The sequence below is a fragment of the Salvelinus namaycush genome, chromosome 34 (assembly GCF_016432855.1).
Source record: "Salvelinus namaycush isolate Seneca chromosome 34, SaNama_1.0, whole genome shotgun sequence".
In the NCBI taxonomy this organism is placed as follows: domain Eukaryota; kingdom Metazoa; phylum Chordata; class Actinopteri; order Salmoniformes; family Salmonidae; genus Salvelinus; species Salvelinus namaycush.
Genome location: NC_052340.1, coordinates 23,679,682 through 23,751,770, shown reverse-complemented (window position 1 = coordinate 23,751,770; position 72,089 = coordinate 23,679,682). Strand labels below are relative to the sequence as shown.

General features: G+C 42.8%; 2 protein-coding genes across 2 annotated transcripts; both read right to left on the bottom strand.

Annotated features, from left to right (window-relative positions):
• Positions 1-5,897: 5,897 nt before the first annotated feature.
• LOC120028269 (lens fiber membrane intrinsic protein-like) lies at positions 5,898-7,186 on the bottom strand. The gene is made up of 4 exons (XM_038973444.1): positions 7,012-7,186; positions 6,503-6,652; positions 6,217-6,351; positions 5,898-5,959 (listed from the first exon to the last, which is right to left on the bottom strand). The coding sequence occupies exons 1-4, from the start codon at positions 7,184-7,186 to the stop codon at positions 5,898-5,900; spliced, it is 522 nt and encodes a 173-aa protein (XP_038829372.1).
• A 15,612-nt stretch (positions 7,187-22,798) lies between these two features.
• LOC120028444 (roundabout homolog 2-like) lies at positions 22,799-52,236 on the bottom strand. Its single transcript, XM_038973661.1, has 26 exons — positions 52,215-52,236; positions 51,738-52,064; positions 44,369-44,526; positions 43,847-43,967; positions 43,605-43,743; positions 40,409-40,536; positions 38,473-38,597; positions 37,147-37,318; positions 36,718-36,923; positions 35,192-35,273; positions 34,752-34,926; positions 30,889-31,055; positions 29,972-30,093; positions 29,622-29,838; positions 29,215-29,333; positions 28,348-28,531; positions 27,861-28,079; positions 27,490-27,532; positions 27,090-27,229; positions 26,524-26,865; positions 26,166-26,304; positions 24,907-25,304; positions 24,401-24,514; positions 23,810-23,980; positions 23,358-23,497; positions 22,799-22,810 (listed from the first exon to the last, which is right to left on the bottom strand). Exons 1-26 carry the CDS (start codon positions 52,234-52,236, stop codon positions 22,799-22,801), a joined length of 4,182 nt encoding a protein of 1,393 aa, XP_038829589.1.
• Positions 52,237-72,089: the final 19,853 nt, after the last annotated feature.

Genomic DNA, 72,089 nt, shown 5'->3' with positions numbered 1-72,089 from the left:
CAGCATGTGAAATTTATTGTCAATCAGTGTTGCTTCCTAAGTGGACAGTTTGATTTCACAGAAGTGTGATTGACTTGGAGTTACATTGTGTTGTTTAAGTGTTCCCTTTATTTTTTTGAGCAGTGTATATATATGTCTACACTATGAGGTTGGAATAATACTGTGAAATTGATTAGGTATATATATATATATATATATATATATATATATATATATATATATATATATATATATATACAGTTGAAGTGAAAAGTTTACATACACCTTAGCCAAATACATTTAAACTCAGTTTTTCACAATTCCTGACATTTAATCCAAGTAAAAATTCCCTGTTTTAGGTCAGTTAGGATCACCACTTTATTTTAAGAATGTGAAATGTCAGAATAATAGTAGAGAGAATGTCACGACTTCCGCCGAAGTTGGTCCCTCTCCTTGTTCGGGCGGTGTTCGACGTCACCGACCTTCTAGCCATCGCTGATCCATTTTTCATTTTCCATTGGTTTTGTCTTGTCTTCCATCACACCTGGTTTCAATCCCATCAATTACATGTTGTGTATTTAACCCTCTGTTTCCCTTCATGTCTTTGTCAGTGATTGTTTGTTGTATGTTTTGTGCAAGTCATGTTCTGGTGTGTGACGGGTTTTTGAATCCTTTTATACAAATGTTGTATATATTGTTTTTCTGAGTTTTTTAGCATTTATTAAACTGCTCCGTTTATACCAAGTTCACTCTCCTGCGCCTGACTTCCCTGCCACCAGCACGCACCCATTACAGAATCACCGACCCATTTATGGAGTCAGCAGGACAAGGTACCCCGGCCATAGAGGTGGAGGAGAGCGTCCAGGAGCTTGCAGCAATACTTCACCATCTTGGTATCGCCATGTCCAGAAAATGGACCGCTGGGAGAGACAGGGAGTTCTTCCAGCGCCTCCACCAGCACAACCGGGGTTTCCCCTGAGCGCCCCTTTTCCACCTGGGTCCAATGGGATTCGTCTCTCCCTGCCCCAAGAGTACAACGGAGAGGCTGCGGGCTGCAGGGGGTTCCTACTTCAACTGGAGCTATACCTGGCCACTGGCCACCGTCCACCCGGCTCCATCTGGCCGTGACAAGGTGTCCGCCCTCGTCTCATGCCTCACCGGGAAAGCCCTGGAGTGGGCCAACACCATGTGGAGAGAGGGAGATGTGGCGTTGGACCAGTTTGAGGAGTTCACCTGCCGTTTCCGACCACCCGCCCGAGGGTAGAGCGGCGTGTGAACGCCTCTAACATCTGAGGCAGGAGACGAGGAACGCCCAGGAGTTCGCACTGGAGTTTAGGACCCTGGCTGCCGGTGCGGGATGGAACAACAGGGCCCTGATCGACCATTACCGCTGCAGTCTGTGCGAGGATGTCCATCGGGAGCTGGCCTGCAGTGTCACCACCCTCACATTGGACCAGCTGGTGGACCTGTCCATCAGGCTGGACAATCTGCTGGCTACTCGCAGATGTTCAGATCAGGGTCTGGTGGTTCCATCCTCTCGCACCCCCTCTCCGATACCCATGGAGCTGGGAGGGGCGGTACGCAGGGAGACCGGAGGGGGTTCCCGCTCGTGTACCATCTGTGGCCGCAGAAGTCACACTGCTGGTCGGTGCCGGGTTGGTTCCTCTAAGAAGCGAGGCAGCAGGCAGGGCGCTCTGGCGTCACCCCAGGTGAGCCGGGACCATTCTCACCCAGAGCCCTCTGTTGCACAACTGTTTGTGTTTGTCACTTTTCCTGAGTTTTCCCAGCATAAGGCGCTCGTCGATTCAGGCGCGGCTGGGAATTTCATGAATAGAGCGTTAGCCCATAGTTTAGGGATCCCCATTGTTCCCGTGGATGTGCCTTTCCCCGTTCACGCCTTAGATAGTCGACTATTAGGGTCAGGGTTGATTAGGGAGGTCACTGCTCCTTTGGGCATGGTGACGCAGAGGGGTCACACGGAGAAAATTAGTATTTTCCTTATTGACTCTCCTGCGTTTCCCGTGGTGCTGGGCCTACCCTGGTTAGCTTGTCATAACCCCACTGTTTCTTGGCCACAGAGGGCTCTCACGGGGTGGTCGCGAGAGTGCTCAGGTAGGTGTTTAGGGGTTTCCGTTGGTGCTACTACGGTGGAGAGTCCAGAACAGGTCTCCACCGTGCATTCCCCCGGAATATGCCGATTTGGCTCTCGCCTTCTCCAAAAAGAAGGCGACACAATTACCACCTCATCGACGGGGCGATTGTGCGATAGATCTCCTGGTAGATGCTGCACTTCCCAGGAGTCATGTGTATCCCCTCTCACAGGCGGAGACGGAGGCTATGGAAACACATGTCTCCGAATCCCTGCGTCAGGGGTACATTCGGTCCTCCACTTCACCAGCCTCCTCGAGTTTCTTTTTTGTGAAGAAGAAGGAGGGAGTGAGGTATAGTTACCCGCTACCACTCATAGGCACAGCGATAGAGTCAATGCACGGGGCGCGCTTCTTCACTAAACTAGATCTCAGAAGCGCTTACAACCTGGTGCGTATCCGGGAGGGAGACGATTGGAAGACGGCTTTTAGTACCACCTCAGGGCACTATGAGTACCTTGTCATGTCGTACGGGTTGATGAATGCGCCATCAGTCTTCCAAGCCTTTGTAGATTAGATTTTCAGGGACCTGCACGGGCAGGGTGTGGTGGTGTATATTGATGACATTTTGATATACTCTGCTACACGCACCGAGCATGTGTCCCTGGTGCGCAGGGTGCTTGGTCGCCTATTGGAGCATGACCTGTACGTCAAGGCTGAGAAGTGCTTGTTCTTTCAACAGTCTGTCTCCTTCCTAGGGTATCGCATTTCCACCTCAGGGGTGGAGATGGAGAGTGACCGCATTTCAGCCGTGCGTAATTGGCCGACTCCCACCACGGTAAAGGAGGTGCAGCGATTCTTAGGGTTTGCCAACTACTATTGGAGGTTTATCCGGGGTTTTGGTCAGGTAGCGGCTACCATTACCTCACTACTGAAGGGGGGCCCGGTGCACTTGCAGTGGTCAGCTGAGGCGGACAGGGCTTTTAGTCACCTGAGGGCTCTGTTTACCTCGGGTCCCATGTTGGCCCATCCGGATCCCTCTGGCGTTCATAGTGGAGGTGGACGCGTCCGAGGCTGGGATAGGAGCTGTGCTCTCTCAGCGCTCGGGTACGCCACCAAAGCTCCGCCCCTGTGCCTTCTTCTCGAAGAAGCACAGCCCGGCGGAGCGAAACTATGATGTGGGGGTACGGGAGTTGTTTGCTGTCGTTAAGGCCTTGAAGGCGTGGAGACATTGGTTTAAGGGGTCTAGACACCCTTTCTCATCTGGACTGACTACCGCAATCTGGAGTACATCCGGGCGGCGAGGAGACTGAACCATCGCCAGGCAAGGTGGGCCATGTTTTTCACCCGTTTTGTGTTTACTCTTTCTTACAGATCAGTTAAGGCAGATGCATTGTATGACACAGAGGAGCGGCTCATGGATCCCACTCCCATACTCCCCGCCTCTTGCCTGGTGGCGCCGGTAGTGTGGGAGCTGGACGCGGACATTGTGCGGGCGTCACGTGCAGAGCCCGCTCCCCTCCAGTGTCCAGCTGGGCGTCTGTACGTTCCGCCTGCTGTCTGCGACCGGCTGATCTACACGTCACCCTCCTCTGGTCATCCTGGGATCGGTCGGACGGTGCGCTGTCTTAGTGGGAAGTACTGGTGGCCCACTTTGGCTAAGGATGTGAGGGTTTATGTTTCCTCCTGCTCGGTGTGCGCCCAGTGTAAGGCTCCTAGGCACCTGCCCAGAGGTAAGTTACAACCCTTACCCGTTCCACAACGGCCGTGGTCGCACCTGTCAGTAGATTTCCTGACCGATCTTCCTCCTTCACAGGGTAACACCACGATCCTTGTCGTTGTGGATCATTTTTCTAAGTCCTGTCGTCTCCTTCCTTTGCCCGGTCTCCCTACGGCCCTACAGACTGCGGAGGCCCTGTTTAAACACGTCTTCCGGCACTACGGGGTGCCTGAGGATATAGTGTCTGATCGGGGTCCCCAGTTCACGTCGAGGGTCTGGAGGGCGTTCATGGAACATCTGGGGGTCTCAGTCAGCCGTACCTCAGGTTTTCACCCCGAGAGTAACGGGCAGGTGGAGAGAGTTAACCAGGATGTGGGTAGGTTTCTGAGGTCTTATTGCCAGGACCGGCCGGGGGAGTAGGCAGCGTTCGTGCCCTGGGCAGAGATAGCCCAGAACTCGCTCCGCCACTCCTCCACTGGCCTCTCTCCCTTCCAGTGTGTATTGGGGCATCAGTCAGACCGTGGCTCCTGCTGTGGATGACTGGTTCTGTGGATGACTGGTTCTGCGCCAGAAAGTTGACGCAGACTGTCACCGCAGTGAGGCCCCGATGTTCGCACCGGGGGACCGGGTCTGGCTCTCGACCCGAAACCTGCCCCCTCCGCCTGCCCTGTCGGAAGCTGGGTCTGCGGTTTGTGGGACCATTTAAAGTCCTGAGGAGAGTGAACGAGGTTTGTTACAGGTTACAGCTTCCCCCCGATTACCACATTAACCCCTCTTTCCATGTGTCTCTCCTCAGGCAAGTGGTGGCTGGCCCGCTCCAGGAGTCTGAGGTGCGGGAGGTTCCTCCACCCCCTCTGGACATCGAGGGGGCCCCGGCGTACTCTGTTCGTTCCATACTTGATTCGAGATGTCAGGCGAGGGGCCTTCAGTACCGCGTGGACTGGGAAGGATATGGTCCGGAGGAGAGATGCTGAGTTCCGGTGGAGGACGTGTTGGGTTCCGGTGGAGGACGTGTTGGATCCTTCTATGCTGCGAGAGTTTCACCGTCTCCATCCGGATCTCCCTGCGCCTCGCCCTCCGGGTCGTCCCCGAGGTCGGTGTCGACGCACTGCGGATCCTCCGGACCAACCATTGAGGAAGTCTACTAAACCATTCAGAGTATACCTTTACTCCTGATTGGATATGGCTAAATAGTGGTCACCATTCTAAAGCTTGAAATGGGCTGAACATTTATTTTCACAATCTGCATTGACTACTTTTGTTTGTTTTGGTCATTCATCTTTTTATGCTGAAAGCAACCAATGAATTGAATATTTTTCATGGGCACTGTTCTACCTATTGTTAAACGTTTTCAGTTCAACCAGTGAATGGTTACTATACAGAGCATGTTTTTCACAAGTGGAATTCTGTGACTGCAAAATGTTTTTGCCTTTGCACTGCACTGTTGGCTAAAGATAACTATTAAAAAATAAAGAATCTCTTGAATTCACACTCTTCCAGATCCTCCTTTAATTTTGACACCTATGGCAGTCTTGATGACCACCAGGGTTTATCATATAGATGTTAAAGCTGTGCTATGCACAAATCACTCGCCATTTCCTGGTTGCTAAAATTATAATAGTTTGCCTAATTTCAGTTGTGACAAAAAAAGCACATATAGTGTGTGGAGAGAATCACTGTACCATTTAAACCGCTGAAATATATTTCCATAATGAAAAATATTGTATATTCAGCTGTTTGAAGCTGGTGTACAAAACTGAAAGTAAAAGATGCAAAATTGAAACTTAAGGGAAGCATAGAAATGGTGCAAATATGGTGCTATTAATCAGTATGACTGATCTATAACTCACATTTTTATGAATTTGTCTGGTCACCCAAAAAGTTACACAATGCAGCATTAAAGAAATGTTCTAACTTATAACTGAACATAATCATAACTGTGGTGTATATTCTTATCAGACAGATGAATAACACTCAATAGAAAGAAGAAACACAATTGGATTTAGCCTTTTTATTACTTATTCAATAGTGGTCAGGTAAACAAGAAATGACGTAGCTACTGTTGGTGTGTAAACCCCGGTGTCAGCTGTGTTTTTTGTTGTTGTGTCAAATCAGCGGGAGTTGGAGTTTCTCGGGCATTCATGCATCCTGTAGGCACACATGTAGAAGATACCTGTACAAGAAAATGGGAAGACAATACCATTCAGTTCATGGACATACTGTCCACTGGATTATTTACTTATGTGAAGAAGAAGAAAATATTCTGAGCCATCTCAAATGGCACCCTACTGCTTATATAGTGCACTACTTTTGACCAGAGCCCTATGGGCCTTGGTCAAATGTAGAACACTAAAGGCAATAGTTTGCCATTTGGGACACATATAGTAAAGTAATGCATTTAGCTCTATAGGCAGAACCACATCATCCTACCTGAGAAGAAAGTGAGGACCACGGCCACCCAACCCATGATGTAGGACCAGGAGAAGCGCCAGTTCCCATATCGTTTCCCGTAGTAGTTCACCGTCACCCCAGTGTACACAGCCATCGCCAGCAGTACAAAGAAACCTGTGGAGAGTAGTCAATCAAACACTGCTGTATTGCCTTTATCACATCCCTCAACAGGGACTTGATAGCATTGAATGAATTCCTTCTATTTCTATGCTTGATATAGAGTGACAGGGAGAAATTACAGTAGAAGTGGGAAGGAAACACTTACAGGAGATGAAGAAGAGGATGCCGGCAGCAAACGTCTTGTCAAACCCACTGAAGGAGGAGGAGCGTATGAAAGCCATGACGCCGATCACGATGCCAATGAAGCAGGCCAGCAGGGAGAGGATCATGAAGGCACGGGTGGCATCCCAGTACGCTGGTGACAGAGAGGGCACAGAGAGGACAAGGCTGATACTCAGTACGGTATAGGTACTTACCCAATAAGCATTACTACCATTCCTGTCTACTACTGAATTACATTTCACACTTTACTAAAATGTGACATCACTTAACAATTACTTATTACACAATATTCAATATATTGCACCAAATATTGAAATGTGGTGATTTATTCCCAACTAAACCTGCTCAAATAAAAGGAGCTGATTCCTTTATTGTGGAAATAATTTTACACTAGATATTCACAGCATGGAACAAGTGACTGAATGTGACCTCATCAAGGCCTTTATTTAACTTACAGTACATTTGATGACAAAGGAGACATGTTGCTCTTACCAATGCTATCTGTATGTGTCATGCATTTCCCTGGCATACAGTAGCGCCACAGGCCCTGATGCATGTAGTTGTTAGATTGACGATACTGCATCCAGTAATCGGTTGCTGTGGAGATAATAAGGAGTATGTTCCCGACTCCAGCGCAGAACAACCCACCGCCCATGAAGCTGTACATCCTGCCAAGCACACTGACAGAGGAGACAGTTATCCTACAGTACAACTGGCTGGGACATGGCTGGTGAATACAGCATAGAGTAACACAACATTGCATGCTTTGAATAGTTGAAAGGGTCTGAACCAATTACATTTTCCAAAGAATAATCTTTCAAGGTACACATTCATATTGCACTTGTTTTACCATAGGCCTGCTGCTTTTAGACAGTTTGTTAGAGCAAGGTATTTTCAAATGTGGTTTAGTTTTGGCTTTGATACACTGTATTTACCCTGACATGACTGATCTGTCTCTCTTCTGTCCTCTCTCTTCTGTCCTCTCTTCTGTCCTTTCTATGAAGAAATATTAACTTTAAGTCACCTACATTATGTCAAAGCACACATGACGTCAAATTTTAGGTAAGTAATAACCTACCTTTATTATCCTTTTTGAAAAAAAGTCAGAAATTCCAATAATACAGGGGGGTTGTCAATGCACTCCGGAGCCCAGTATTGCCCAGGCTCGCAGGAAAGTTTAGTTTGTGTGTCGGAAACCAGGCGAACAAACGGCCTCGAGGCACAATAGAGCATGCTGAGCCACAACCAATCACATGGGATGAGTTTTGTGTTTTAGAGAATCTGCTGAAAATACAAAACTATTAAAGCACTGGGTTTCACAGTAATACTGATGACACAGGGGTTTCAATTCAAAATGCTGCTATACTATCCACATTGGACATGGGTTGGCAATACACTCCCACACTATGCAGTAAAAGTTCATTTCACATAGTTATTTCACACAGAACATTTTTTAAAGTATAGGTGGGGCTCTCATGTTGAGTAAGTTAAATTTAGATAATCTTATCTCTCACAACATCAGATGTTAAAATATTAAAATCTTTATCGAAACTACAATTGAACTCCCAAAACTGCATTCAATTAATTGAATTTCAACTGGCCAGTAATTCTCTGACCTTGATCCAAAAAGCAGCTTTAAATACACACTGTGATGAATATGAGTCACTATGTAACACTTTCCCCTGCTAGGGTAGCAGGTGTCTTGAACAAATGGTGGTAAATGTATTTCATAGTCACAAAACAGTGATTCTAGTTATTCAGTGCTATTCCATAATTAACACATTTTCAGTAAAAGCAAGCAATAATTATGTATTTTAAAAAAATTTGGTGGAGAGTTAAGTCTTTTGGGAGGCGGGAACATAATCAGAAAACATTTTATCAGTGAGTGTTTTAAATTTGTATATACATGGTGGGGTCTGAAATTATTGACAGCCTTGATAAAGATGAGCAAAAATGACTGTATGAAATAAATAATTAAAATACTGAGCTATGCTCAAATAAATGGGGAAATTCTATTATTTTAAACTCATACAATTGCTCAGAGAAAAAGACTTTGTTTAACAAGTAATTATGTTTTTCTCTCAAAAAGGTAGGGGTCAAAATGATTGACACCCCTGTTTTCAATAACTCGCCTTGCGAGAATAACAGCGTGAAGTCTTTTTCTAAAAAGAATGATGCGTTGGAGAACACATTGGGATCTTAAGACCATTTCTCCATACAGAATCCTTCCAGATCCTTGATATCCTTTGTCTGTGCTTATAGACTGCCCTCTTCAATTCAAACCATAGGTTTTCAGTGGGTTTCAAGTCCGGAGAATGAAATCCAAAGCAAAAATAAATTACAAGTATACTAAAGTGTACTTAAATATAAAAAATTAGAATAATATGCTTAAAATATGAAAACACTTCAACTATGACAGACAAAATTAGAAAACAAAATCCAGAAAATCACATTGTAGGATTTTTAATGAATTTATTTGCAAATTATGGTGGAAAATAAGTATTTGGTCAATAACAAAAGTTTATCTCAATACTTTGTTATATACCCTTTGTTGGCAATGACAGAGGTCAAACGTTTTCTGTAAGTCTTCACAAGGTTTTCACACACTGTTGCTGGTATTTTGGCCCATTCCTCCATGCAGATCTCCTCTAGAGCAGTGATGTTTTGGGGCTGTTGCTGGGCAACACGGACTTTCAACTCCCTCCAAAGATTTTCTATGGGGTTGAGATCTGGAGACTGGCTAGGCCACTCCAGGACCTTGAAATGCTTCTTACGAAGCCACTCCTTCGTTGCCCGGGCGGTGTGTTTGGGATCATTGTCATGCTGAAAGACCCAGCCACGTTTCATCTTCAATGCCCTTGCTGATGGAAGGAGGTTTTCACTCAAAATCTCACGATACATGGCCCCATTCATTCTTTCCTTTACACGGATCAGTCGTCCTGGTCCCTTTGCAGAAAAACAGCCCCAAAGCATGATGTTTCCACCCCCATGCTTCACAGTAGGTATGGTGTTCTTTGGATGCAACTCAGCATTCTTTGTCCTCCAAACACGACGAGTTGAGTTTTTACCAAAAAGTTATATTTTGGTTTCATCTGACCATATGACATTCTCCCAATCTTCTTCTGGATCATCCAAATGCTATCTAGCAAACTTCAGACGGGCCTGGACATGTACTGGCTTAAGCAGGGGGACACGTCTGGCACTGCAGGATTTGAGTCCCTGGCGGCGTAGTGTGTTACTGATGGTAGGCTTTGTTACTTTGGTCCCAGCTCTCTGCAGGTCATTCACTAGGTCCCCCCGTGGGGTTCTGGGATTTTTGCTCACCGTTCTTGTGATCATTTTGACCCCACGGGGTGAGATCTTGCGTGGAGCCCCAGATCGAGGGAGATTATCAGTGGTCTTGTATGTCTTCCATTTCCTAATAATTGCTCCCACAGTTGATTTCTTCAAACCAAGCTGCTTACCTATTGCAGATTCAGTCTTCCCAGCCTGGTGCAGGTCTACAATTTTGTTTCTGGTGTCCTTTGACAGCTCTTTGGTCTTGGCCATAGTGGAGTTTGGAGTGTGACTGTGTGAGGTTGTGGACAGGTGTCTTTTATACTGATAACAAACAGGTGCCATTAATACAGGTAACGAGTGGAGGACAGAGGAGCCTCTTAAAGAAGAAGTTACAGGTCTGTGAGAGCCAGAAATCTTGCTTGTTTGTAGGTGACCAAATACTTATTTTCCACCATAATTTGCAAATAAATTCATTAAAAATCCTACAATGTGATTTTCTGGAATTTTTTTTCTCATTTTGTCTGTCATTGAAGTGTACCTATGATTAAAATTACAGGCCTCTCTCATCTTTTTAAGTGGGAGAACTTGCACAATTGGTGGCTGACTAAATACTTTTTTGCCCCACTGTATATACAGTATATATATATATATATATATACTATAATTACACTTCAACACACTTATTAAAATTGTACTTTATATTCATTGCTATTTCAGTCTTTTAGTATACTATAAATACACTATCATCAACCTTCAATATGCTTATTAAAAGTGTACTTTAAATTAATTGTTTTTCAGTCTTTAAGTATACTATATGCTCACTATCATTAAACATACAGACTCATTAAAACTGTACTTCAACTTCAAACACTAATTGGAATTCAGTATATTCATTCAAACTCTGCTTATGAGTGATCAAGTACACTATAAGTATACAGAAACTTAAGTATACAGCAAGTGTATTCTTCACTCTATATTGTGTTACAACGTGGGATTAAAATGTATTTAATAAAATTATTTTTGTCAACAATGAACTCAAATTCTCTTTATGTATTCAACCGTTTTGGTGATTTTAAAACAGTTCGAGTTCAATGCCTGTGATGGGAGAAAACTGAGGATGAATCAACAACATTGTAGTGGGTCCACAATGACTTAAATGACAGAGTGAAAAGAAGAATACGAATATACAGAATACAAATTCAAAACATGCATCTTGTATGCAAACAAGGCACTAAAGTAAGACTGCTAAAACAGACGACAAAGGAATACACTTTTTGGCCTAAATGCAAAGCCTTACGTTTCGGGGTAAATCCAACACAACACATCACTGAGTAACTGCCTACTTATTTTCAAGCATGGTGGTAAGTGCATCATGGTATGGCTATGCTTGACATCAGCAGATACTGATGAGTTTTTCAGGATAAAAAGAAACAGGACGGAGCTAAGCACAGGCAAAATTGTAGGGAAAAACTTGCTTCATTCTGCTTTACATCAGACACTGGGAGGGAAATGCACGATCCCCAACATCTTGACAGAGCTTGAACAATTATGAAAAGAATAATGGGATAATATTGCACAATCCAGGTTTGTAAAACAATTAGAGAATTACCCAAGATAACTCACCGCTGTAATCACTGCCAAAGGTGTTTCTAACATGTATTGACTCAGGGGGCTGAATACCTATGCAATGACTATATTTTAGCTATTACATTTTTATCAATCTTTACAATTTAAAAAAAAATCTTCCACTTTGACAGAGTATTTTGTGTAGATTGTTGACAAAAAATTACAATTAAATCCATTTTAATCCCACTTTGTAACAATAACATGTGAATAAGTCCAAAGGAGTATGGAGCCAGTTCCGTAGGCCTCTATTACTCATCTAACCAGTATCTGGCCAACTGGTAATAAGCATGTGGGTGTTTCTTGTCATCCTCCACATGGTAACTGACTCCGGAGTATTTTGTCAACAGTACATGTGATCATCTCTGCAAATTCTCTCCATGATGACAACCCTGCCTGATTTATAATCTAATCTATATCACATTAAATGCATAGTCCCATTTGTAACAATAAAATGTGAAGAATCCAAAGGGGTATGAATACTTTTGCGAGGTAATGTAGTTTCAGTGCCAATGAGGAGTTTTTAAGTATTTTCTTAATTCCTGTTCAGAAGAGTGCAGAGAAAATTGACAATGATGACAATTGTTTATTCCACGAAGGAAACATGCACAGCTGAGGAACATGCTTCCTGAAAGTATACTTTTCATATCTCAAGAAAATATACTTAAGTATACTTTCACAAAAGTATATTTAACTTAAATGTCCACAAAATATATTTAAAGTTTACGTTAAAAAATAATAGTTAATAATAATAATAATAATAGCATCCTTTTCTACAGTTTTTTATAATTTATAATATTATATTGCTCAAATTTTTAGCTTATTCAAATGTTTTGATGTTCATTTTCAAACGGAATAATGTTGTGCTTTTAATTACACATTTTATTGAAATGGTACTTTATCACTGTAATGTGAACAACTAAAGTGTGAAATGCCACTGATGCACAAGTACTGCATCATATATGTTACTTTTAAATTGTTGCTCCAGCCACACCTGCTTTATATATAGCATGTTAACATGTCCACCTGGCCGTGCTGCTGCTCCAGTTTCAACTGTTCTGCCTGCGGCTATGGAACCCTGACCTGTTCACCGGACGTGCTACCTGTCCCAGACCTGCTGTTTTCAACTCTCTAGAGACAGCAGGAGCGGTAGAGATACTCTTAATGATCGGCTATGAAAAGCCAACTGACATTTACTCCTGAGGTGCTGACTTGTTGCACCCTCGACAACTACTGTGATTATTATTATTTGACCATGCTGGTCATTTATGAACATTTGAACATCTTGGCCATGTTCTGTTATAATCTCCACCCGGCACAGCCAGAAGAGGACTGGCCACCCCCCATAGCCTGGTTCCTCTCTAGGTTTCTTCCTAGGTTTTGGCCTTTCTAGGGAGTTTTTCCTAGCCACCGTGCTTCTACACCTGCATTGCTTGCTGTTTGGGGTTTTAGGCTGGGTTTCTGTACAGCACTTTGAGATATCAGCTGATGTAAGAAGGGCTATATAAATACATTTGATTTGAACATTCACTGAAAAAAGGTAACCTATACATGGCTAATTACAACACTAATGTGGTTAATGAGTAGAAGTGTATTTGTAAAAGTAAACTTGAAACACATTATAAATACACTTTATTTGTAAAAATAATAATACAGGAATTCTAATTCAAATACCATTTTAGTATACTTCTAATTTATGAGAAATATACAGTACCAGTCAAAGGTTTGGACACACCTACTCATTCCAGGGTTGTTCTTTATTTTTACTATTTTCTACATTGTAGAATAGTTGTGAAGACATCAAAACTATGAAATAACACATATGGAATCATGTAGTAACCAAAAAAGTGTTATTCAAAGTAGCCACCCTTTGCCTTGATGACAGCTTTGCACACTCTTGGCATTCTCTCAACCAGCTTCATGAGGTAGTCACCTGGAATGAATTTAAATTAAAAGGTGTGCCTTGTTAAAAGTTAATTTGTGGAATTTCTTTCCATCTTAATGCATTTGAGCCAATCAATTGTGTTGTGACAAGGTAGGGGTGGTATTCAGAAGATAGATTATTTGGTAAAAGACCAAGTCCAGTCAATATTATCCCATTATTCTTTTCATAATTGTTCAAGCTCTGTCAAGATGTTGGGGATCGTGCATTTCCCTCCCAGTGTCTGATGTAAAGCAGAATGAAGCAAGTTTTTCCCTACAATTTTGCCTGTGCTTAGCTCCGTCCTGTTTCTTTTTATCCTGAAAAACTCATCAGTATCTGCTGATGTCAAGCATAGCCATACCATGATGCACTTACCACCATGCTTGACTTGCCCCGTGTGGCTCAGTTGGTAGAGCATGCGCTTGCAACGCCAGGGTTGTGGGTTCGATTCCCACGGGGGGCCAGTACAAAAAAAAAAAAGTATGAATGTATGTACTTGTAAGTCGCTCTGGATAAGAGCGTCTGCTAAATGACTTAAATGTAAATGTATATGGCAAGAACAGCTCTAATAAGCAAAGAGAAATGACAGTCCATCATTACTTTAAGACATGAAGGTCAGTCAATCTGGAAAATTTCAAGAACTTTGAAAGTTTCTTCAAGTGCAGTCGCAAAAACCATCAAGCGCTATAATGAAACCGGCTACATCTGCTGCAGAGGATAAGTTCATTATTATCACGTGTCAGGTATGACCCAGATGCAGACAGTGTTGAAGAAACAAAAGTTTATTTCTAAAACAAGGGCAGGCAAATGACAGGTCAAAGGCAGGCAGGGGTCAATAATCCAGAGAAGGTGCAAAGGGTCCAGAACGGCAGGCAGTCTCAGGGTCAGGGCAGGCAGAGGTCAATAATCAAGTAAGGTGAGGTAAAGTACAGAACGGCAGGCAGGCTCAGGGTCAGGGCAGGCAGAACGGTCAAAACCGGGAAGGACTAGAAAACAGGAGCAAGAAACAGGCAGGAGCAGGGGAACAAACGCTGGAAGGTTTCATGAACAAATGAACTGGCAACAGACAAACAGCGAACACAGGTATACATACACAGGGGATAATGGGGAAGATGGGCGACACTGGAAAGGGGGTGGAGACGAGCACAAAGACAGGTGAAACAGATCAGGGTGTGACAATTAGAGCTAACTGCACCTCAGATTGCAGCCCAAATAAATGCTTCACAGAGTTCAAGTAACAGACACATCTCAACATCAGCTGTTCAGAGGAGACTGCGTGGATCAGGCCTTCATGGTCAAATTGCTTCAAAGAAACCACTACTAAATGACACAAATAATAAGAAGAGACTTGCTTGGGCCAAGAAACACGAGCAATGGATATTAGACCAGTGGAAATCTGTCCTTTGGTCTGATGAGTCCAAATTCAAGATTTTTGGTTCCAACCGACGTGTCTTTGTGAGACCCAGAGTAGGTGAACGGAGGATCTCTGCATGTGTGGTTCCCACCGTGAAGCATGGAGGAGGAGTTGTGATGGTGTAGAGGTGCTTTGCTGGTGACACTGTCAATGATTTATTTAGAATTCAAGGCACACTTAACCAGCATGGCTACCACAGAAATCTGCAGTGATAAGCCATCCCATCTGGTTTGGGCTTAGTGGGACTATCATTTGTTTTTCAACAGGACAATAACCCAACACACCTCCAGGCTGTGTAAGGGCTTTTTGACCAAGGAGAGTGATAGAGTGCTGCATCAGATGACCTGGCCTCCACAATCACCCGACCTCAACCCAATTGAGATGATTTGGGATGAGTTGGACCACAGATTGAAAGAAAAGCAGCCAACAAGTGCTCAGCATCTGTGGGAACTCCTTCAAGACTGTTGGAAAATCATTCCTCTTGAAGCTGGTAGAGAGAATGCCAAGAGTGTGCAAAGCTGGCATCAAGGCAAAGGGTGGCTACTTTGAAGAATCTCAAATATAAAATATATTTTGATTTGTTTAACACTTTTTTGCTTACTACATGATTCCATGTGTTATTTCATAGTGTTGATGTCTTCACTATTGTTCTCCAATTTAGAAAATACTAAAAAGAAAGAAAAACCCTTGAATGAGTAGGTGTCCAAACTTTTGACAGGTGCTGTACGTAAATAAGGTATTTCTGTTTTTTTTATTTTTATAAATTTGCGAAAAAAAGAATGTCCTGGTACTGGGTAAAGTTCATGATGACCAGTTGAGTTGAAACAAAATAGCCCAATAACTTCAAAGCACCATATTTTACAGTAGGTATGGGATTATTTTCTGCTCATGCATTCTCATTTCGACACCAAACCCACCACTGGTGGTCTAAAATCCCTCCCAATGTGTTCTCCAACTCATCAAACATTTGATATAAAAGCGGAGTGCCGTTATCCTCCCAAGGTGAGATATTGAAAGGCATTGAAAACAGGGGTGTCAATAATTTTGACCCCTACCTTTTTAAGATAAAAAGTATTACTTTTTAAACAAAAGGCCTTTCTCTGTGCAATTGTATTAGTTCAAATACGGATGGGCAACTGTGATGGTGGGGTGGGGCCACAAAAAAATCTGAACTCATCATGAGGGGCCGCAGTGGTTTGCGGGTCTGCGTACCCACATCCATACCCACAGATGCAGTCAGAAAATAATTAAAGTAGCCTTTTGGGGGCCCTAAGCAACATTGTGTTCGGGGGCCTCCACACCTTACCAGCAAAACATTTTGGGCCCTCCTCTTGACAGCGTAGAGAAAAACGTTGCAGTTGTGGAGCAATTTTGCTGCAATTCTACTCATTTTACCATGGGGTAGAGAGAATTGATCCACAGGCTTACAAAAGGGGGGCAAGCCGCCATTTGCCCATCCTATAATTTCACCTTTTTCCCCCCTTACACATCAACTAGATTCAGCTGCGGGACTATTTTTTCTTGAGCGGATGGTCAGGGGGCCGGAACGGAATTACAAATCATTTGTAGACCGCAAATTAAATTAAAATCACTTGGAACTGATTTCCTGGTCTTATGTAAAAAAAAGAAATATTTCTTTCCATGATTTTACCAGGTAAATTGACTGAGAACACATTCTCATTTACAGCAACAACCTGGGGAATAGTTACAGGGGAGAGGGATGAATGAGCCAATTGTTAACTGGGGATTATTAGGTGACCATGCTGGTTTGAGGGCCAGATTACCAGGGTTAACACCCCTACTCTTACAATAAGTGCCATGGGATCTTTAATGACCTCAGAGATTCAGGACACCTGTTTAACATCCCATCTGAAAAACAGCACCCTACACAGGGCAGTGTCAATCACCCAATCACTGCCCTGGGGAATTGGGATATTTTTTAGACCAGAGGAAAGAGTGCCTCCTACTGGCTCTCCAACACCACTTCCAGCAGCATCTGGTCTCCCATCCAGGGTGTGACCAGGACCAACCCTGCTTAGCTTCAGAAGCAAGCCAGCAGTGGTATGCAGGGTGGTAAACTGCTGTTGTTGTCTACGAACACTTTGGGGGCCAAATAAAACCACCCGCGCGGGTCACCAGTTGGGGAACCCTGGCTTACACTACACTGTAGCTCAGTATTTGAATGATTTATTTTACAGTGCGTTCGGAAAGTATTCAGACCCCTTGACTTTTTCTACATTTTGTTACGTTACAGCCTTATTTAAAAATGTATTTCATTGTTTTTTCCCCTCATCATCTACACACAATAGCCCATAATGACAAAGAAAAACAAGTTTTTATACATTTTTGCAAATTTATAAAAACTAAATGCTGAAATATCACATTTACATAAGTATTCAGACCCTTTACTCAGTACTTTGTTGAAGCACCTTTGGCAGTGATTACTACCTGAAGTCTTCTTGGGTATGATGCTACAAGCTTGGCGACTGTACATCCATCAAGATTAATTGTCAGATTCAACAGAAGATCTCTTTGTTTCTTGGGACCTAGAACTAGCATCTCTGTTTTGTCTGAGTTTAAAAGTAGAAAACTGGCCGCCATCCACTTCCTTATGTCTGAAACACAGGCTTCCAGGGAGGGAAATTTTGGGGCTTCACCAAGCTTCATCGAAATGTACAGCTGTGTGTCATCCGCATAGCAGTGAAAGTTAACATTATGTTTCCGAATGACATCACCAAGAGGTAAAATATATAGTGAAAACAATAATGGTCCTAAAACGGAGCCTTGAGGAACAGCAAAATTTGCAGTTGATATGTCAGAGGACAAACCATCTACAGAGACAAACTGATATCTTTCCGACAGATAAGATCTAAACCAGGCCAGAACTTGTCCGTGTAGACCAATTTGGGTTTCCAATCTCTCCAAAAGAACGTGGTGATCGATGGTATCAAAAGCAGCACTAAGGTCTAGGAGCACGAGGACAGATGCAGAGCCTCGGTCTGACGCCATTAAAAGGTAATTTACCACCTTCACAAGTGCAGTCTCAGTGCTATGATGGGGTCTAAAACCAGACTGATGCGTTTTGTATACATTGTTTGTCTTCAGGGAGGCAGTGGGTTGCTATGCAACAGCTTTTTTTTTTTTTGAGGAATGGGAGATACGATATAGGCAGATCGTTTTTTATATTTTCTGGGTCAAGGTTTGGCTTTTCAAGAGATGCTTTTATACTGCCACTTTTGGTGAGTTTGGTACACATCCGGTGGATAGAGAGCTGTTTATTATGTTCAACATAGGAGGGCCAAGCACAGGAAGCAGCTCTGTCAGTAGTTTAGTTGGAATTGGGTCCAGTATGCAGCTTGAAGGTTTAGAGGCCATGATTATTTTCAGAAATGTGTCAAGAGATATAGTATTGTAGCGACCCGCACAGACAGCTGTGTGTTTGTTATGTGTTAGGCTAGTAGGTGGTTGTGTTGTACTTACCAGTACCCAGTGTTCGCGGGGTCCGACATGTCAATCAACCTGCTATCTGCCAATCACGGGAATGCCTGGAATGTTCTGATGCCGGGCATCCTGGCGTTTGGCGGAGTGGCGTGAAGGGGGGTTGGGCAAGGGGATGGAGCATTGGAAGTTAAGACCAGGTTTAGCCTTTGTTCTCTCTCTTTACGTCTGGGCTTCACAAGAGAAGGTCACGGTTGGCTTGTGGGTTATCTTTCATTTATTTGGCGTGGGCTACGGCCAAACAGTAGCCTGTGTAAAGTTGGTTTAATAAACCGTCAATTCGTAAACTCAATCCTCTGTCTGGACAATTGTTCCTTTATGATCTAGTCAGGTCATTACAGTATTAAAAAACTTGAGTGTCTCCCTTGATCCTAGGCCCTGGCAGAGTTGTGCAGACTCAACAACTGAGTTTTGGAGGAATACGCAGATTTAAAGAGGAGTCCGTAATTTGCTTTCTAATGATCATGATCTTTTCTTCAAAGAAGTTCATGAATTTATCACTGCTGAAGTGAAAGCCATCCTCTCTTGGGGAATGCTGCTTTTTAGTTAGCTTCGCGACAGTATTAAAAATACATTTTGGATTGTTTTTATTTTCCTCAATTAAATTGGAAAAATAGGAGGATCGATCAGCAGTGAGGGCTCTTCGATACTGCACAGTCGGAAGTCGGAAGACTTTCAGTTTAGTGTAGCTCCATTTCCATTCCAATTTTCTGGAAGCTTGCTTCAGAGCTCGGGTATTTTCTGTATACAAGGGAGCTAGTTTCTTATGACACATGTGTTTTGTTTTTAGGGGTGCGACCGCATCTAGGGTATTACGCAAGGTTAAATTGAGTTCCTCAGTTAGGTGGTTAACAGATTTTTGTACTCTGACGTCCTTGGGTAGGTGGAGGGAGTTTGGAAGTGCATCTAGGAATCTTTGGGTTGTCCGAGAATTTATAGCACGGCTTTTGATGATCCTTGGTTGGGGTCTGAGCAGAATATTTGTTGCTATTGCAAACGTAATAAAATAGTGGTCTAATAGTCCAGGATTATGAGGAAAAACATTAAAATCCACAACATTTATTCCACGGGACAAAACTAGGTCCAGAGTATGAATGTGGTCCGGAGACATGTTGAACAAAACCCACTGAGCCATTGGTGCCGATGTGGATAACAATATCCCTGTACTCTCTACACTCGCCAGTTTTAGCTTTAACCAGCACCATCTTCAGATTAGTTTTAACGTCGGTAGCCCTGCCCCCTGGTAAACAGTGTATGATCGCTGGATGATTCGTTTTAAATTTAATACTGCGGGTAATGGAGTCGCCAATGACTAGGGTTTTCAATATGTCAGAGCTAATGGCGGGAGGCTTCGGCGTCTCAGACCGGGTAACGGGAGGAGTAGAGACCAGAGAAGGCTCGGCTTCTGACTCCGACCCGTTGCTTAATTAATGGGAAGAACCGGTTGCAAATTTCTGTCGGCTGAATGAGCGACACCGGTTGAGCATTCCTACAGTATTTCCTTCCAGAAGCCATGAGAAAATTGTACTATCTATACTTATTGGTGTCACAGACGCTGTTTCATCCTTTCCTACACTTAAATTACCCTTGCCTAACGATTGCGTCTAAAGCTGGTATCCACGCCATAAGGCGATCGTTTTCCTGTATATTATGAGTACAGCGACACCAATTAGAAGGATAATGTTAATGTTACTACTTAGCTTCGGCTAGATAAAGCGTGATAAAGCGGGTGAAAAAGTCGAATGAAAAAATAAAAATATAAAACGGAAATTAAAAAGTAAAAACCGTTAAGTTGGCAGGTAGCAAGGTAAGGTTAGCAACAAACCGCACAGCAGCACGTAAACAAGTCTAACGTTACAAGTAAAGGGTCTGAATACTTATGCAAATAAGGTATTTCTGTTTTTGTTTTTTTATAAATGTGCAATAATTTCGAAAAACCTGTTTTTCGCTTTGTCATTATGGGGTATTGGGAGTAGAGTGATGAGGGAAAAAAAACGAATTCACTCAATTTTAGAATAAGGCTGTAATGTAACAAAATGAGGAAAAAGGCAAGGGGTCTGAATACTTTCCAAATGCACTGTATACAGTCATTATTTCTCATCTTTATCAAGGCTGTCAATAATCTCGGACCCCACTGTATATATATATATATTTTTGTGTGTGTGTTTCGTTAGGCTGAAGATGTCTGTCAACAGCCAGTGATTTGTTGAGAGTTCTTTTAATATAAATGCCATTTAGAATAAATACACTTTTATCCAAAGCAACTTACATCTGTGAGTGCATAAATATATACATATTTTTTGTACACATTTTGAATTAATTTACGAGCTCTTTTTCTCAAATTTTGAGTCATGCTTGAGCAAGTTAAGAGACAAAAAATGCTCCATTATGACAGCGTCTGTGTGGCATGATGCGGTCTTCCGAGTGGCGCAGCGGTCTAAGACACTGCATCTTTAGTGCTAGAGGTGTCACTATAGACTCTGGTTCAATTCCAGGCTTTATCACACCTGGCCGTGATTGGGAGTCCCATAGGGCGGTGCACAATTGGCCCAGCTTTGTCTGGGTTAGGGTAGGCTGTCATTGTAAATAATAATTTGTTCTTAGCTGACTTGCCTAGTTAAATACAATTAAAAATTATCTGCACATCCTATGTACACTATGTAACAGCCACTAGATGGTGCCTTCTATCAAGTCATACATCCACATATGGAGCCAGTTCCGCAGCCCTCTATTACTCATCTGGCCAACTGGTCATCCTCCACATGGTAACGGACTCTGAAGTATTTAGTCAACGGTACATGGGATCATCTCTGCAAATTCTCTCCATGAGAGAGAATCCATCAACCGTGCTTGATTTATAATCTAAATCACATTACATTCATAATCCCATCATCTGCCATTGATATCAAACATTTAGGTATTTTATGTTCTTACTGTGTGTATGGGTTCATGGTTGACCTTTTCTATATGAATCTCTACTCAACAGATCAGTTCATCATATACAACTGATCAGGGTTGGAGTCAATTCCAGTCAATAAAAAATAAAAAAACTCCAAAATAAAATTGAATCGAAAAGCATTGAAGAGAATTTGAATTTTAGTGTACCTCCTGAATTAACTAATTTATATGAAATTGACCCCAACCCTGCCCCGGATATAAAAACATCTCAGTGGATGTTTGTTTATTTATGTTCCTATATTTATGATGGAAAAACATTCTATACAGACAAACCCCTACATGTACTTACCCAACAACAGGATCTTAAGCGGAGGTTTTCAGAATGGCTTGAGACCGACCGTATTGAAAGATAACTGCATGGATTTATGATTGATACCAGTGTACCAGTCACTAGAGACACAGAATAAAGGAGGTTCATATTGTACACAGAGGAGCTTTTAGAGACCCGGGAATAGTGTGTCTCAGGTGGAACAGCTCACATGCCCCTCTCTCTCCCAACCTCATCCACCACGCTCCCAGCCATGTCAGTTGATTTAACACCTCACATATCCTGCCCAATATTCCACACAAAATAAACACATCTCCCTCCTCTGGCTACCTTTTAGTTGTAGAATATCCCTGCCTGATCCAGTTCTCTACTGTAGTTTTGTGTTGGGTTGTCCCCCTCACCACCTTACTGTTAACTACTTTCTACTGTCTGGTAGAAAACCCAATCTGAAATCTGTCTGGGTTTAGCAGTTAACAATTACATCAAAGTCAGTGCAGTGGCACAATACAAAGAACCCAGGGAAAAGGGTACTTTTTTCTTGTAAATGTGAATCAATATAGCAGGTTTTTAGGATAGGATTACCTACACTAGATCGATTCCAGGAAACAGTCTAGAGAAACATGTCTTTAGAGTAACAAATGTTTTATTGGTATTTTTTAACAAATCATTCCACTGATGACAGAACATAACAATTGGTGTTTAACAAGGGTATAGGTTCACACATTTTCAGCATCACAACCTAAAATGACAAGGCTATTTCATCTGCTGTTGAAAAGATCGATATGCCTGTTTAGAAGAAGCAGGAGGTTGACTCCACAATGACAGCACGCGCGAGAGAGAAAGAGAAACTGTAAACACACTCACAGAACCTCACAGATGCCCAACTATCAGGTCTTGTTAACAGAGTTTCTGCCTCATATCCTTTCATTACACAAACATCACCATGGTAAACAATAAACATAAGGTACATTCAAACATCTGATGTATAATATCTATAGTCATTTTAAGACTTTCTTTCCCTTTTCTTAAAATACAATATATTATCTTTATCCCAGGTCATGTTTAAAAAAAGTTGCAAAGATGTTTATATACAGAGGCAGGACATCAAATCACATACAAATTATGAATAAATAAAAAACACAAATATGAACTAATATTGAAAAAGCAGGTGGCAAGCCTAAATGCTTTCACTTTTGTATTCAGCTCTTCTTTGACACCATGGCAACAGGCTGGATTTCAGCAAAAGTGGAAGCAGCAAAACAACCTTTTAAAAAACACATGGCGGAGAACTTCACATCACATAATCTGCTTCCAGCTACATGAGGTTCTGAAAGTAAACAAACACACAACACAATCATCCCATGGGACTGGTGCCAAAAACAAATCCTGACACTGTAATTTAGCCAAGGTTTAGCCACACAAATATGAGTATTCCATTTATGTTGAGCTCTCATAAATCTACTGACCCCCCATATTTGCCTACATCTATGCCATTGTCAAAACATTAGTTTGACATGTCCATAATCTACCCTGTGCAACATACTATAGATGGAAACACTGCAGTCTTGATTTGGAATTAATATTGTTTGTATTAAACATGTTGGATAAACCATACCAGATTCGTAGAGAAATTAAAGCAGCGGAGAGCCAGGTGTGTCTTGGGCCACTGGGTCTCTTGTCTCTCTGTGCCACACCAATCAACACTTATTAAGACACAAACTTGTCTTGGATAATTACCAAATCATTGCCTTACATTAACCCACTAGAGTACTAGACTTTAGGAGGACAACAACACTGATAACAACTATAGGACTAAGATCATGTCTCTACTGAGCCAGACCAGGTAGTCCTGCTGTCCTTCATACTGGACTCACCTCGTCCCTCCTCCGGACAGCTCCAGGCCCTCTCTGTCCAGTTGAAGCCCGCAAGGAGGCCCCTCCACCAAGGGAACCGTAGCCTGACATCTGGCCCCGGGGCAAAAAGCTGGATGGGCAGTACAGGATTACACCCTCATCTGCAGATGACAATATGCAATCACTCAAAAGTGCAGCTGGAATTATATGGGTCAGATTCTAAGTGCTGAACCAGACTAGACCTTCCACCATCTCTGTCCACCTGAGTAGAGGGGATTGCTGCTAGATATGTGTGCTTAAACCAATGGATTATTTTAAGTCCACAGAGGATTTGTATGCGTATGAATGTAGACGGAGCATTACTAGACCTCAATCACAATATGTGTCTGTGGTTGTGGCTTTTATAATACTGTAATGTATGTGTATTTGCATATTTGTATTAATTAGCATTAATTAGATGGTTTGATGCATACCTTGTGAGCCCCACATGGCAGGCCCCCTCTTATGGGGTGAGGGGTAGTCTCCTCTCCTCTGCAGAGTCGGCGAGTTGTCCGCCGACGATGTCCGGCTGCAGCCCAGCACATCAGCCAGGAGCTGCAGGGGGTCGTCTGCTGCAGGGGGTGGGGCCGGCGGAGGGGGCAGGTCTGCACAGACTGATTGACAGCTCATGATAAAAAAAACACTGCCTTCATTTGACCTAACAGGTTGCCTCTTTTAAGCACTGCGGTCTATCTATTCACACTTGGATGTACACTATAGGACTTTAACCATACTTACTGGATAAGACCATCTGTTAAATGACCAAAATGTAAATACACTGTACTGTAAGGATGTGGCTTGAATCCCAAGGCGGGAATGTTACTCATGTGCATTTAAAAACCTCCTCTAGCAAAATACCAAGAAGTTAGAGCCAGTAAGAGACATTTCTAAGTTCTTGCAAATAATAAGCTGGGGTAACTTGTTATTCCAAAAGCTGTGTGTGTTGCCTTGTATAAAATCCTCTCCAAAGAGAAGATATGATATGAAGATAACATAAATGTAGCCCACTGTCCAATATGTCTTACCTGCTTGGTCATGCAGCTCTCGTCGGTGCTGGCCCTCCCTGAGGACTTTCTTCTTGCTCCTGGTTCTGTGCCCCTGAGTAGCATGAGCGTACTCAGCCAGGAAAGGAGATTGTCCTGACAGAAAAGAACAGTGATGTCATCATCAAGTAGACATTCAGAGGGAATAAAAGACACAGCGCCATCTTCATATGCAAATACTTCGTGTTAACATAACATGACAACATTGAATAATTCAGGATAAGTATGCAGTTATGGATTAGCCTGGTAGCAGATCGGTGTGTGCTTTAGCCAACTCCTCTTGTCCAGTTCATTATCATGCCAAACACAGACTGTATGCATGGCATGGCAATACATGACAAAGGACGTGGCTAAGGCACATACAGTTCTGTGACGAGGCTGGTCATTTTCAAGAGGCTAGCTACACATATAAATAATTATCCTATGCATTAGAACTATGAGAGGGGAACAGGTGTGTAAAGACAGGGGGACAGGTGTGTACAACTAACCTCCTCCGCCACTCCTCTCTGAAATATAGCTCTCCCCCATGAAGGTGTCTCCCCATTGGTTGGTGTGGTATGGCCCGCTGACATCATATGGCCCGCTGACATCCTCCTTATTGGCAAACAGGTTGGGGTTGGAATGGGAGACCTGGGAACTGGGCCCGTAGCAGGCCAGCAGGTCAAAGTGCTGCAGCGGGGGGCTGTCGTTGGGGTTGAGGGGGTGTGTCTCCTCCTGAGGGGAGGGGGGAAGTATGGCTGTGGACCGCAGGCTGGAGGTGGAGCCCTGGGTCAGCTCCTCTCTTCTGGAGGAGGGCAGGCTGGGTAACTCATCCCTGGAGCCTTCCATCAGGTAGGTCCTGGCTGGCAGCGGGGGACACCAGTCCTCCTCATCCTCATCTGAGCTACTGGGAGCAGGAGGAAGAGAAGAAAAGACCCCTGGTTTAACAACTAAGAGGACCTGACACATTGAGTGAAAAACATTGTCAGTAAGACCCCAGTATAAATCAAGGGGTCTATCTTACAACAAAACTTGTACTTCATCATCAAGAAAAGTCTTCGAGGCACATTAACAGAGACAGTAACAGTAGTTGACAGAGTTACATTTTAAAAGAGGAACCAGCAGCATTGGGTTACAAAACACAAGAGTGACTTCAAATGATTTATGTTGCCGTGACAACGTCAGAGGACATCAGAGCAGATTTAATAGAGGACATGTTATTGAAACAGGAAAGTGCTAATCCACACTGTCAGACGGTGGCTAATGTCATTACAAAAGACGATGTACAGTCAGAGCAGCTAGGTCCCCCCAGTTATGGTCACAATCTCATCTGTCACAGTCAGTTAGAGGACACTCTACACTCCCCCTGATGTAGCCACAATAAGAGTCTCTCCTGAGCCTCCAGACAATAATGTTTTTAACTCCAACTTTAACCATAGTAAACATCATTAGAGTTTACAATCTGGCCCTAATGTCACGAACTCTTGCTATATAGTTCAGGTAAACTATCAGGTCAAATAGAGTGCAAGCGATACATTCAAACTAAACATAGCCCTCAAATGAGGGCGTCAGAGAATAGAAAAAAGGAAACATCAGGAAAAATCACAATGAGTTATGGAGAAAAGGTTCAATATGTAACAACTTCAGCACTCCTGGTTTTCCTTCCCTCTACTGCCATTTCCCTCCATACACCGTTAGTTCCCTCATCTGTACTTAACAAGCTATCCCATGGGAGGGTGTCTACAGGGGATATGGCGCTAGGTGTTACCTGTTCCTCCCCTCATCCCTGTCTCTCGTTGTGTAACCCCGTTCTTTATTAGCAGGCAGTGGTAGAGACAGCACGTCCTCCCAGTTGAGTGGTGCAGGCTTGGATGGAGGACACGTGGACCTCTGCTTCACCAGCTTGGCTACAGTAGAGAGACAGCAGACAACCCACACACTTATTTAAATCAAGCTGAGGAGAACATTAGAAATTAGCTATGTTAAACATATGTATGTACGATACGTTTGTGTACAGCGTACAAACACCCACATTAACTATGCAACAGAGTTAGCTATATCCTCACTAACGAGCATTCCATGAGCCCTTAACTACAGTACATGAGAAGTGTAATAGCTGCCTGTACCATTGCTTGTCCTGGCGTACTGCAGCTTGGCGTACTCTCTAGACTGGACGGTCAACTGGTCCAGGTCTTGCTCCAGACCGAAGAGGCCAGAGTTGGAGAGGACGGGGGTAATGGCGTAGGGGTCAGGGCCCTGGGAGTAGGGGGTGTTGGAGCCCTGGGTGTAGGGGGTGTTGGAGCCCTGGGTGTAGGGGGTGTTGGAGCCCTGGGTGTTGGAGTATTTGTTGTAGTAGGCTAAACCCTGCAGGTCCTCGGCAGCAGCTGTATTGATGGTGCTGTAGATGGGACAGTCTGTGGACACTGAGCTGTACTTCTCAGACTGGCTCAGGTAATTGGAGATGCCAACTGCGGGACAGAAATAGAAAGTAAATTAAAAATGTAAAGTGGAACCCATTTCCTTGAATGAACCACTTCATCTTCCCTCTGCAATTTCCTGGTCAATAACAAAAGCTCAAATAGGTTCCATCATTTGAGCAGCAATGGCGGCTTATTACTATTAATTTTGCCTCTGTTCAAACTACTGCATTTTATCCCACCCTAAGTTGCAAGAAGTGACTGTGGGCTCTCACCATTGTAGTATCTGTCTGTAGAGTCCAGTTTGCCAGAGCAACAGTTGACTGAGTCTTTTCCATTGTGGGCAAGACCAGGGGCTGGCCAGGAGTCTGCTAGCCATGGGTAGTTCCCCATGTTGGAGCCCAGCATCCCTGGTCTACTGTAGGCAGATGGAGAGAACTAAAAGGTCAGATATTACTGTAAGTCTATGCTGTTTGTAATAAAAAGAGTCCACTCATTCCTTTACTTAGATTGTGTGTGTTGGGTATATGTTAGATATTACTACACTGTCGGAGCTAGAAACACAAGCATTTCGCTACACTCGCAATAACATCTGCTAAACACTTGTATGTTACCAATTAAATTTGATTTGATTCTTGTTTACATTGAATATCTGAGTAAAACCAAGATCTCTACCTTCCGTTGCTGAGACCAGATCCTTCACTGTGAGCAAATCCAACTGCAGGAAAAACAACAAAAGCAATGGCTGCAATTAAAAACACATTTTACTCAAAGCAGTGGAGGCTGCTGAGGGGAATGGCATCAAACACATGGCAGCCATGCTGCTGAGTTTGACCTAGATACACTAAAAGGCATAGATCACAGCAACACTAGGATTCTGAACCCACAGATTACAACAAGTCACATTTTAAGACACTCAGATACCCAGACTTGGCAAACGTGATGGTGACAGGATTGGAACAGATTAGTGGTGTAATGCTAATGGTATTGTTTGTATGCTATGTGAATACAATGTTGGGGTTGAGGTTAAGGATGTTACAGTATACCTGCAGGTGTGTAGGCAAATGAGGTGGTGTAGTGTCCCAGCTCTTTCCTTCTGCGGTGGCGACAGTACAGCCAACCACTGAAGCCCATGAGCACCAGCCACGAGGCCACACCCAACCCAGCGATGAACGCTGGTTGGCTGACCACTCCCGTGATCTGCTCTGATAGACTGAGGCTGCTGTCTTTCTGCAGAGGGTCTGAAGGCATGTCCAGTGACAGGGCTGAATGATAGAGAGTTCAGGTTATCAGTCCGGCAAATTAATTTCCAATATGGCTTCCTGAATAAACAGACAACTAACTTACCCCATTGGTTTTCTAGCAAGAAGTGTTGATATACCGTATGCCAGTAACAAACAATTCAAAAACCTCAAGCCTCATCTTTAGTAATCTACCATACTGACTGAGGACCAGGGTATTAATTGGCTATTAATGTTGGCTATTAATGTTGCATCTAAGGAACGGTCTCTTCTAGTGGTACAGCTGACTCACTGAGGACCAGGTCTATAGGTGGGCTGTGTTCACCCACTCCCAAGTTGGTAACTGCAGCCACCATCACACTGTACTGGAGGTCTGGCAGCAGCCCAGTCAGTAGGATGGACAACCCCGCTCCATCAACTGTCCTGTTGATATGGCTCTCTGTCTTCAACTCAGTGTCACTCCCCAGGCACCAGACCTGGCAGACAGAGAAACAAGCTTGATAATGAGTGGTGGAGAGAGAAACTCTGGAGGAACAGAAATGGGACAGAAACTCCGGAGGGACAGAAATGGGACAGAAACTCCAGAGAGGCAGAAACGACATACAACATTTAATAACACTAGAAGCATCAAGTCGATCATGTTGCCAAGAGGACAACTGAACCAGAAGTGGAGATATTTTGTTGCTAGCCGGCATGACATGGGGATACGATAGGCTTTAAAACGCCTTTCCAGAAAAGTCTGAGAAAATACGTTTATTTTTTTATTTTTGTTGACTGCAAAGCAAACCAAGAGGAGATCCAATCGACAAGATGAGGACAAGTGATTTAAATCTGAGGACTATTAGTTAAATTGTGTTTTTGCATCCTACAGAAGTGTTGCTGTTAACTGATACTAAGCAGGCAGCAATGTGCAATGTTTAATTAAAACCACTAGCACAGCATTTCTGTTCTGCACAGCATGTTTTGGCAACAAGGATAAAACCGACTGCTTAAAATCAGCACATTGATGATTCAAACAAATAATACATTTTCTCTTTCCCACGACCAGCTGTAGTGACTAATTAACTGCCCACTTTTCACTAAAATAATATCAGACAGTAGTCTAGAGTAGCACTTTCCTCCAGGTACAGCTTCAACAGTCTCCACTCTGTAATCTTACCTTGTACTCCAGGACTGTACCACTCTGAACACCAGCGGGGGGAGGTTCCCAGGAGACACTGATGCTAGAGCTGTTGCTGAGCTGGACCACCGACACAGCCTGCGGGGGAGCACTTAACACTGGAAGGATGTGAACATGGACAGCTGTCGGTTAATGAGACCCAGGAAATCAAAAGAGACTTTGGTCAATAAAATAGATTTTCCTATACGCATGTGCTGTGGTGTCCTACAGTAACACATCACAGCATTGAGTCATTTTAGAAGCAAACAAATCTTTATAAATCTAAGGGAAAGTCTGAGGAAAATTGATTCTTACTGCCCTTGCAGCAACAGTAAAATGTAGTGAACTGCTGTATGCCTACAGACTTCACAGAGAAGGACCGTCCTGTATCCCGCTGCGTGCCTTACCCTCCTCAGGGGTGCGTAGCTGCACCAGGGGGCTGTCCAGTCCCTGCAGCTCGTTGAAGTAGGGGCGGACCTTCACCTCGTACTCTGTGTCCGTGTGCAGGTCTGATAGGACAGTGGTGAGCTCAGGCCCCACTTTCACATCCTGGACTAACCAGGCGCTGCCAGTGGAGCGGTACAGCAGCCTGTATCCCTGCACGTACTGAGACTGACGTGCCACCTGACCAATGACAGAACACAGGGGGAGGGACATAGAGGTGGTTAATTATATATTTCCCGAGATATTATAAAGTATGGAGCACAGTACAAGTTGCATATTGTTTCTCCAGGTTATGACACTCAGTTTTACTCACAGTCCAGGAGACCTGGGCACTGCTGGGTGATAGGACCACAGGCTTCTGCAGGTAGAGAGACACCTCCCCTAGTTCTCTCTGCACCTGTCTGCGGTCTACCCCCTGCTCTGTAGGACTCCCATCTACAACACCACAAGAGAACTGCACTCAGAACAGCCTGACGTCATACCACACTGCACTGAGAACAGCCTGACATCATACCACACTGCACTGAGAACAGCCTGACATCATATCACACTGCACTGAGCACAGCCTGACATCATACCACACTGCACTGAGAACAGCCTGATTTCATACCACACTGCACTGAGAACAGCCTGACATCATACCACACTGCACTGAGAACAGCCTGACATCATACCACACTGCACTGAGAACAGCCTGACATCATACCACACTGCACTGAGAACAGCCTGACATCATACCACACTGCACTGAGAACAGCCTGACATCATACCACACTGCACTGAGAACAGCCTGACATCATACCACACTGCACTGAGAACAGCCTGACATCATACCACACTGCACTGAGAACAGCCTGACATCATACCACACTGCACTGAGAACAGCCTGACATCATACCACACTGCACTGAGAACAGCCTGACATCATACCACACTGCACTGAGAACAGCCTGACATCATACCACACTGCACTGAGAACAGCCTGACATCATACCACACTGCACTGAGAACAGCCTGACATCATACCACACTGCACTGAGAACAGCCTGACATCATACCACACTGCACTGAGAAAAGCTTGATGTCATACCACACTTTACTGAAAACATCCTAATGTCATAACACACTGCACTCAGAACAGCCTAACATCACAGAACACTTTCCAACGAAAAAGTCCAAGTGATTGAGTGATTATACACATATTATATGCTGTTCTGTGTCCATACTGACCCTGTGTCCTGATGGGTTCAGAGATTGGGCTGGGGTCACTCAGACCGTAGGAGTTGACTGCTCGGACGATGAACAGGTAGACAGTGTTTGGGTACAGGCCGATGACGGTGTGCTTCTCCTGTTTCACGTGGTCAGCTACCGTCTGCCACACACTGCCAACGGATTGGCTGGGAAATAACATTAATCAATTACAGGTTGAATTCTGGGATTATTGTCTGGCCTTGTCTTTATCCTGATATGATAAATAACGCAACAATGAGTGTGGTTTGACAATTTGGGTCCTCTAGCATAGATGAATGTTGGGTAAATTAATGATATTATCGTCTCAGTCCAGTGAGGACCTATAGTACATATTACCTAGTCTATGGTATGATTTGTCCAGTCAATTACCCAGTGAGTGATAACCGACCAGTCAAAATGCGTTAGCATGCTTCATTTCGGCTGGCGCTCAGCCGGGAACCGACTGAGTGTGCTCGCAAACTCCCTTAAAAGACCTTCACTTGAAAAACAAGAAAAAGCGTCAATAGTACTGTTTGACCATTTTTAGAAGCCGTAGCCAGTAAACACTTCCTCAAAATAGTCTGAATTAATCTAAAATAACTCCAGAAATCTGTCATTAATTTTGACGTTTTTGCGGAGGATTTCTTAGTTGCGTAATTTACTACTAAGATGTTTGGTGTAGTCTTTCTCAATTAAAGAATTTGCATGAAAACGAGTCGTCTCTGGTTGAATGACAAAAAATAAGAATCCCTACTGTTGACCAATCACTGATGAAGGGATGAAAACTTCGGCTCCGAAGAAGAAAAATGTGTGCCCGAACAGGCGAAAAAACCTTTCTGAACTACAAAACGAACAAAAACACATCACAAAATGTTGTCATAATATATGCACGAATTCTTCCGAACTGTTTCGATTCTTCTTCCGAACCAGCCCCGTCGCGGACCAGGATGTCTTGCTCCCAGACAGACTAAATAACTTTTTTGCTCGCTTTGAGGACAATACAGTGCCACTGACACGGCCCGCTACCAAAACCTGCGGGCTCTCCTTCACTGCAGCCGAGGTGAGTAAAACATTTAAACGTGTTAACCCTCGCAAGTCTGCAGGCCCAGACGGCATTCCCAGCCGCATCCTCAGAGCATGTGCAGACCAGCTGGCTGGTGTGTTTAAGGACATATTCAATCAATCCTTATCCCAGTCTGCTGTTCTCACATGCTTCAAGAGAGCCACCATTGTTCCTGTTCCCAAAAAAGCTAAGGTAACTGAGCTAAACGACTACCGCCCCGTAGCACTCACTTCCGTCATCATGAAGTGCTTTGAGAGACTAGTCAAGGACCATATCACCTCCACCCTACCTGACACCCTAGACCCACTCCAATTTGCTTACCGACCCAATAGGTCCACAGACGACGCAATCGCAACCACACTGCACACTGCCCTAACCCATCTGGACAAGAGGAATACCTATGTGAGAATGCTGTTCATCGACTACAGCTCAGCATTTAACACCATAGTACCCTCCAAACTCGTCATCAAGCTCGAGACCCTGGGTCTCGACCCCGCCCTGTGCAACTGAGTCCTGGACTTCCTGACGGGCCGCCCCCAGGTGGTGAGGGTAGGTAACAACATCTCCACCCCGCTGATCCTCAACACTGGGGCCCCACAAGGGTGCATTCTGAGCCCTCTCCTGTACTCCCTGTTCACCCACGACTGCGTGGCCATGCACGCCTCCAACTCAATCATCAAGTTTGCGGACGACACTACAGTGGTAGGCTTGATTACCAACAACGACGAGACGGCCTACAGGGAGGAGGTGAGGGCCCTCGGAGTGTGGTGTCAGGAAAATAACCTCACACTCAACGTCAACAAAACAAAGGAGATGATTGTGGACTTCAGGAAACAGCAGAGGGAGCACCCCCCTATCCACATCGACGGGACAGTAGTGGAGAAGGTGGAAAGTTTTAAGTTCCTCGGTGTACACATCACGGACAAACTGAATTGGTCCACCCACACAGACAGTGTTGTGAAGAAGGCGTAGCAGCGCCTCTTCAACCTCAGGAGGCTGAAGAAATTCGGCTTGTCACCAAAAACCCTCACAAACGTTTACAGATGCACAATCGAGAGTATCCTGTCGGGCTGTATCACCGCCTGGTACGGCAACTGCTCCGCCAACAACCGTAAGGCTCTCCAGAGGGTAGTGAGGTCTGCACAACGCATCACCGGGGGCAAACTACCTGCCCTCCAGGACACCTACACCACCCGATGTCACAGGAAGGCCATAAAGATCATTAAGGACAACAACCACCCGAGCCACTGCCTGTTCACCCCGCTATCATCCAGAAGGCGAGGTCAGTACAGGTGCATCAAAGCAGGGACCGAGAGACTGAAAAACAGCTTCTATCTCAAGGCCATCAGACTGTTAAACAGCCACCACTAACAGTTAGTGGCCGCTGCCAACATACTGACTCAACTCCAGCCACTTTAATAATGGGAATTGATGGAAATTATGTAAAAATGTATCACTAGCCACTTTAAACAATGCCACTTAATATAATGTTTACATACCCTACATTAGTCATCTCATATGTATACGTATATACTGTACTCTATATCATCTACTGCATCTTGCCATCTTTATGTAATACATGTATCACTAGCCACTTTAAACTATGCCACTTTATGTTTATATACCCTACATTCCTCATCTCATATGTATATACTGTACTCTATACCATCTACTACATCTTGCCTATGCCGTTCTGTACCATCACTCATTCATATATCTTTATGTACATATTCTTTATCCCTTTACACTTGTGTGTATAAGGTAGTAGTTGTGGAATTGTTAGGTTAGATTACTTGTTGGTTATTACTGCATTGTCGGAACTAGAAGCACAAGCATTTCGCTACACTCGCATTAACATCTGCTAACCATGTGTATGTGACAAATAAAATTTGATTTGATTTGTTTTGTCTGGAAAGCATGTGGACGCCTTAAGGGAGCAGCGCTAGAACTCTGACCTGCTCCTTAACTACAATAGGTGTCAGATAAGCGGCGGCAGGTAGCCTAGTGGTTAGAGCGTTGGACTAGTAACCGAAAGTTTGCAAGATCGAACCCCGAGCTGACAAGGTAAAAAAAAAAAATGGTCGTTTTACAGTTAACCCACTGTTCCTGTCATTGAAAATAAGAATTTGTTCATAGTTAAATAAAGGTAAAAATAAGACCTGAGTAACAATCTGCCCTCTGCTATCCTCCAACCATCCCTCTCTTCTTCCATTAAGCCCTGTTCTCTAGCCCTAGGAGGGTTAGTGGAGGAATAATAGGAGACGTCCACATCCAGCAGATAGCTCTATTTAAAGACTCTGTTAGATGAAGCTACCCATGGGAATGTCTTGTCTCAAACTGTGCTGTCAGTCTCAGTGCCAGGCAGCTTGTTGGCCTGTATGTGTGTCTGGCTCTGCCTGCCCAGAGCCTCTGCCCTCTCTGCCTCTGTGATAAGAGTCTCTCCTTCCCAGGTCGGTGCCGTCCAGGACCACAGGGAAAATGATGCTTTTTTCTTCATGCAACTGATTCTATGCTTTATGCTTTTATTTAATCTGCCATGGCGTGTTTCCCTTCACGTCATTATTTCCTGCCATTGTAGCACATGTATGTTAAACCAAATGGAGAATCTCTGTATGTGAATACAAATCAAGGACACAACTGATATAGCAACAGACCTAGAAAGACCCCAGTACCCAGCATTGAAATAGAAATCCCCTATTTATATAGTACCCTGCAGAGCCATGTATTAAGAGAGGTTGGTGTTTGGTGTGGTTTCTAAATATATGTCTCTGTTACCCAGTCCTTGCATGTCATACCGTACCTGAAGGCCTCGATGATGTAGGAGGTGACAGCGGCCCCACCCTCGTGGGGGTTGGACTGCCAGGTGAGGGTGACTGTATTCCTGGTCACATCCGTCACCACAGGCTTCTGGGGCGGCCCTGGCAGCTGGATGGACTCTGACACCCGGGGAACTGATGACCCAGGGGCTCCGTCCTCTGGAACACAAACAGGGATACGGCATGAGATAACATGAGACACAGTGGTGGTGTGTGATAATGGTAACTTTGTGTACCGGGATATAGTCTGAGTTTGACTGTTTATTTTTCAAGTCTATTGATATCTACACACAGTAGTGATAAATACTGTAGCTAAAGCAGGAAAGTAGGTTTCCATAAAGTATAATGTACATGTACTGTATCATTTGAAACCAATGGGGTTTGTATGGTTTTGTGAGGCGCCAAGGGGAGTGTGTGTGTTTACCTCTCATGGTGAGTGTCCCGCTCCAGCTCGACTCGCCCGTGGCGCTGGACACCACACAAGTGTACATTCCCGAATCCTTATTCTAGCAACAGAAAGGTGCATTTTAGCTCCCTTTCATGAGGAGAGGGGACCCAAAACATTGGAACCACAGTGCTTTAGATACTTTCTGTGTTTGTTAATCTGAGTGGAGCAAATCTCAGCGGAGCTCCTCTTTTTACTTATTAATTGCTTCTTTGTTCACTGCTTTGCCGCCGTCCTGAGACTCACTTTTAGAAGTGTAAAGTTAAAATATTTTATGAAATGCCACTTTGCCACAAAGCAGACATCACTCAGCCACAGTAGTAGTAGGAGTCATATGCGCTGAACACTCCTGAGAGAACAGCAGTCGAAATGTGATTCATCTCCCCATGTGCATGGTCTACCTCACAGGTGTCTAACTCATTCCACGGAGGGCCGAGTGTCTACGGGTTTTCGCTCCTCCCTTGTACTTGATTAATGAATGAAGCTCACTTATTAGTAAGTCACTCCACTTACCTGGTTGTCTAGGTCTGAATTGAAAGGAAAAAACAAAAACCAGCAGACACTAGGCCCTCCATGGAATGAGTTTGACACCCCTGGTCTACCTGCTCTCCCTTTCCACAGTACTGTATGTATATATGTCCTCCACTGGCCAAATGGTGTTACTAACACTGGGCTGGCGGAGTGCCAGTCTACTGTAACCAACATAAATTCATGTTAGATCATTCACCACAGCATCGACCTCTGGTTTGTGGATTGGTAGTATGTGGACAGATGAACTCTTTGTGAGTTTAACCACTGCTGAAATATTGAAGACTAGGAGGGGGCATCGCTAGGCTAAATATTTTTAGCCCCTCTTTCTCCCTCTACATCTCGTCCTCTCCATTCCCCTCCCTCCCTCTCTCTCCATGCCAAGCTAATGCATCTCTTCTGTTCCATTGAGCGCAGTGACATGGCAGATTTCCCCTGCCTCAATGATGCATTGGACCTTGTGTTAATGTTCCAAGTTTGCTGAGCACCACTGCTGAGAGAGAGAGAGAGTTGTGCCAGAGATGTAATTAAAGGCTTTGAAATCGTTAATCATGCGTGACCACAGTCAATTAGCACAAACCATGCTGCTCTCCCCGCTCCGCACGCTCACCTCCAGGTGAGGCCACAGCACAAAAGGGCCATGGACTGCTCTTTCATCAAAGCAGAACACATTTACATTTACAAACAAGCCCCTTCATTAACATTACAATTACACACTGCATAGGCAGGTAATCGCGCCAGAGAGGTCGGTTTGAAATTCAGTTTCACCTTGATTTTTTTTCAACGCAGAGTGGTACTTATAATGGAGGAGAACATAAAAACATTTGTTGGTTGCCCTCCGGTTTTGGAAAAAGTACAAATGTAACAATGATGGATGGCAGGCATTTCTGTACAGCCACGCGATACTAATTTATTAATGAGGATCAAAAGACATCAGATCACAGCCATATTTTTATTCCATGACATCATACACGTACCTCAACATTAGTGATCTGCAGTGTCCCGTTCTCCATCAGGGTCATGCGGGGGTCGTCCCCCACAATCCTCTCCCCGTCCTTTTCCCACATGATCCTTAGTGAGGGTCCACCAATCGCATGACACTGCAACTGGGCAACGGACCCCAGACCCAACGTCTGATTGGCTGGGCCTTGACGGATGATTGGTGGAACACGGTCTGAAGGACCTATGGGTGAGAGGGAAGAACAGACAGGATATTATGTCAGTGGGTCCTGTCACACACACTAATGTCCACTTTATTTGACAGTGGTTATGTAGAGCTGTTGAAGGCCATCTGCCCATCCATATATGTGTGTTGTAATATCAATATATTTTTGCTGGGCTCTCTTCTCCCAGTACCATATGTCCTTCCTCGTCTCAAAGTAACCCCCTCCATCCCTCAAACTCACCCCCTTCCACCTCCAGCAGGGCTTTGGTCAGGACACTTCCTGCTACACTGATGGCCTGGCAGATATAATACCCAGAATCCTCTAGGTGCACGTCGGTGATGGACAGCTCACCACTCATGGAAACAGAGTAGCGGCCGGACTGGGAGAGGGGCTGGCCAGGAAACAACAGCATCTATACACACACACACAGAGAAAGAAAAACTTGCATCTTAGCTAGTGATGAATCAGAGAGATGGTGTATCCATGCATTATATAGCCATCACTTTTCCAACACAATACAGAATAGCAGGAGAACTACAGACTTTTGGTTTGGTCTGTTGGCTTGATGTGAGCTGACAGATGCTTTACACACGGCCAGAGTGATGAGAGGGGGAGATGGGCATGAATAGGGGGAAGGGACAGCCTTCCATCCATCCATCCATTTCATTCCTCTAAGAGGCTTAGACTGAGTGAGAGGACCAGGGCTATAAGGTCACAAGATAATCCCAAAAGTACAGCAAACCGCTTCACAAACAGGGGACCAGGCACATCAACTATCAAATAGACTGGAACACATTGAAATTTATTCAGAGAGCCTCAGGCCAACTTCCCCCTGCCTGGCGGATCTGAGGGTTAACTCCTCTATGTTCTCTACTAGAACCATCTAGACTAAGTAATCTTGATTGTTCCCCCGCTGTTATCAGAATGTTATCATTAGGTATTTATAGTAAGTTATATTGATAGGTTTTAAACATAGTGTTTCTGTGCCTATTTCCGAAGGAGGCAGCTCCTCTCCCACCTGATGTAGCTCATCTGAGTCACTCCCCTCATCTACCCTTCCTCCCCCTCTCTTCATCTGTCTGCAGGTAACAGTGACTTCCTCGCCAACGCATTTCCTGTGATTTCTTCCAACACCTATTGGTTGTCGCCTCTCACAGCCAAATACAAACGAGCTCCCTCCCTCATTTCACCTCGGCCAACGTCTCTTTAAGAGCACGGGCAATCAAGAAAAATGTGTGAAAAGCATTGTTAAATCGAACAATTCCCCGGCTTGTTTCAAGCTGAGAGAAATCAAATGAGTCACCACCAAACAAACATGGTGAGAAAACTATTTGTCTGCTGCTGATCAAAATAAGGCTAAAACAAATCAAAATCCTACTTAAATGTGACATAACATCATTACTTTGTTGATCAGTTTAAAGTGCCATTTATCTATGACAACGTATGTTGTAGTTTCTACAGTACATAGTTGGAATTTTATTAGTCATTTTTTTAAATGTTTTATTTAGGAAGTAGTCTTTCTTGACCACTCACTTCCTGTTTGTCAGGAAGTGCCATCATTTTTACCTGGCTTCCTTCTTTCTTCCAGAAGATGGCAGGTGAGGGGTTTCCTCTGGTGCCACAGTGGAAGGTGACACTGCACCCCTGAGCGGAGATCTGGTCCTGGGGTTTAATGGTGATCTGTGGGGGCACTGGAGAGTAGAGCAGAGACACTCGGTTAGAAGATTCAGATTTTAGGCTTTAAATTATAGCGTTTAAATTCACAGTTTCTCCTGCCTTCCCTGCATAATCAATACCTACTATGTAATTCCAGAACAGTATTTATTCAACATTTAGCATATATAACTACCCTTTTTAATCCATGATTTGACTGCTGTCTTTAACTCTCTTTAACCCTAAGCCAGTTGATATGGTTTCCCTTTCTGATTAATCTGCCTTCTCATTTTCACATTATGAGTGAAGACATTGATGCATATCTTTTATACTGAGACGAGTCATCATCTAATTCCAATCTTAAACTATTGTGATGGTATTAGTGGGTTTACTTTGGAGTGATATCAGTGGAAATGAACTGGCAGTCAGGTTGTGTGTTGTGGCCACAGCTTGCTTCTGATCCCACCACATCCTGTCTTCCTATAGACTTTGACTGCACAATGACAGCATTGACTCCAATTCCAATTCTGAGCTCTCCTGCTGTTTACTCTCCTCAGCAGGCTTCTTCCCTGTCTTCATACACACAACGCACACACACATGGGATCAGGCTAAATCCTCAAGGGAACTGAGTCATCTGTGTCGTGTCTTGATTTTCACTCTGAGATGGAGCACGCACACACAGCCACAGAGAGAGACTGACTTCACTACACTAACACCACTAACCAGCCAGCAGGGGGGATGTAACTATGACAGGGAACCGTGTAGAGAAACCATGTTACTAAACATTAATGTGGTTCATGTTCACTTCAAATAGAGTCATGATCAGAGTGAACATGTATAGGCAGTTATGTTACCTTTTAATAGTTCAATTTTCTTTTACAATATAAATGAATAGTGGTATTTTTCCATTGGAATAATTTCGCATTCAGCAATCATGGGTTTCTATGGTAACAAACAAAGTGAATGTCTGAACTTTGTGACCTCATATCTCAACACACTTCTTTAATAAGAGTAAAAACAGCAGATGTGTTTGTTTGATACCAGTCCTTAATCTGGTACACATTAAGTCACTGTGTCAGAGTACAGGCTTACTTACTGCACTGCCTGAGTGCTGCAACAGGCCAGTAGACTAGAATCCTGACCATGCAGTAAGTCATGTTTACAGGCTCTTTTAAACCATTAGGTGCTGATGATACTGAATGCATTAAATATTATAACCCCCCTTGCTTTTAAAATGTATTTGAAAAAAATCTACAAAACAAAGTCAGAATGGTGTGGGGGAAATACAATTAAACGGAATGAGATGGCTGACTACAGTAAAATGAAAACATGACATCTACTACATAGTCAATGAAACATGGAACAGAAGGAAGGGAATGCATTGTTTGAAGAGGTAGGGTTTAGATTTCATCAGGACTGACAAAAGCAATGGAGGATGAAGTCAACCCTGCTGCCCACTCAGCCAACACACACACACACACACACACACACACACACACACACACACACACACACACACACACACACTTCTTATTAATAGTGGTCCTGCTTTTTGGCAGTGTGTTAAAGTGCACCATCTCCCAAACAGCTGTCAGAGGGAGTAATACATACGGTTTAGCATAAGCTTCAGTCAGTGGAGTTGAAGAGAAGAGAGCCCGCCACAAATACATTGATATGCCAACACGTATTCCAACACACACGGATGGATGGGCAGAGCTTTGACAACTCTAAATGACCACTGTCAAATGAAGTGGACATAACAGTGTGTGACCGTACTGTACTGTATGAGAAGGGTGAGAACACATATCAGTGTATGTGATTGAGTGAGAGAGAATCTTTGTTTCTTACCATGGACCTCTAGCGTGGCTGAAGCCTCTGTCTTGCCCACGCTGTTCTCAGACATACAGGTGTAAGTTCCCCCGTCCTCCCCTCTCACCCTAGTCAGACGTAGGCTGTTGTCACTGTGGATCTCAAACCTGGAACAGAGACACACAGAGTCAAAAGTATTTTCATGAATCTAACCATCGAGACAGAAAGACCAGGCCCGTGTCAGAATACCCATACTTCCGTTCTAAATAGTAGGCATTTTAGGTACGCGAAAATAGAACGTTTTATAGCATGTGAAATTTCGAGACAAGTAAGCTTTAGAATGCCAGGATGTTATACTCATTTCGGGTTTTCATCTAGTAGAATTCAATGCACACTTTTAAAGAAGAGAATCGTCATTCCAGACTCACGTGTGATAATCAGTTAATAATGAGATAAGGGAACGCGCTGTACTCAAATGAACGAATGGAGGGAATCAACGCAATTGTGCATTAGATGGCACATTCTCAGTAAGATGAGCCCAGTATGATGATATTTGTTGCTTACTGCATTTGTTTTTGCTACACAGTATGTTCTAAATGGTATGTAGTACGATTAGTACACAGTATGTAGTTTTAGTAGTAGGCAAGACAGATTTTGGACACCGTCCAGGTGTGAGAAGCACTGCCTTGAACTATGTAAAAGTGACCTTGAATGTACCTGACCCTCTGACCCATCAAAATGTAACTGTATGAGGTAATCTGAAACTGTAGATAAAAAAACAATTAAATACAGAAAGGATGAGTCAACCCTATAACTTAATAGATCTGCAGAGAGAGATGCACAAGTCAACTGTGTTAGGGTCAAATAGCCAATCAGAATGGGCAGAGTGAGTCACCTCCGTCACCATGAGACCATCTTAGAGTAAATAAAGTATTTTCTATTTATTTCTGCAACACACTTGCTCATCACAAATTGTATGCAAGCTAGTTACAGTGCCTCCTAAACACGATTGACATTGTTCCTCTCCAAAATCCACCAAGGAATGTGCTTTGTCTACACAGACAGTCTTCCCGCCGAAACTCGATTTGATTTTGATTTGATTTCTCTAACACGTCCTAAAAGTGAATACTGGAACATATTTCTAACATAAGAATGTGGGGAATGGTCAGTGGTGATCTAAAGAATAATCATGTCATGTGGGTTGTTATTTTGTAAAGCCATTAAAAAGGTTTTAAAGGAAATACTGTAACTTGAAAAGTATACACACAACAGGTATGAAGTCTCCATCCTTAACGTTGTATATGAAATATGGAAAATTATTTTTTGTTAAGATAGGAATGTGATTTTAGGAGCCATAGGATAATCTATCTCATATAAACTGTGCATGGTAGGTAGCTACACCCAGAGTGAGGTCAGAGAGCATAAAATAATTGGTGGAGAAATTAACATTAGACCAGAAATGCGTGGAGCGGTAGCTACACATTTGAAATGGTTGGAACATTGAACCTCAACATGAGGTGGAGAAAATAAACTCACCTCCCAGACCAGAGAGGCGTGTAGAGCTGCAGCTCACGTCCAGAGTGGTTTGAACCTTGAATATTAACACGACGAAGAGGTGAGAAGCTCACCTTCCAGACAATCACTGGTACGGCTAATTAGCTGTTCTACGTCAAATATCTAGAAAAGTGAATTTAAGTGGGACCATCCTACTACTCTTCTCAAATCACCATATTCTACTACTCTCATCGCCAATGGGAACCGTCGACACGGCTGGCTAGCCACCTTCCAAGGAGCATCTTCCAGAGTGAACAACAGTAGAAGACGGGAAAGGGAAGACCCCTTTCGGATAATCAGAGCCATACAAGCGTGTCGCTGAAAGGCCAGTGAATACATTCATGATTTCTTACTTCAAACGGGTGGCGGTTTGTGTGCAAAGTATATGATTAATGCGAGAAAAGTTTCTAAAATGTATCAACGATAAGTGTCTCTTTCTTTTTCTCTCTCTCTCTCTCTCTCTCCATGTCGTTGTGTAAAAAGCCACCATATTGTGTCAGTCCGCTAGGGACCTTTTCCTCATGTATTAAGTGGGTATGTTTATTCTGTGTTATTATTTAGTTAGCTAGTAAATAAATAATTAAACCAATTTGTGTAGTGCTGAATCGTAAGTAAAGCTGTTTTTTTTGCAGATGCATGAGGTTACGACTGTTCAAAATGATGATATGATAAGAGGTTATGATTTAATACGTTGACTGTTTTATGGATGTGATAGGTAAAGACCTTTAGAGTTAATTCGAGAGATGGTAACTCTGTTAACAACCGCTCTCATGGTGCCCCAAACTCCTAATGAGTTCATTGTTACATGATAAATTTAAATCAGGTAACAATTAAACATAGTTAGTTGATTCGTTAAATAACAGTCATCAGATTAATGAAAGTAAAGTCACGACAACATCAAAAAAGAGGGTGGGCTATCAATTGATCATTGATATTGATGATTGATGTAAATCTGCTAGTGACCTAGAGCGATTTCTTTTACTGATTATTATTTATATTCAATGCTCATATCAAATAATAAGAATAACTTAATTATATAATATTAATAATCTTCTAACTCATGATATATGGCTGGCTGTCAGTTGCTTCTGTTGATATTTTAGTATATGGTGGTTAGCTAGAGTCTAGACTGCCTGAGTTGCTGCTGCCCTGACATACATGTGCAACTCCTGACTAAAGAACGGATGGAGTTGGGTCCGAGGGTCGTTGATGCAGCCTCTCCTCTCTACATCTTTCTGCCTCTCTCTGCTATGTGTATCAGCCAACCAGAGCGAATATTATTGATGGAGGCTAAATCAAGTGTTAATCAAATGTTGAAATTTAAACTAGGGGGCTGGCAAACTTGATGACGCCACAACGAATTGCGGGTAGTGGGCTCCGAACAGCAATGACACAATATTTATACAACAAATTCATTTTGGGGAAGATTATACCACCACCAAAAAGGGCACTTCGGAGACTGGAAGAGGAAAAGGGCACGAGCTCTGCACAGGTAGAGCCCTATCTGTGCAAATGTCTGTGCATTCCTGGTGAATGGGCTTTCCTCATTCTGTCAGTCTGTACCTCCAGCACTCCATCAATCAATGTGTCACTGAGTGTTTTGTCTATCTCCTCAGATGTCAATCAATCAATCCGTTTATTTTCTATTAGTGAGTGGACCTGTCCGTAAATGTGTCCTCACCTCCCGCGGGGGAGCTCCCCCTCCTCTCGATGCCAGCGTATTGTGGGGGCGGGGTCTCCATGTACCTCACACAGGAAATCAACGGTCTCTTCCTCCATCACCACCTGGTTCACCGGCCTCCGTATCAGCACAGGACGCTCTGCATAGAGAGACCCAGAGTTACACACACGAAGACAGCGTAATGTGCGCACGCACGCACGCATGCACGCACACACACACACCAACGTGTGTGAGAGACTCACCATACACCACCAATTCAGCAGGGTCACTGTCCCTCTCTCCCACCATGTTGGTGCCCACACACACATACATGCCAGCATCACTCTTCCTGGAGTGGGAGATCATCAGCTTGCCCCCACGCATCTGAAAAACAAGACAGTGATGACAGGTCATCATATCACTCCATGTATTAGCCTTTGGGCTTTTCAGAGGAGAGGCAGTACTTCCACCATCTGACATCAGCACTTCAAAATGGATGTATAATTTATGATTCCACCTTCATCAGCATGTATCATTAAGGATTCCACCATCATCAGCATGCATCATTAATTATATTAATGGCCTTTGAGACAGTTTGGGTTGACTTGGGACTTAACTGCACTGAGCTCAGTGAGGTTTGGTTGGAACTTGAGTGGGTTGGAACTCTAGTATAGGCAAAATCTAGAGGGTTTTACTTCTAACTCTAAATGAGCTTGATGCTGAAACTAGGGGTCATAGTTCAGGGTTCATACAGTGCCGTGAAAAACTGTAAAGGTGAGACTCACAGAGATGCGGTCATCCTTGTTGCTGACGCGGGCATTGTTCCTCTTCCAGGAGACGGTGGGCTCAGGGTGACCACGGGGGGGAACACACTCCAGGACCGCTGGCTCACTGGCTGCCACCACCACATCACTGGGGGCCTGGCGGAAGTCATCCCTCAGGACTGGGAAGAGGAGAGCATAGACATGGTTTAGTCTATCTATTCATATTACTGTACTTTTATTTGACCCGGTAGGTAAACACATTAGGAAAAATAGACAGAGTCAAACTATATAGCAGATTGTTTTTTATCTATTAATTTAGTACCTTTATATGTACACTACCGTGCAAAAGTTTGGGGTCACTTAGAAATGTCCTTGTTTTTGAAAGAAATTCAAATTTTTTTGTCCATTAAAATAACATCAAATTGATCAGAAATACAGTGTAAACATTGTTAATGTTGTAAATGACTATTGTAGCTGGAAACGGCTGATATTTAATAGAATATCTACATAGGCGTACCGAGGCCCATTATCAGCAACCAATCACTCCTGTGTTCCAATGGCAGGTTGTGTTAGCTAATCCAAGTTTATCATTTTCAAAAAGGCTAATTATTAGAAAACCCTTTTGCAATTATGTTAGCAAAGCCGAAAACTGTTGTTCTGATTAAAGAAGCAATAAAACTGGCCATCTTTAGACTAGTTGAGTATCTGGAGCATCAGCATTTGTGGGTTCGATTTCAGGCTCAAAATGTCCAGAAACAAAGACCTTTCTTCTGAAACACGTCCATCTATTCTTGTTCTGAGAAATGGAGGCTATTCCATGTGAGAAATTGCCAAGAAACTGAAGATCTCGTACAACGCTGTTGGAACACAAGAGTGATTGGTTGCTGATAATGGGCCTCCGTACGCCTATGTAGATATTCCATTAAAAATCAGCCGTTTCCAGCTACAATAGTCCTTTACAACATTAACAATGTCTACGCTATATTTCTGATCAATTTGATGTTATTTTAATGGACAAAAAATTTGCTTTTCTTTCAAAAACAAAGACATTTCTAAGTGACCATAAACTTTTGAACGGTAGTGTATGTAATTGAGAATATGTTGTCTTTCAAATGCAAACAATATGAGATATATACATCAGAATTGGAGTACACATCCATCTCCAATGCGGCATTCTGTCAATGTCATCACAAGAGTAATCTCAAATATTGTCCTTGTAATCAATTTGAGCATATTTTACATATGTAGAGTTTCTGTTTGAAGGTTAGACGAGAGGAAAACAAGCTGATTGGGTGAAAGCAGTACATTGTGTTTATGCTTGTACATGACTGTTCAAATCCCTGGCAACTTCCTTGTTGTGCAGTGTTTTGATGTTTCCTGTGCCGCATCCTAGTCTGCAGTCTCTACTGTCAGAGTGGATGAATAATGCACAACTCTCAGTCCAACACAGAGTAAACAAATACAAACACATTAATAATTTAACCTGTCAGAGGGAAAAATGGCATCACACATTAATGCAATGCTTCTGCCTCACACTGGAAACTATGCTAACTCACATTTCCGCACTACAAATCTGACAGTGACACAACGACGACATAACTAAAAAAGGGGGACATGATCTTTATGTCACTGTCACACAGTGAGTTTAGCAGCCTTTTCTCTGCAAAGGAAGACAGGATGAGAGGCTTGACTTGGCAGCAACCTTTGTCATTAAATCCCAGCAATGATTGACAGAGGAAAGAAACTGTATGCGCTCTGATGCCTGGCTGAGGCCTCAGGAAACCTGTGCAGCACTACTATTCCAGCGTTGAAAATGTACACACACACACACACACACACACACACACACACACACACACACACACACACACACACACACACACACACACACACACACACACACACACACACACACACACACACACACTCTGAGGGTCTGCAGGTGACCCTCCCTATGAACCCTTTCCTCTGGCTTTTTCCTTGACCAACACACACTACTCCAGAATAACATATCTTCTTATATTTTAGGTTGGCATTTTACAAAGTAAACAATCAGACCAAGAACATCTACCTGCCTGTTAAACTATCCATCTGTTAGCACGGTAATGCATCAACACCCAATCAAATCAATTAGGACTGCAAATATGCTGTGAATTAGTCCAATCTCAAACATCAGTTAATCTATACTAAACACATTAGTGAACTCATCACCTGTCTGTCAACTGGACGTCTCTCCAGCTAAGCCACACTACCCCCATCACTTATCCCCTGACGTGTGTTTGACAGATCCCTCATCAACACAGCAGCTACCTGTGTCTTTTAAAATGGCATTTATATTCACAACTACAGTGACTGACTGACTACCATCTCATTTAGTTTATCACAGCCATCTAGAGCGTAGAGACTGGCTCTCCTCTATCTTGAGTTGTAAGGGCTGCAATTATCTTGGGAAACGTGTTGCTATGAATATTCCAATCTCTGAGAAGCAGACAAATGGTGGCTGAGCCGTCGCTGAGCCGGCTGCGTTTCAGATCCGCTGTCATGATTGAAGTGGTCATCTGTCGATCTGCTCAACCTCCCCCCTCTCGCCAGCCCCCCAATATGAGACAATCTGTCACACACTCTCTGGCTGCCTGAAGTCGCTGCCTGTTCAAATGCAGCAGTATCTCTACTTTTGATCATTTGGAGGCATTTTTTCAGTATTATAATGAAGCACATTTAATTCCTCAGCTGAGACTAGACTTTGTCATTGACGTGACATTTAAACTTTTAGAAAAGTCGATTTCTGTTTCCCATTTGTTTCAAAAGTAAAGACTTGTTCAGAACATGAAAAACCTTGTCAGTATTCCTCATCACATCCAACTGGAGTTTTTTCTGTCCCAGATTGTAATACATCCACCTCATCTGAATCTAAGATACACAAGGCCTATCAGCTCATCCAACTAGTAGCAGTTGCGCCCCTACAGTCTGGGGTGAGTTAAGTACATAGGCAGGGGGGCAGTTTAAGGGAACATTTACAGGCACGCGCTGCCTGAACATCTGTCCCTTCAGGGGTATAACGGAACCCCCTGAGCTCCCGTCCCACCCGCCCCCAAAACCCAACAAAGGAGACGCCAACACAATTAAAGAACCCCCTTTAGACAATTGATGGATGAGCTATTACCTGACAAAGCACACACCCTTCCCCTCCCAACAGTCTGTTCAGTAGTAGCCACTCAGCTAGCTGCTTGTTTGAAAAGCTTTAGAGAGCTGAGGGCTAATTGAAAGTGGTGAATTATTTTTAGAGATCCGTCTGTAAAGGGCCGGTGTGGAGACGAGACCAGGAGCACAGAGACCATCACTACCCAGCCATATCGAGGGAACTGAAGAGAAGACATGGTTAAGGAGCCAATGAGCTAATCCACACACACAAACACCTCTCCACTCTCACCCACACATTCAACCACAGAAGTCCCAGAATGTGAACCATTTGAGGGCTTGAAACAAGTGTCAGAGAGTGGAAAGTAGCCTGAGATAATTTCCCCCAAACTCTGTGCAGTGCGAGCAGCCAAGAGCAACTCTTTGAAGCTGTTGGAAGTAAATACGATCACTCCTGCACCCAGGCTTTAAAGGCTGACATGCTAAAAGTCGTTTCACAGAATTCACACACTGTTATATTTTTATGAAATGATGATGGCACCACAGGAACCTCTGATATTCTCAGACAGACAGATGGCCAGGGGACTTCCTGAGGTAACGTCCAAAACACAGTCTTTGTACCAGACGTGACTCACACTGTGATTCCCAATGGTGGTGAGTAAGTACCAGGACATCCTGAATCTGAACTATCCCAACCTCACCTTACGGTGACAGGAGTGGAGAAGAGGGCACCTAAGGTCCTGGCCTGGGGATAAATAAAGCCCATATTCATCTACCTCCTGCTATTTCTTTAGCTCAGCTTAAACAATGTTGTTAAATGACTAACCATCATGCTCTATGGTTACTACCGTAATAATTGTTACATTTACATTTTAAACATTTAGCAGACACTTATCCAGAGCGAACTACATTGAGTGCATACATTTTCATACTTTACTGTTACTGCTACATTCCTATTCTGGGACAGTGCCATTTATTTTCATAATTGTAATGCTTCAGGGATATACAGATTAAGAGATTAAGAATATCCTCAGAATATTCAGCACTGTATTTTTAAGTGACATTAATCTCAATATTTAGCATTTAGCAAGAGTGCAGCTTTAGTGCAGTCGTAGTGGCCATCTGTTAATGTTTTGAAGTGGGGAGATGGGAGAGTAGTCATGGCAATAATAGGCTGCTTTGCATCGTGTGGCCCTTGTCAGTCAGTTCACTATGAACACCACTAGACTAAACATCAGTCAGTGATCAGATTCACTGAACATTCTCAAGGCAGGATGGAGGAGTAGGGTTGACAGGATTGGGGAAGAGTGTAGGGAGAAGGTGAGGATGGAGGGGGCACTCTAAAGGTGACGTGAGGGACAGGGTTGAGAGGTTGGGCAGAGTTGTTGGAGGGACAGGTTGACTTCAATTGGGATGAGTCTTGCCCTTGAGACAGAACTGAGCGATATTCGCTAGATGAGCCAGCTGCAAAGTCAAAATTGTCTATATTGTAAAAATGCATGAAAACAAAAATTTGATTTTTGGTCTTAAATTGTTAGAGTTAGGAATTAGGTGTGGTGTGGTTAAGGTTAAAATATGATTTTATGACTTTGTGGCTGTGCCAGCTAGTGACCACTCTGCAGAACAAGATTTATGATGAAAAAACACTAACCAGAGGACACAGTGGCAAGCTGTGTACAGCAGCGCAAGGCAGCTCCCGCTTAGCCCAGTCAGAGCTCTTCTCTGTCCTGGCACCCTCCACCCCTTTCCTACTAGCACTGACTTTGCTAATAACATATTTATTGAGGGAAAATGTATCTGCTACGATTGTGATATGTAGTCGTCTTACCTAGCCATCTGAGATACACACACTAATTGTAAGTCGCTCTGGATAAGAGCGTCTGCTAATTTACTAAAATGTCAATGTAGATGAAGATGTGTATGGGATGGGAGCCTGGCAGGCAAGTGGAAGGGTTCTAGCTGAGAGCAGGTCCTAGAGCAAAGTGACCTGATGGTCAGTCAGCCATTGTTCTTTTGTCTCAGTACAGTAGGAGTACACCCATTAGAGGTGGTCTAATTCTATCTCTCTGCTACTGCCGTGTCATGGCTAATAGAGCCAGTGGGCGCCTGTCGAGAGGAGGGATTGATTTAATCCAGCCATTGTCTGTGTTTACTGAGGTTAAAGAGGGACTCAGGCAGTGCCAGGTCTCCTGAGCCTGTTGTGTTTCAATGGTTGGACGAGTGGTCAACTCATGCCTACAAATTCATCCTTAGGCACTTGTTAAAGCCAACTTGATTATTCAAAATCTCTAATCCTTTATGTAAATGATTATGACAAGAAAAAATGGGTAAGGTATTGTAGTAACAATAAAGAGAGTTCAAATGAACAGTTTGGCCACTGCGATATCTGTCCATACAGAAAACATCTCTCCTGTATTTCTTCTTCAGGGTTTAAAGAAGAGACCAGTGGCAGAGTTGTAGTGTAGAAGAGGCCAAGAAACAAGCTGCAGCCCAAAATGTCATTCCTTCATAATCCCCCCATCAGGAGAAAGAGGGACATCTGGCCCTAAAGCCTTTTAAGCAAGTTTTATTTTTCATTTGTCCTACTTTATTTTAATCCAGCTCAAAGAACGCGGCTGTTTGCTCCCTCAGACAGACATTCACATTCATGGCTTTGAAATAGATACCGCTTTCCTCTTCTTCTTACATAAAGGCTAACCGACAGAGCAGAACACTGCTATTTCTGGGAGGAATATGTGAATGGATTCATACACAATATCTCATTATCTAGGCGCTTCAACAGCCCTGCTATTCAGCTGGTCGCTTACAGCTTATTCATGCCAACAACAAGAACACAGCCAGCAATAATTGACTGTTTAGTATGTCCATACCCAACATGAAAGTTATTCTGAGGAAGTCAAATGAAGCAACAGTGTCTAGTTATACTGAAGCCTGAGTTGTGGACCCCGAAGGCGAAAAACATTTAAGCATGAAATACATGTCACTTCCGATGCATTTGTGCAGTGAAGGGACTGATTGTGTGGAAGGAATGAACTGTGTAGAAATCTAAATTCGACAACCCTGTTGAGGTAATACTCTACTGTAGCCAATCCCCATGACAGTCAGGGCAGGGTGAGGTGTCATGGTTCAGAGGTCAGATCTAGGCATGCCTACATGCCACAGCAATTCAATGTATCTTTCCTCTGAGCTACTCCCAAGCCAGGAGTTGCATTGATCTCAGTGTTATTTCACTATCGTTACCATGGTAGCAATTCAGTCCTAATCAATCATAATCAACATATTCACCAGCTACCCAGAGGCACCAGACCTAGGACAATAGTCATTACTGCAGTTAGTCACCGTTAGAGTGCTTGCATCTAGGTGATGCATAGCCTTACTGGTAGGACTGTCATCTCCGGCTACATCTCCACTGGCTGAGGAGAATTCATCATCAAAAACAGCAATATAACTGTGGCGCTTAAATGTTTTTCTCTGGAAGCTGTTCTGCTCTAATATTTTTAGTTTTTCTCTAATATTTCATGTTCTGCCGCTTATGAGTGTGGATATATCACTCAGTGTGGAAGCTGAACTAAAGCTGGCCCTATTTTTGAACATGAGCTGTGGAAGTCAGTGAGCCATGAGCAGTTAGAGGCTGAGGCTGAGGAGGCTTGGCTGGCTCTGTGGTCTGGTGGAAGATAAGATGGAGGCAAATTGTTGTTTTGTGTTTTTAAACGAGGAGACATTCCCTAATCTGTTACGCTCCTTTTCCTAATCAGCACACTCCGCTAATCCATTTCCTAACGGCAGAAAGGACCTGCGTTCAGCCCAGGGTCACGCCACACTGCCACAATTACAAGGAGAAAGAGAGAAAGTGGCAAGTGATGCAGTTGTCACTAGTTACCACAGACAAAGTCATAATTTGTTATATTTTTTTTTTAAAGAAAATAAAAAAAGGTTATTTTTGGTCTTAATTTATGGTTAAGCAAAAGGTTACAGTGTGGTTAAGGTTAGGGTTAAAATCAGATAAAAAAATATATAAATTGTAGAAATAGGCAGGGTTTATGACTGTGACAACTAGTGACGACCACATGAGCCTAAGGGCCACTAATAGACAAGTCTCTCTAAATGGTCATATTTTCAGAAGTTCAAGATAGCAGCTGAAAGCCGGTTCTCTTCACCTGTTGTGCTTTGAGAGAGACAGAGAGAGAGACATAGAGAGACAGAGAGAGGTCATGGGGTGACATTGACAGCAAGTAAAATGACAAAGACTTACTGGCTACTTCCAGTGAAGCATTTCGACTGACAGCCTCTCCAAGGTAGTTACGTGCCACACAGGTGTAGACGCCCTCGTCTGGTTTAGAGCGTCGTCCGTGGACGATACGCAGGAAGAAGAGGGAGCCGCTGGGAAGGAGCATTCGGTGAGATCGAGGGTCATCCCGGTCCGTTTCCACCCGCTCCCCGTCCTTGTACCACTCCACAGTGGGGTTAGGCCGCCCCTCTGCCTTGCAGTTGAGGGTTGCGGGTTCCCCCTTGGACACGATCAAGTCAGAGGGGTCTTCCAAGATCCGAGGTGGGCTGTCCTCAAAACGTGCACGGGACCCTGTGAGGTGAAAGAAGTTTACTATCCATGCAGCTGTCTATCAGTCATTCATACTGTAGCCCAAACCTGCAATCTCTGAAAGAAAACATCACAACACAATGTAATCCCATTGAGAAAAAAGGCAGTAGAAAAGCTCTGTGGCAGGCTAACCCAAATCCATCTCCACTGACATGGACGTATAGATGCATGAAGTCTGAGGGAGAGACAGATGGGTTGGACAATAATAGAGAAATGTCTGTCACTCACCACTGAGATCTGATGCACCATGATAGTAAAGCTGACAACAAGGATCAGAACTTTGGTACTGAAGATCTCATGTTGTTGTTGTTGTTTCTTCCCACTCCGTAGAGATAAATCACATCTTTATTTTACCTTCTGGGCCTCTGTTATTCTAGTGTTTAACAAAACACCTTATCAGACATTCCCTTGAGCATAGGTAAGTAAGTATCCTGCTTGTATACTCTTCACACTGTAATGACTTCTAGCCTTTTAACCAACTTTGTTAGTCCATTGAAATGTCATTTGTCAGTAATGGTTGGTAGCCTGCTGAAGAAGACAGGTTTTATTCTGATGGGGTATTTTCAAAGGAGGAAGAAGCCACAGGAGATGGTAATGGCCAATCTCAATGTCAGTCAGGATTTCAGCAGAGAAGACATGAAGGCCAGTGACATGCTAACTAAAACAAGACAGAGAGAAAGCCAATAGAGATTGAACTGGGTAGAATATCAGAGAGAAAGAGAAGGAGAAAGAGAGAGGAGAGAGAGAAAGCTCTCCTATATCCCTCCCTCTTGGGATCCATTACTGTTACCCTCTGCTATATGGGAGAAGAGTACTACTCCAAGCCAAGGGCTTTAGCTAAGCTTTTAGAGTAGATGGCTCGAACAATGTGTACTACAGTTTTGGGTCTGGAATATATATAATTCAAATTAAGAAAAAAAGCCAATGTGCAGTGAATGAGCAGATTTATCTTATTTTTTTACAATAAAAAGTAATTCTCTATGGATCTCCTTTGTGTAATTCTATTCTTATGTTTTCCTGTCCATCTGTTGTCTTTTGCTTACTTGTTTGCCTGTTGTTTTTAAACTACTTCAACCGAATAGCCCAGGAAATGCAACAGTTAAGATTTTCTGAATTTGAATGTTCACCATGCCATTGAATATCGTGTTAGAGGGACTGTTTACTGCAGTCAGTCTATAAATCTCCAGTGAAGTGAAAATCTTACATTACCAGAAGCGTATGGTGGGGAGGAGCATACAGCAACCAATTGACATACAGTGAGCTCCAAAAGTATTGGGACAGTACATTTTTTGTTGTTATTTTGGCTCTGTACTCCAGCACTTTGGATTTTAAATGATACACTGACTCTGAGGTTAAAGTGCAGACTGTCAGCTTTAATTTGAGGGTATTTTTATCCATATCAGGTGAACCATTTACAAATTACATATTTTTTTTAAATAGTCCCCCCATTTTAGGGGACCAAAAGTATTGGAAAGAAATTCACTTATACAGTGGGGCAAAAAAGTATTTAGTCAGCCACCAATTGTGCAAGTTCTCCCACTTAAAAAGATGAGAGAGGCCTGTAATTTTCATCATAGGTACACTTCAACTATGACAGACAAAATGAGGAAAACAAATCCAGAAAATCACATTGTAGGATTTTTTATGAATTTATTTGCAAATTATGGTGGAAAATAAGTATTTGGTCAATAACAAAAGTTTCTCTCAATACTTTGTTATATACCCTTTGTTGGCAATGACAGAGGTCAAACGTTTTCTGTAAGTCTTCACACACTGTTGCTGGTATTTTAGCCCATTCCTCCATGCAGATCTCCTCTAGAGCAGTGATGTTTTGGGGCTGTTGCTGGGCAACACGGACTTTCAACTCCCTCCAAAGATTTTCTATGGGGTTGAGATCTGGAGACTGGCTAGGCCACTCCAGGACCTTGAAATGCTTCTTACGAAGCCACTCCTTCGTTGCCCGGGCGGTGTGTTTGGGATCATTGTCATGCTGAAAGACCCAGCCACGTTTCATCTTCAATGCCCTTGCTGATGGAAGGAGGTTTTCACTCAAAATCTCACGATACATGGCCCCATTCATTCTTTCCTTTACACGGATCAGTCGTCCTGGTCCCTTTGCAGAAAAACAGCCCCAAAGTATGATGTTTCCACCCCCATGCTTCACAGTAGGTATGGTGTTCTTTGGATGCAACTCAGCATTCTTTGTCCTCCAAACACGACGAGTTGAGTTTTTACCAAAAAGTTATATTTTGGTTTCATCTGACCATATGACATTCTCCCAATCTTCTTCTGGATCATCCAAATGCTCTCTAGCAAACTTCAGACGGGCCTGGACATGTACTGGCTTAAGCAGGGGGACACGTCTGGCACTGCAGGATTTGAGTCCCTGGCGGCGTAGTGTGTTACTGATGGTAGGCTTTGTTACTTTGGTCCCAGCTCTCTGCAGGTCATTCACTAGGTCCCCCCGTGTGGTTCTGGGATTTTTGCTCACCGTTCTTGTGATCATTTTGACCCCACGGGGTGAGATCTTGCGTGGAGCCCCAGATCGAGGGAGATTATCAGTGGTCTTGTATGTCTTCCATTTCCTAATAATTGCTCCCACAGTTGATTTCTTCAAACCAAGCTGCTTACCTATTGCAGATTCAGTCTTCCCAGCCTGGTGCAGGTCTACAATTTTGTTTCTGGTGTCCTTTGACAGCTCTTTGGTCTTGGCCATAGTGGAGTTTGGAGTGTGACAGTTTGAGTTTGTGGACAGGTGTCTTTTATACTGATAACAAGTTCAAACAGGTGCCATTAATACAGGTAACGAGTGGAGGACAGAGGAGCCTCTTAAATAAGAAGTTACAGGTCTGTGAGAGCCAGAAATCTTGCTTGTTTGTAGGTGACCAAATACTTATTTTCCACCATAATTTGCTAATAAATTCATAAAAAATCCTACAATGTGATTTACTGGATTTTTTTTCCTCATTTTGTCTGTCATAGTTGAAGTGTACCTATGATGAAAATTACAGGCCTCTCTCATCTTTTTAAGTGGGAGAACTTGCACAATTGGTGGCTGACTAAATACTTTTTTGCCCCACTGTATGTGTATTAAACTAGTCGAAAAGTTACGTATTTGGTCCCATATTCACAGCATGCAATGACTACATCAAGCTTATGACTCTACACATTTGTTGGATGCATTTGCCATTCGTTTTGGTTGTGTTTTAGATTATTTTGTGCCCGATAAAAAAGATATCACGAAGAACTGCAAAAGTCTTGCTAATGCTCTCCACTTTCTGGAGGACCGAGTTTTGAAATCAGTGGAATGCCGGAGGAAGCACAGTATGATAGCTAAGGAGATGGAGAAAATTCAGACATCTGGTTGCAACTATGCGGAGGGAGTCGAAAAGAGAATACAAAGAAGGCTGTTGTATAAAACACCTGCCTCCGGATTACATTTTCAAACTAAGGGCAACAATGGCATCTGTAACAGAGAGGGAGAAGCGTTCAACTATGTACATGAGTAAGTCTAGCTAGCTACATTTTCAGATATGATACGTTTCTAATTTTGTCATGAAGTCATTTTCATTGCAAGTTAAAGTGTATTGTTAGCTAGCTAGCTAACATTAACTGGCTGACTCGCTAGCTAACATTACGTGTTTGATCTGTGTAGTAATATTAGTATCTCAGAGCCATTTGTATTGCTAGTTATAGCCTAATGTTATCTAACTAGCTAACATTGAAAGTAGTTGGTAAGCTTTAGCTAACTATAGAGTCATGTAGGGTAGTAACGTTATGAGTTGGAATTATGGTTCATTGTTTAGCTAGCTAGATGTCTAAACAAAAAAAAGACTCTACCATCCAAGTAACCATTTCACTGTACCGTTTACACCTTCTGTATCCTGTGCATGTGACAAATACACTTTTATTTTATTAGATATAGTGTGCGTTTACCAGAGACGGTAATGTGAAGAACAACCGGACCTGCACCAAAGTCAAATTAGGATATAAAGTTTGGCCAACCAGTGTCCAAGTAAAAAAGAATCTCTGTTAGAATGCCCTGCTTTATTTCGTCACACTCACAACCGTAAGTTATTTTATGTAATTAGCTCACCATTAACTTGTAAATAATGATCTTGTTGTGAGTTTATTTTCCTGTAATAATGAATACAAATTAGCTAAAGTTAAGACGTTGTCAGCTATATGATATAGTCATTATTTGAACTGGCTAGCCAGCTAACTTAATGTTAGTTAGCTAGCTAACAAGCTAGAAACAAACCAAAACAGAGCAAGTGTTTAGAAAGTTGCTTTTAGTTGCCTGGTTTGCTAAATTGACATATACTACATTTATTTTTAAATGGTTGGGTTTATGTGTGTTAAAATACACCAGTTATGCTATTTTGGACCACCAGGCTGCTGATGTCATGCAGCCTGTAATGTTTATGTTCATACGTTTTCATAACGACAAGTTTGATGTCCTACGACAATAGAATGTTCATGATGTCACTGCGACAACTGTATATAGACATGTCGATAGACGTAGTATAAACCAGATTTTAGTCTTGAAATCTTTGGTTGCTTAGTACACTAAGTAGTCCCTCTGTATAGCACGTGTCCTCACGTGAATCCTTAAAGAGATGGTTGGGGCTAATGCTTAAGAGGGTATGAACAATGCTGAATGGGTGTAGACAAAGAAGAGCTCTCCAGAAGGTGTATCAAAATATTCACGGGGGGTTTACAAGTTTATCAACTTTCAAAGCAGAAATATTTTCCCCTTGTTCCACAACTGTATTGTATGATATACCATTTTCTAGCTCTGAGTCTCTACTTTTATCCAACGTAAAAAAAACACAATTTCAAATGTTGCTACATAAAACCGAATCGACCCGGTGGTTCACATATTTGTGGGTCTGTAACTTTCTCACTCATCATTATTCACGATTCATTCAGGACTATCCGTAATCATGGTAGCATCAACATTAATGTAGAAGTGTTTAGAAACATTCTATTCTTATTGACAATAAAAGTGACTCCAAAATGACACAATATATTATATATCATTCATTTCTATTAGGAACAAAATCATCTGAAACATCAAGCAACAGCAAAAGAATCCAACACGTTTGTAGAGTCACAAGCTTAACGCATAAAAAAAAAAAAAAAAAAAACGGATGTCATTACACTCAAATTAAAGCAGACAGTCTACACTTAAACCTCAGTCATTTTATCATTTCACTTTTGGGGCTCACTGTACATGCTGGCTTCTACACTATAGTCGTTACATCTGAAACGTGTGTATAAATCCAAGCTTTTAGCTGTAAGCAGATTTGTTTTTTTATGACCTCATTTGATGCACATCAGAAACACTGACCAACATGCCTTGAACCTGAGGAAAACACCCAAACAACAATCCCACCACGGTCGCTGTACCAGCTAAAACCCACAGGTTACGAGGGCAGCTAATACTAATGCAGGATGCGGATGAATGCTTGAATAGCGCCACATCAAATCTGTTCTGTTTTTTGCCTGATTCTGTCATTTTTTCCCCCAAAATTCCATTTTGTTATTCCAGGTTTCCATTTTTCCATTTTGTTTCTCCTATCAAATTCACATTACATTTTTTAAATTTTTATATTAGAACAACAACATTGGATGTTCTAAGTCCACAACAATGTTTAAACCACACAAGGAGACCATTTTTTTAAGTCTGAGAAATGCAAGTGTGCACCAGAAAGAAATCTTTGTTTGGTTAAGCAGTGTTGCTGTAGCGCTCATGTGAATGCAGAGTTTGCAAAACAAATACCCACTGGATTGACACAAATAATCATGGTATCATTCTGCCTGGTAGGCATAGGCTACTTTGTAGTTAACATTTAAGTGAGAAGATTTTTGGGAAAGCCTTTCTATCTCTAACAGAAGAAGGTTATCATTAGCATCATCGCTAACGGCTATACAAAGTGTAGACATATGCACGCACAACACACACACAGACAGGGGCATTCCTGTGCCGTTTCAGATTGTTGCAGGAAAATATGAATCACTGATGCATTTTGTTCATGTCTTATGATTCACTTGGGCAAATTAATGCATTTCCTAATAAGTTCAATAAAACATTTTAATATTGTTGAATTCCGTTTTAATGTCTGGATTTCATGATTCCATCTGCAACTAAGATTTTATAGGGCCCTAATATCCGATGAGCTGTAGCACTTTTAATGCTCATTGAATTTCTCAATTCAATATTATCCCGAACAATTCCACACATTCAAATACTATTCCCTCAGGCTGAACATTTCACTGTTCAGACAGCCAAGCAAAAATGATTTAAAACAAATCCTATTGTACATTTTTGATACTAAGTTCTTTAATTTCTGGGAAATAACTGGGAAATTTATAAATACTGAAATCCAATACAATTCCAAATATTAAAGGTTTTCACAATTCCAATTCAAACAGTCTAATTCAAATGCAATCATTTGAATTCAACGTTAATTCAGGAATTCCAATTTTTTATTAAATTGGAATTGACCCCAAACTTGGTACTTATATCATAGCAGAAGCAACAGGCCAGGACATAAAGCTTTTGTGTTTTATAATTTTGTTGTGGAAAAGCACACAACTCAGGCATAGTTGAAGGGCTATGTGACAACCAGAAGCAGCAAACTGCTGTGACAAGTGTACTGTATAATCAGTGAGAACTCTGTGGCACCAAGGGCACCTGTGAAGCTGCTTTGATTAATAAATCAGGCTGTTTGATTTACACTGAACAAAATTATAAACGCAAAGTGTAAAGTGTTGGTACCATGTTTCATAAGCTGAAATAAAACATCCCAGATATTTTCCATTCTCACAAAAAGCTCACTTCTCTCAAAGTTTGTACAAATTTGTTTACATCCCTGGTAGTGAGACTTTTTCCTTTGCTAAAATAATCCATACACCTGACAGGTGTGGCATATCAAGAAGCGGATTAGACGGCACGGTCATTACATAGGTGCACCTTGTGCTGCGGACAATAAACGAACACTAAAATGTGCAGTTCTGTCACACAACACAATGCCACAGATGTCTCAAGTTGAGGGAGCGTGCAATTGGCATGCTGATTGCAGGAATGTCCACCAGAGCTGTTGCTAGAGAATTGAATGTTCATGTATCTACCATAAGCCGCCTCTGTCATTTTAGAGAATTTGGCAGTACATCCAACCGGCCTCACAACCGCAGACCACATGTAAGCACGCCAGCCCAGGACCTTCACATCCGGCCTCTTCACCTGCAGGATCGTCTGAGACCAGCCACCCGGAATTTCTGCACACACTGTCAGAAACCGTCTCAGGGAGGCTCATCTGCATGCTTGACCTGACAGCAGTTCGGCGTCGTAATGGAGGAATCCCTGTTTCAACTGTACAGGGCAGATGGCAGACAGCGTTGTGTGGACGAGCGGTTTGCTGATGTCAACGTTGTGAACAGTGCCAGTATGGTGGTGGTGGGGTTATGGTATGGGCAGACATAAGCTACGGACAATGAACACAATTGCATTTTATCGATGGCAGTTTGAATGCACAGAAATACAATGACTAGATCCTGAGGCTCATTGTCTTGCAATTCATCTGCCGCCATCACCTCATGTTTCAGCATAATGCACGGCCCCATGTCACAAGGACCTGTACACAATTACTGGAAGCTGAAAATGAACTGGCCTGCATACTCAGACATATCACTCATTGAGTATGTTTGGGATGCTCTGGATCGACGTGTACGACAGCGTGTTCCAGTTCCCGCCAATATCCAGCAGCTTCGCACAGCCATTGAAGAGGAGTGGGACAACATTCCTCAGGTCACAATCAACAGCCTGATCAACTCTATGCAAAGGAGATGTGTCGCGCTGCATGAGGCAAATGGTGGTCACACCAAATACTGACTGTTTTTTTTATCCACACCCCTACCTTTTTTTAAGGTATCTGTGACCAACAGTCACATGAAATCCATAGATTAGGGGTGAATTTATTTATTTAAATTGACTGATTTCCTTATATGAACTGTAACTCAGTAAAATCCTTGAAATTGTTGCATGTTGCGTTTATATTTTTGTTCAGAAGAAGATTGTGGGGCGGCAGTTGAGTGCACCTTTAAAAGACAAAATCACAGACAATCAACCAAGCTTGCCGTTTGTTACTAAGAGAAAAACATGTCACTGAGAATAACGGAGGCTTCTAAAGCAGTAAAACATTTGATTCTCCTTTGTTTAATTTTCAGCTTATGTTTTTCTTGTCCATCTTATTTTTTGTTTACTTGTTTGCCTGTTGTTTTTAAACTGCTTCAACCGAATAGCCAGCCCCACAATGCAACAGTTAAGACTTTCTGAATCTGAATGTTGTGTTATTTTTACTGCGGTCCGTCTATAATCTCCTGTGGAATGAATACCTTCATTACCAGAAGCGTATGGTGGGGAGGAGCATACAGCAACCTATTGACATACATGCTTGCTGCTACACTGTAGTAGTTACATCTGAGGCGTGTGGACAAATCCAAGCTTTGAGCTGTAAGCAGATTTGTTTAATTTATGACAGGCAATTCCAAGGTAACGGAATTATGCTGAAACTCAGATTTGTCACTTTTAAAATGTATACCAAACAAACATTTATTGAAAAGTTGAACAAACCATACGGGTTGTGCTGTTTGTGCAGTCATTCTCTTACCAAACTTTGCATCTGCACTGTAAATGTGTTTTTGTCAAATTTTTGGTGGAAGTCCTTGTGCATAGAGTTATGTTTATTTTTTTTTAAACCAATGTTTTTTGTTTGGCATACATTTTAAAGTGAAAAATTGGAATTTCGTTAATGTGGAATTACTCTGAACTCAGAAACACTGACCAACATGCCATGAACCTGAGGAAAACACCCAAACAATCCCATCACGGTAGCTGTACCAGCTAAAACCCACAGGTTACGCACGAGGGCAGCTAATACTAATGCAGGATGCAGATGAGTGTTTGTAATATCAGATGAGCTGTAGCACCTTCAACCTCTCTCATTGCTTTCATAATGACAAAAAGCAAGGCAACAGAAAAAAAGTAACATTTGAAAATATTATTGCACATTTCATATTCAGTTTAAACTATTCCCCTCTCGACTCATCTCTCTGCAGCCTTCATTATGATACATTCCATCGCTCTTTCCCTTTTTCAACTCTAATACAATTCCAGCTGAGTTGTTGTTATGACCAGTCTCATCTCCCCTATGGTTCACAGATGCTGGGACCTGATCTGCATATTTGGCTGAGTTCCCCCACAAGAAGTTAAATCAGACAATAGAGGAGAGTCTCTGCTGCTTTTCCCATAATGCCATTCTCTGGGATTACTGAGAGCTAATGGGTACTTACATCATAGCAGGAGCAACAGGCCAGGCCATAAAGCTTATGTGTTTTATAATTTTGTTGGGGAATAGCAGACAGCTCACCCATAGTTGAAAGGCAAACACCTTTATCTGGCTGTGTGACAACCAAAAGCAGCAAACTCCTGTGACAACATCAAACTTCTGTGACAAGTGTATCATCCGTGCAAACTCTGTGGCACCAAGGGCATCACAACACCTGTTCTCTCAGAAGATACTTTGATGTACACTGAACAAAAATATAAAATGCAACATGTAAAGTGCTGGTCCCATGTTTCATGAGCTGAAATAAAAGATCCCAGAAATGTTCCATACATCACCTTTGGAAAGATAATCCATCCACCTGACAGGTGTGGCATATCAAGAAGCTGATTAAACAGCATGATCAGGTGCACCTTGTGCTGGGGACAATAAAAGGCCATTAAAATGTGCAGTTTTGTCACACAACACAATGCCACAGATGTCTCAAGTTGAGGGAGCGTGCAATTGGCATGCTAACTGCAGGAATGTCCACCAGAGCTGTTGACAGAGAATTTAATTTATCTACCATAAGCTGCCTCCAACGTAATTTAAGAGAATTTGGCAGTACGTCCAACCGGCCTCACAACCGCAGACCATGTGTAAGCACGCCAGTACAGGACCTCCACATCCGGATACTTCACCTGCGGGATAGTTTGAGACCAGCCACCAGGACAGCTGATGAAACTGTGGGCTTTGCACAACCAAAGAATTTCTGCACAAACTGTCAGAAACCATCTCAGGGAAGCTCATCTGCGTGCCTGTCGTCATCACCAGGGTCTTGACCTGACTACAGTTCGGCGTCGTAACCGACTTCAGTGGGCAAATGCTCACCTTCCATGGCCACCGGCACGCTGTAGAAGTGTGCTCTTCACGGATGAATACCGGTTTCAACAGTACTGAGGCAGATGCCAGACCGCATGTATGGCGTCGTGTGGACAAGCGGTTTGCTGATCTCAACGTTGTGAACAGAGTGCCCCATGGTGGCAGTGGGGTTATGGTATGAGCAGGCATAAGCTACGGACAATGAACACAATTGTATTTTATCGATGGCAATTTGAATGCAGACATACCGTGATGAGATCTCGAGGCCCATTGTCGTGCAATTCATCTGCTGCCATCACCTCATGTTTCAGCATGATAATGCAAAGCCCCATGCTGCAAGAATCTGTACACAATTCCTGGAAGCTGAAAATGTCCCAGTTCTTCCATGGCCTGCTTACTCACCAGACATGTCACCCATTGAGCAAGTTTGGGAAGCTCTAAATCGACAGCGTGTTCCAGTTCCTGCCAATATCCAGCAGCTTCGCACAGCCATAGAAGAGGAGTGGGACAACATTCCTCAGGCCACAATTAACAGCCGGATCAAATCTATGCAAAGGAAATTTGTTGCGTTGCATGAGGCAAATGGTGGTCACACCAAATACTGACTGATTTTCTGAACCACGCCCCTACCTTTTTTTAAGGTATCTGTGACCAACAGATGCATATCTGTATTCCCAGTCATGTGAAATCAATAATTTAGTGCCTAATTAATTTTTTTCAATTGACTCATTTCCTTATATGAACTGCAACTCAGTAACATTTTTTAAATTGTTGCATGTTGCGTTTATATTTCTGTTCAGTGTACAATCAGGATGTTTGCTTTATGAAGTAAAAGGAAAGCCGCACACTCAAATGCAATAAATGTGTTTCCAATGTTGACAGCTGGGCCCTGATTTCATTGGTCAATTTACAAATATCAACAGTACATAAAAAAGCATGAATGGATAACATATGATCATAGATACAATTAGGCTACATCATATAGGCCTACAAAACACAATATAATTTACAATGGATAGCAAAAATCACAGGAATGGCTTCAGATCAAACTCTACGTTGAGACCGAAGGGATCGATGGTCTTTAAATTAAAGATCCAGGTCGGCTTCTCATTTTAACAATAAATTGTAAAAGTCCCCCCCTCTCCTAGGAAGTGTGACGTGTTCTATGCCGATATAACGAAGGGACAAAATAGGGTGGTTTGCTTCCAAAAAATGGGCAGCAACTGAGTACGTCGAGTTTTTGCACCTAATGGTGCTACGATGCTCAGAGATTCTTACTTTTAGTTCACATGAGTTTTACCAGAAGAACATATAAGATAAATAACTGCCTTAGTGGAGCATGTAATAACACCTTTGATTGGGATTTGTTTCCCTGTTTGGGGGTGTTTGAAGGATCTACATTTTTAAGTGCCATTTCATTGAACACTTGAGATGTTGTGCGGACGTATTTTGGTGTGGTAAATCAGAGTTTATCAATTGATCTCTGAGATTTCTGCCCCGCGAGAATAAAACCAAGGGAGGTTTCGAAAACACATTACCGATACGGTCATCAGATCTTATCATGTGCCAATGTTTGTGAACGATTCCCTTAATTTGTTCAGAGCACTTAGTGTGTAGTGAGAACGCAAGAATGGTTATTTTTGCGAAACTGTCCTTGAAAGAGATCTCGTCTCGATTTGTTTTGGATTTCCTCAATGGCAGTATTGATCTGACCATTTCTGTACCCACTTTCATAGAAATGTCTTTGCATCGCAACCATGTTTCTGTCGAAGTGTGATTGTTTTTTGCAAATTCTTTTGATTCGACAGAACTGGCTGTAGAGCAAACTGTTTTTCAAGGGAAGAGGGCGACAGCTATCAGCCTTCAACAAACTGATACAGCCAGTGGGTTTCTTGAAAAAATCTGTGTATAGAACATTAACCTCACAAATAATCAAAAGATCAAGGAAACTGATTTGACGTGTTAGATTGTATAGTAAATCTCAGGTGCTCAGACCCAGCGTTAAGAAAAGCATGGAACGCCTAGATCTGTTCTGCATCACCCCTCCATAGAACTAAAATATCATCAATGTACAGTGTCCAAATAATTTTTGAGAGGATTGAGAATTGACTGTTTCTCCATGTAACGCACATACATATTCGCATAGTTAGGAGCCATCGGGGATCCCATAGCAGTATCCTTCATCTGGATAAAGAAATCCTTTTGAAACATGACATAGTTGTATGAGTACTATTTCAGTCAATGTTATAATGTATTTACATTTTTTTATTGAACCCTTATTTTACCAGGTAAGTTGACTGAGAACACATTATCATTCACAGCAACAACCTGGGGAATTGTTACAGGGGAGAGGAGGGGGAATGAATGAGCCAATTGGAAGCTGGGGATGATTAGGTGGCCATGATGGTATGAGGGCCAGATTGGGAATTTAGCCAGGACACCAGGGTTAACACCCCTACTCTTACGATAAGTGCCATGGGATCTTTTAGTGAAGACAGGGAGTCATGCACTGGAGGGTAGTTCATTTGGGTCACGTTGTAAGGCTGCTTTGATGTGTAATCAGGCTGTTTGGTTTATGACAAGAAGATTGTGGGTGGCAGTTGAGTGCACCTTTCAAAAAGAGAAACATGAGCAACCAACCATGTTTGTGACAGAGAAAAACACGTATTTGCCGATATTGGAGGCTTTTATAAAGCGGTACAAACATTCAGCTAATACTCATGGCCCATTTGGCCTGGATAGCATTCAACCACATGAAATAAATAGCATGGTGGGTCCTCAGAGAGTTCAATGTGCATATGGAATTCTTAAAAATGCTTTGGTGTGACTTGATTTGACCCAAATTATAATTCTAGGTCAATCCTTGTTTCCAAATGAACTAACAAAATTAAACACACTAAGGGTGAACAGCTAAGGGAAGGGCATATTCATGAATCCAAATGTCCACATAAATGAATAAACACAGAACAGAGCTAAATCTTAAATCTCTGCTGTCACAAAATGCTCCCATCTGTGTTGATCCAATAAGTAGTTATGTAAGGTTTGTGTCATTATTGTAATACTACACACTGGAGAAATAATGTACATACACCCACTTCACAATCAGACTATTCCTTCACTCAACACACGCCACACAGAAGAAGCTTCCAGCGCATTCAAATGCCAGAGCAGGAGCCTGGGTTGTCCATAAGACTGAATTGTGGGCAACCTTGAAGTGTCTTCCAGAGGGAGGGGCCTATTGAATGAGAGGCTGTTGGTCTCAAACAAGGTGATCACTCTCTACCAGCCTCTCAAGGATATCTCCACGCAGCAGTGAAGGTTGTGTACAGAGTAACAGAGAATCTGTCTGGAGCCCTGTAAGCCTACTAAAGTTTCCTGTATCTCTGGTAGGAAAGAAACTTAAAGCAAATAGCTTGCTCCTGTTATGGTCATACCTCATTAGATAGATGTTGTGCAGATTTCCAGAATGAAGCTGACATTCTCTCCCCTCGTTAGGTTAATAAAGCACTAACCTTGATGTAGTAACACAACTACAATTCCATTTACATCTACAACTCGCATACTGTGCGACGGAGTCCAAAGAGCTAATCATTTTATAGATAATGTTTAACTCATTATGCAAGGATGATGAGTCTAAATAACATCCATCATCATACACTGTAGATTTATTAAGATAGTAAAAGCTATTCATGGAGAACATGAAACATCCACAGCAGAGCAAGCAACCAAGCCCTGTCAGAGAGTGACAGCAAAATAAGCCAAGCACTATCTGATAGACAAGCTATTGAATTGGCCCTAATTGCAACTTCAGACACCCACCCACATATTGGCTCATGGCTTCTCATACACTTCTGTCTTATTAAGCAGGCAGAGTTAGCAGGAGAAGAGCTTAGGGGAAGATCAAGCCCCATCTTTACAGCCCTGTTGATCAAGGCTATATTTGGCCTATGGCTGCTAGCTATGACATTACGTAATTGGGCTTCTTTCATTAATTAATATTTACAAATATTAAGCATGCGTCAGTGTCTTTCTTCCCCAAGGGCATAAGTGTACCCCCGTCATGCTAACATGGTGTGAAAACAACAAAACCAGAGGGAGAACTACGTCCTGCTTCACTTCAAATCCTGTTGTTGTTCAGGGTAAGAGTACCCCTCTAGGTCGGCGCTGGGAACACAACACTCCTCAAAACAGAGATACTACACCCCAGACCCTGTTTCCTATATTTTTCACAGTATACAAAAATCAGGAGAGACAGAGTGTACCTGTTGGGTAATAATGTAGCTGGCACACAAGGATACATTCGGCCACCACCACACAAATTTGTAGGGGCTGTTTACCTTGGGGGCTGGTTGCTATCCACTGAGATTTATTCATTAAGATTTCACTTCTTATATCATTTACATAATGGAATGGACCCAAAAGCCCTTGAGAAGCATTCGAGAGTCATAAGGAAAAAAGTTTGGTTACTCTTGGCACGCTGTCAAATGGTCTTTGAAGGGCAGACTCAAGTAATGTTCTCAGTCTTAAACTTGTAGTCTTCCATTGACTCGCATGTTACAGTGCATTCAGGAAAGTATTCAGACGCCTTGACTTTGTCCACATTTTGCTACGTTACAGCCTTATTCTAAATATGTATTTTTTTGTATCAATCTACACACAACACCCCATAATGACAAAGCAAAATCAGGTTTTTAGAAATATTACAAATGTATTAAAAATAAAAAACTTAAATATTACATTTACATAAGTATTTAGACCCTTTACTCAGTACTTTGCTGAAGCACCTTTGGCAGTGATTACAGCCTCATGTCTTCTTGTGTATGACACTACAAGCTTGGCACACCTGTATTTGGGGAGTTTATCCCATTACTCTCTGCAGATCCTTTAAAGCTCTGTCAGGCTGGATGGGGAATGTCACTGCACAGCTATTTTCAGGTCTCTCCAGAGATGCTCGATCAGGTTCAAGTCCGGGCTCTGGCTGGGCCACTCAAGGACATTTAGAGACTTGTCCCGAAGCCACTCCTGCGTTGTCTTGGCTGTGTGCTTCGCCCCAGTCTGAGTTCCTGAGCGCTCTGGAGCAAGTTTTCATTAAGGATCTCTCTGTACTTTGCTCCCTTCACTCTTCGCTCGATCCTGACTAGTGTCCCAGTCCCTGCCGCTGAAAAACATCCCCACAGCATGATGCTGCCACCACCATGCTTCACCGTAGGGATGGTGCCAGGATGCACCTGAGCTCAATTTCGAGTCTAATAGAAAAGGGTCTGATTACTTATGTAAATAAGGGATTTCTGTTTTAAATTTTTTATAAATTTGCAAAAAAATCTATAAACCTATTTTTGCTTTGTCATTAGGGGGGATTGTGTGTATTTAATCAATTTTAGAAAAAGGTTGTAACGTAACAAAATGTGGAAAAAGTCAAGTGGTCTGTGTATGTGCTAGTCTCATATAGTTCCCATCTGAGATAGGGCCTTTGCCTGGCAGTTGCCCTTACTGCCCATGACTCATCTCAGTGATGTCATCAGCATGTCCCAGAAGCAGGACATTATTCAGTGATATGACTCAAGCCAGGCTGTGTACTACAGTAGTAGGCTGTGAGCAGACACTGTTCTTGTGGTTTCATCATCCAGACCAGAGACCATTTTCATTAAGTGCAGCTCTGAGAGGCTTTGGGTGAACCTGCAGCCATGATGTTTCACTAGCTAAGTAACCATGGGGAGGAGGAATTGGACAGATATCTCTGTTGGCTATTTCATTAACTGTCGCCTTTAGAAGGGTGTTTAGCATTGGATTAGTATAACGCCAAGCACAACAAGTGCTCTGAATTTATTCAACTTAACTTCAGTGAAATAGCAGTGATTTGTCGTTACATAGAGTAAAACAATTTAATTCCGACCTGAATCAGATTGATCAGTCTGTGTGTGTGAAACACTCTGGTGAGGCAAGTTAAGTGCTGAGGCTGCAATCAATATGTTAAGCAGAGACCGTTAGCTCTGGCAACTCTGTCTTGCTCAACCCGAGGCACACAATTCTCCCCCTTTCTGCCTTCAATCGAATGCAATTTGTGGAGGGTCCCTCTTTTTCATGCAATCAAACAGAGGCTTAGGAGGACACATGCAACACACAAGTTCAAAAACAACTTAGGAAAGTATTGGCATATTGATGGACTCCAGAGAGAGGATGGAGACCATGCATTAACAGCCCTGTTCTCACAATAAAGTAAGGTAGTGCTATTTTCAGAGACTGACTCTAAAAGTGGAGGCCAAAGTCAACCAAGACCACTGCTGCTAACATGATGATGCAGAATTGTCTTACATGCACCCCTGTAGTACACAAGTGTCTATCAATTGTGTCTTTAAAGTAAAAGCTTGTTTTTTTTTAAAAACATGACCGTGGTTTCAATTGTACCCGAGTAGTTCATGTTTTTGACATCAATCATCCTGTCTCAGGGTCATTATTTCCAAATATTGTAGTACTTATCCTTTCATCATAGGATTGCCAGTCTATCAAAGGATCATAGGAATTCTTGAGGTCCTACAGTAGCCTATGACATAGATGCTCACAGTGACTGAGGCAGCTGCATTGAAGTCATATGAGTCTGTTGTGAGTCCCTGTCAGAGTCAACACAATACTTCTGGTGGAAACATGCATAACAAAACTCAAGATGTGTGAAGCATATCACTCAATACACTTCATACCATACGGCACCAGTGTGATCTGACAGCGACTTAAAAAGAGTTTGATGGGAGGGGTGTCTGGGGGATATAATGCCAATTACACACAGGCACGCACAAACGCATGAAAGCATGCACACACACGCACGCCTATGGCATCACATTTGATTAAAGAAAGAATTGTAAGTCATTTTTCATGAGTCGTAAAACTTTGGGATTTTTAAATGAAAAAAAAGAAATATAGTGCAATGTTCAAAAAGTATTGAGTGTAACGGCTGATTTCCTCCTCTTCGTCTGAAGAGGAGGTGTAGGGATCGGACCAAGACGCCGAGTGGAAAGTGTTCATATTTTAATGAAAGTAAACTGAACACTTCAAGATACAAAAAACGTGACCAAACCGAAAACAGTCCCGTGTGGCACGAACACTGACACGAAATACAAACACCCACAAACACACACGTGAACCCCGGCTGCCTAAGTATGATTCTCAATCAGGGACAACGATTGACAGCTGCCTCTGATTGAGAATCATACCAGGCCGAACGCCCAAAACCCCAACATAGAAAACAACACATAGACAACCCACCAAACTCACGCCCTGACCATACTAAATAAATACAAAACAAGAGAAAACAGGTCAGGAACGTGACATTGAGGAAACAAATAAATATTGTAAACAAAAACGAATCAAAAGTATTGCAAGCCTAAAACAAACTACAGTACCGGTCAAAAGTTTTAGAACACCTACTCATTTAAGGATTTTTCTTAAATTGTAATATTTTGTACATTGTAGAATAATAGTGAAGACATCAAAACGATGAAATAACACATATGGAATCATGTAGTAACCAAAAAAGTGTTAAACAAATCAAAATATATTTGAGATTTGAGATTCTTCAAATAGCTACCCTTTACCTTGATGACAGCTTTGCACACTCTTGGCATTCTATCAACCAGCTTCACCTGGAATGCTTTTCCAACAGTCTTGAAGGAGTTCCCACATATGCTGAGCACTTGTTGGATGCTTTTCCTTCAGTCTGTGGTCCGACTCATCCCAAACCATCTTGATTTGGTTGAGGTCGGGGGATTATGGATGCCAGGTCATCTGATGCAGCACTCTATCACTCTCCTTCTTGGTCAAATAGCCCTTACACAGCCTGGAGGTGTGTTGAGTCATTGCCATGTTGAAAAACAAATGATAGTCCCACTAAGCCCAAACCAGATGGGATGGCGTATCGCTGCAGAACGCTGTGGTAGCCATGCTAGTTAAGTGTGCCTTGAATTCTAAATAAATCAGACAATGTCACCAGCAAAGCACCCCCACACCATAACACCTCCTCCTCCATGCTTTACAGTGTGAAATACACATGGAGATCATCCGTTCACCCACACCATGTCTCTCAAAGACAAGGCGATTGGAACCAAAAATCTCCAATTTGGACTCTAGAACAAAGGTCAAATTTCCACTGGTGTTTGGCCCCTTATTGGTGGTTTCCTTGCAGCAATTCGACCATGAAGGCCTGATTCACACAGTCTCCTCTGAACAGTTGATGTTGAGGTGTGTCTGTTACTTGAACTCTGTGAAGCATTTATTTGGGCTGCAATTTCTGAGGCTGCTAACTCTAAAGAACTTATCCTCTGCAGCAGAGGTAACTCTGGGTCTTCCTTTCCTGTGGCGGTCCTCATGAGAGCTAGTTTCATCATTGCACTTGATGGTTTTTGCGACTGCACTTGAAGAAACTTTCAAAGTTCTTGAAATGTTCCGTATTGACTGACCTTCATGTCTTCAAGTAATGGACTGTCATTTCTCTTTGCTTATTTGAGCTGTTCTTGCCATAATATGGACTTGGTCTTTTACCAAATAGGGCTATCTTCTGTATACCCCCCCTACCTTGTAACAACACAACTAATTGGCTCAAACGCATTAAGGAGGAAAGAAATTCCACAAATTAACTTTTAAGAAGGCACACCTGCTAATTGAAATGCATTCCAGGTGACTACCTCATGAAGCTGGTTGAGAGAATGCCAAGAGTGTGCAAAGCTGTCATCAAGGCAAAGGGATAATTAACTTGTAATATTGATCACCATGTATTTCACCGTAACATGCCAATTATTTAGCTAACGTTTCTGCTCACGGGAAGCAAGTCAAGACGGTGTGAATGACCAGTGCACCGGTGTTGCATCGAGGTGCTTCCCGACGTGAGTTGCTTCCCACTGGGCAGCTGTATGGTCTTCTTCTATGAGGTTTAACGGCAGTTGGCATCCAATTTGTTACATTACCGCCACCTACTAGACTGGAGTACAACTCCCTTATACTTTGCTTGAAAAATAAAAATGTACTAAATAAATACCTTACCATTTAACACTACACTCACTAATTTCAAAATTATATAAAATAAAATGAACACCACCCTACTCCACTAATTAAATGTAGTTATTCCTACCTCATGCCATCACCACTTAACACACCCTGTAACTCTTCTGATGTCAAGTCTCGCACACCCAAATACCTCTCTGCAGCTGCCATCTCAACCTCAATTTTCTGGAACTTCCGTTCCATCCCTGCAGTACAGTTGATAACCATTGCTATAAATGCTAAAAATCCAATCTTACTGAAACATATATCACTTTTTGGCCTATTCCCCTGTACTGGTATATCTCTACTACTCTCACCACTACTCCCCCTTAACCCATCTTCACTGCCTCTGTATATGACAACTTATGCACTACTCAAACACTGGAAACCTAAACCTAACCTAAACCTGCCTCTATCGCACGGGACATTTCTGATCCCCAGCTCCATGCGCACCCCTACAATTAACACATTCCATTACTTTCCCCAATATTACACATTCCTTTGTCTCATGCCCTTCTGCACACTTCTCACACCTTGGACCCTCCCTCCTACACGCTGCTCAGCTGTATGGTCACATGTCACCTGCAGTAGCTATGGCCAATTTGTTCCATCCCACTTGATTTTATTTTGAGTAGGAAGGCAGCCTACATGAGAAATAACTTGTAATATTAGTAGTGACCATCTGGATGCTACAGTTATACATAGAGTCTACTGTTCAATGGGGGGAGTATTGGAGCAACTGGGAACACAAAAAAAACGAGGTAAAATC

Coding starts and splice junctions, on each gene's coding strand:
- LOC120028269 (XM_038973444.1), bottom strand. CDS start 7,186: ATGTACAGCTTCATGGGCGGTGGGTTGTTCTGCGCTGGAGTCGGGAAC. Junction 6,352..6,502: donor CATCCTCTTCTTCATCTCCT/GTAAGTGTTTCC, acceptor TACTCTCCACAG/GTTTCTTTGTACTGCTGGCG. Junction 5,960..6,216: donor GGTCCTCACTTTCTTCTCAG/GTAGGATGATGT, acceptor TTTCTTGTACAG/GTATCTTCTACATGTGTGCC.
- LOC120028444 (XM_038973661.1), bottom strand. CDS start 52,236: ATGTCAGTGGAGATGGATTTGG. Junction 37,319..38,472: donor GGAAGAAAGAAGGAAGCCAG/GTAAAAATGATG, acceptor GTGTGTGTATAG/ATGCTGTTGTTTCCTGGCCA. Junction 28,532..29,214: donor GTACAGTCCTGGAGTACAAG/GTAAGATTACAG, acceptor TCTGTCTGCCAG/GTCTGGTGCCTGGGGAGTGA.